This window comes from Jaculus jaculus, chromosome 5, assembly GCF_020740685.1.
Source record: "Jaculus jaculus isolate mJacJac1 chromosome 5, mJacJac1.mat.Y.cur, whole genome shotgun sequence".
Classification (NCBI taxonomy): domain Eukaryota; kingdom Metazoa; phylum Chordata; class Mammalia; order Rodentia; family Dipodidae; genus Jaculus; species Jaculus jaculus.
The window spans coordinates 59,179,067-59,249,316 of NC_059106.1; the positions used below are offsets into that span (position 1 = coordinate 59,179,067).

The 70,250-nt window shown below is 49.2% G+C and overlaps 1 protein-coding gene across 3 annotated transcripts; it reads left to right on the plus strand.

Moving 5' to 3' along the window:
* The first annotated feature begins 962 nt into the window (after nt 1–962).
* On the plus strand, nt 963–47,368 carry Rps6ka1 (ribosomal protein S6 kinase A1). 3 transcript variants are annotated; one of them, XM_045150684.1, is made up of 22 exons: nt 963–1,039; nt 10,107–10,151; nt 19,497–19,613; nt 19,798–19,879; nt 22,357–22,437; nt 22,595–22,674; nt 25,350–25,456; nt 26,961–26,998; nt 27,273–27,415; nt 28,294–28,364; nt 28,745–28,833; nt 29,818–29,882; nt 30,168–30,270; nt 32,392–32,522; nt 34,399–34,524; nt 34,734–34,823; nt 35,370–35,528; nt 42,918–43,079; nt 43,527–43,603; nt 43,772–43,889; nt 46,042–46,179; nt 46,486–47,368. In XM_045150684.1, the coding sequence occupies exons 4-22, from the start codon at nt 19,849–19,851 to the stop codon at nt 46,606–46,608; spliced, it is 1,932 nt and encodes a 643-aa protein (XP_045006619.1). In that variant the 5' UTR covers nt 963–1,039; nt 10,107–10,151; nt 19,497–19,613; nt 19,798–19,848; the 3' UTR covers nt 46,609–47,368. The 3 variants fall into 3 exon arrangements, with proteins under 3 accessions (XP_045006619.1, XP_004671267.2, XP_012807326.2); XM_004671210.3 differs by lacking the exon at nt 963–1,039 and adding an exon at nt 1,645–1,736; XM_012951872.2 differs by lacking the exons at nt 963–1,039; nt 10,107–10,151 and adding an exon at nt 16,256–16,347.
* The last annotated feature ends 22,882 nt before the right edge of the window (nt 47,369–70,250 follow it).

Consider the following 70,250-nt stretch of genomic DNA (forward strand, 5'->3'; position numbering starts at 1 on the left):
GCAAGTGCCTTAACCACTAACCCATTTCCCATCTTTAGACCTTTCTCTCTTTTTTTGAGGTAGGGTTTCACTCTAGTCTAGGCTGACCTGGAATTCACTGCCTGGCCTTAAATTCATTTTTATTCACCTTTATTTCAGTGTTCAAGATGAAACCTGAGGCCTCTCACATTCTAGCAAAGCACCCTGCCACTGAGCTACATCCCTATCCCCGCTGATTCCCCCCCCCCCCCCCCCAGGTAGGGTCTCACTCTAGCTCAGGCTGACCTGGAATTCACTATGTAGTCTCTGGGTAGCCTCGACCGCACGGTGATCATCTTACCTCTGCCTCCTGAGTGCTGGGATTAAAGGCGCGCTCCCACTTTGATCTTTTAAATTCTAGTGTGCTCCTGGCCTGCTGTATGACTCTGGGGAAATCACTTCATCCTTCTGAGTGTGTTTCATGATTTGTAAAGTAGATAGGTGGTGGTAAGGATTCAAGGAAATCACACAAGCACTTATCACGCAAGGCCCTGGTATCCAAAGCCAGCAACAAACAAAAAAGGAAATCACATGCTGGTGGAGCCTGGTTGGAAGGAGGTTTGTGATAAGCATTCTTTCCCATCCCCCTTCCTAAGTACAGCTTTGCCAAAGACTGCCCAGTCTTCTACCTGTGAATCCAGCAAGCTCATCCCTCGGCTCCCTCATCTGTGACTATATCTCACCACACCTGGGCCCCAGAGCCTCTTCAAGTGGAGTCCGGATCTCATCAGAGGGAAATCACTCTTATACCCCATTAAATCTGGACTCTGCCCTCCGCACAGGGCCTCAAGCCCAAGCCAGACCAGAACTGAGTCTGCTGCAGAAGAGACGCCAGACCTGGCCTGAAAGGGGCGCCCTTACGTGATCAGTGCACAAGACAGATGGAAAAATAAATAAATAAATAAATACGTTAGTAAATAAATAAATAAGTAAAACGGATATTAAGAAATCACCCTGGGGGCGCTGTGAGTCCGGGCTCTGTTTGGGGCTGGAGCACTTGGGGTCATCGGGAGCCTCCAAGGTGGGCTTCGGTGCAGGGCAGACGCTTGCAGAAGGGAGGGGTAATCTCTCGGGCTGGGCTAGGTGAAGGCCTGAGGACCGCGGGGCCCACGATCCCGCCCGGGACACCCGATGGCAACGTAGGGGCTTAGACAGCGCCTGCCACTGGAGGAAGGGGGAACAAGTGGGTCGGGATTCCAAACCAGCCTGGTTGGGACAGTGATGGCCCGGGTGGGGGTCTGCGCAGGGTGTGTGTGTGTATGGGGGGGAGCCCCGCCGGCGACGGAGGAGTCAGCAGGGCGTCTGGGGGACCAAGGCCGAACGTGGGCCTGGGGGCTCTCGGTTGGAGACGGAGCCCGAATCCGGGTGGCTGGGGGCGGGGGTCCGCGCCGGGAATGCCGCGCCGTGGGGACTTGGGCGGGGCTTCCGGGGCCCCGCCCCCAGCGCAGGTAGCCAATGGGCGCGGCGGCGCCGGGTGACGGAGGGAGCCCGAGTGCGAGTGCCGCGGCGGCGGACGGCCCAGCCGGAGCGCGAGGGGCTCGGGGGCGCGCGGCGGTGGAGAGGGGAGGGGCGCGGCGTGGAGTCAGGGACCCCGAGACCGGGAGGCGGTGCAGCCGGGGCCGCCGGAGGAGCACGGGCGGCCCGGCGGCGGCGCGATGCCGCTCGCCCAGCTCAAGGAGCCCTGGCCGCTCATGGAGCTGGTGCCGCTGGACCCGGAGGTGAGTGAGCGGGGCGGGCGCCTGCGGCCCGCGAGCCCGGATCCGCACAGGGGCGGGGCGGTCCGCGGCGCCGGCGAGGGCGCGAGCGTCCTCCGAGGGCTTCTTGCCCACTGTCCGTCCGGTCCCACCCCCTAGTGCTCTGGGTGTGCGTGTGCCAGGGACCGATCCGCCGTGCGCTGAGAACCTCCCTGCCCCAGCCAGGAGAAGGGGTCCCCGCCCCCCACGAGGCGCTGAGATCGAGCCCCCTTTAGGACCAGTGCAGCCCGGCATCTTTAGGGAGCTGTCGGAGTTCCCACCCTTGGTGCAGACGGGCAGGACTCGGGTTAGATAGCTGAGGTTCTAGAGACAAGGATCATGGGAACCCCACTTTTCCCAGCGCTCGCCAGCACTGGCCCTTGGTTCTCCACTGCCTACTTACCTTAGGATGGCAGTCTTCCTGGACTACTGACTGTAATGGAATGTGGGATGACACAACCCCTGCGAAGCCGGAGCCTGTTATTTTATCTTATTTTATTTTTGCTCTAAAAGCTTAAAGTCAGAGGACAGTTGGGGGATCCCCTGTTTCAGGTAGTGCTGAAGAGTCGTAGAAAGCCCTTTAGACCTTGTGAAGATAATCTCTAACGGGGGAGGGGGTGTGAACCGTTGTGCCTCTCTCCTCCTTCCTTGTGCCTCCCTCGAATAGAAAAAGAGCTGGGCCCTTGGGAGTGTGGCCTCTGCCACCTTGCCTCTCCCAGGGGCAGCTCCTGTTCCTCTCTGAGGACTGTGGTGCCAGCCCTGAGCATGCAGAAGGCCACTTTTTCTGGTGCTCTGTGACCCTAGGGTCAAGGTCAGGCCTTAAAACTGAACAGGTTTGAAACTTTCCTCTGGCTTCATGCTGGGAAGGAGGCTGGTGAAGTTCTGCCTTAAGGTGATAGGGAATTGCAAAAGAGGGTGGAGACCTTACTTGACCCCAGAGCCTAGGTGATTTTCCTCGGGTCTTTTGACCCTGGGCATTGCCCCAGCCCTCTCCTTGGTCCTCTCACCTAGGGCAGCCACTATATTGTTCTGCCTCTCAGAACCACAGATGGAGATCAGGGTGAGGACCCCAGGCTCCCAAGCACCCAGAGTGTGCTACACCTTTAAAGGGATGGCCCGGACTGGCTGTGGAGGGTGGGCGCGGCAGGATTAGGTAACCAACCTGAAGGCACAATTTGGAGTAAATTGCTCTGGGATCCCTGCCATGGGGTTTTTACAGGCGCTGCACAGCCGCTCTGAGGTTCTCTCGCTGACTCACCCTCCTAGGTGAGGAACACTGCCCCCAGCAGCCCCTCGTGCCCCCACCCCACACGCACCAGGACTGGGGTGCAAGGCCTGAGGGGAGTCTCCCTGGCTTCTTTGTCCAGACACGCCCCTGCCACCTAGGCCTCCAGACAAGGTAGAGCTGAACTGGGCATGGCTTGGGGAGAGACTTAACCCAGAGCTTCGCCAGAGTTAAGCCAGCAGGGAGGGTCGCAGACACCCAGGAGCTCCAGCCTCCTTCAGGGCACATACTTCCTGCTTCCCTTTGGGAAATCCTGAGGCCAGGGGCTAGGTTAAGCCGGAAACTCATCGCAATTTGAACACTTCTGCACCTGAATTCTGGGAGAGGAAACGGGTGAATTTCCTGGGGCCTGGCCGGGGAGCATTTCTCAAAGTGCTTCACTTCACAAGCGCCCGGTGACCCAGGGCCATCCTTAGTCTGTCCGGGCCTCTGTCTTTCCAATGGTAAGAGCTGGGTTCTAGCTCTGCTCCCTGGGCCTGAGAAGACACAGAACCCTGGATCCTGCCCCTCTGTGTCCCTTCCCCCAGCCTGTGGATGTGCCAGTGGACTGGGGGTTATTGTTTGGGTAACAGGAGGCAGCCAGGGTGCAGGCTGGGCTATTCTCACTGGAGAACAGGGCCCTGCTGTGCTTAGTGCAGGTGACATGTAAGTGATACAGCAGCCCCTGACCTGCAGGTACCAGTGCCGTTGCCCAGCAGCTCCTAGCTAGGAAGAGGCAGGTGAGAGGTTGGCAGGGGCATTTGGCAGAAGTTCTAGTACCTGCTTGCCCAGCCCTCCCAGTTATACTGACCAAAAACGGGCTGCTGGGAGGCAGGGCATGGCCCAGAATGCAGTCCATGTTGATGCTGCCTGGGTTTTTCTTGGTTCTGCTGAAAGAAAGCAGTAGAGCCTTGTCCCCAAACCTTGTCCTGCCGCAGAATTTTACTATCTGCTGCCCACCGATGTCCCCTCGCTTTTTCAAGAAGAGATCATGACCCCCATTTTCAGATGGGACAGCTGAACTCAGAAAGGCTGGCAGTGCATTAGCAGTGTCCGAGCCAGAATTGTGACCCAGAGTTCTTGCCATCTCCTACCAAGCTAGGGAGGCTGGAGGATGGGCATGGACTAGGTTTAAACTGGCCCAGGTGGAAGGTGCTTCAAGAGCGGCTCCGGATGTTGGCACACTCTGCTCAGCCCTCAGGGCCCTTGTCCAGCCTTTGCTGAGGGCTGCTGGTGCCCTGGCACCTGGCTCCCAGGCTCCGGCTGTGCACAGGGCTGCCAGTGCTGGGCTCAGAACCCAGCTCCCGGGGCTGCTTCCTGCTTGTGGGGTGCATGCTCTCTTACACCATCTGCTCTGCTCCTAGCTTCTCCAGATGCTGCCCTGAGCCCTTCTTTCCAGGACAGGGCAAAGGGAATCTTCTGACTACTGGAAAGGGGATGCCGTGGAGAGCTCTGGAGTTCCAGGCAGCTCTTCTCATAAACAGTACTCTCTGAGGAGAGAGGCCAAAGGATCTTCTCTGTCCCAGACATTTTGCTTTGATTTTTTTTTTTTCTCTCCCTTATTGGGAATTGAGCTCAGGGCCTTGTGCATGCTAGGCAAGCACTCTTACTTCTGAGCTACACTCTCAGCCCCCAGGCTTTTTAGATAAAAACCTCATTCAGTATTCTGCAAGGTCTTTATCATTGTCCCCGTTCATTCATTCATAACACCTCCCCCTACTCCAGGTAGAGTCTCATTCTAGCTCAGGCTTACCTGGAATTCACTATGTAGTCTCAGGGTGGCCTTGAACTCCTGGCAATCCTCCTACCTCTGCCTCCCGAGTGCTGGGATTAAAGGCATACACTACCATGCCCGGCTCTTCTAAGCTATTTTTTGTTCTTTAGATTTTTCCAGGTAGAGTCTCACTGTAGCCCACTGTGACCTGGAAGTCACTATGTAGTCTCAGGCTAGCCTTGAAACTCACAGTGATCCAATGTAGTCTTGGGGTGGCCTTGAACTCATGGCACTCCTACCTCTGCCTCCTGCGTGCTGAGATTTAAAGCATGTGCTTCCACACCCAGCTAAAAAGTTTTTTGTTTTTTTTTTAATATTTATTTATTTATGAGAGAGAAAGAGAATGGACATGGTAGGGCCTCTAGCCACTGCAAACAAACTCCAGATGCATGGGCCATCTTTTGCATCTGACTTTATGTGGGTATTGGAGAATTGAACTGGGGAGGTCCCTAGGCTTTGCAGGCAAGTGCCTTAACTGCTGAGCCTTCTCTTCGGTCCTCATTCAGCACTTATGTGACAAGTCCTACTTTAAGCAATAGAGTGCATCTGCCAACAAGATAGACCTGTTCTTGTAGTACAAAGGAGGAAACTGAGGCTCTGAGAAGTCAAGTGATAGACATAGGTCAGAGTGAGAGCCAAGACTAGTGGCTTTAGTTTTGTGATTGCACAGCGATACTCTTCTTGCTGTCTCATGTAACAGTTAAACCAGAAGGGAAACGATTCTTGCCTCTCTCTTTCTTCCCTTCTTTCTTTCTTTTAATCTATTTATTAGAGAGAGAGGGAAAGAATGGTGTACCAAGGCCTCTAGCCACTGCAAATGAACTTCAGATGCATGTGCCACCTTGTGCATCTGGCTTATGTGGGTTCTAAGGAGTCGAATCTGGGCCCTTGGGCTTCGCAGGCAAGCTCCTCAACCGCTAAGCAATCTCTCCAGCACGACCCCTGCCTCTTTCTATATACTCCCATTCTTCTCTCCGGGACTGCACCTCCCACATCAGTTCTTAAAAGCAAAGGGTTCCATGAAGATGGCAACCATGGCAGAGACTCACCAAAACAGGGTCTAGGGATCCCCTAAACCATCCAGGCTGCTAACTGACACCTCTTGGCAAGCTCTCCCCTCACTGGGATCTAAGCTTGAAACCACATGACTTTGGGTTATTGTCCCATGGCTGCCATCTGCTATCGTATATATGAAGTGATTCCATTAACAATGAGCCTCAGCTCCAAAATGAGAGTAACCAGACTTGCTCTGGCCTCCTTCCTCTCTTTGTTGGGTTGACCTTTCATTTGACAAACTATATGCTGGGCCCTGGCTCCGTGCCAAGGAGCAGATGATGGGTAAGTCATGGCCCTCTCCTGAGTTAGCTGTCTGTGTGCTCATGTGGGGTTCTGAGGAAAGAGGGAGGAATTTGAGGCTGTGTGGATCGAAGAGATGACATTTCAGTTTAGCCTCAAAAGAAGATCAGGAGTTGACTAGTGTGACAAGACAGGAAGGGTTTTTTGTTTGTTTGTTTGTTTGGCTTTTTGAGGTAGGGTCTCACTCTAGCCCAGGCTGACCTGGAATTCACTATGGAGTCTCAGAGTGGGCTCAAACTCACAGCAATCCTTCTGGGATTAAAGGCATGCACCACCTCACCCGGCAGGAAGGGTTTTCTTATTAGAGTGAGACCCTCATTCAGTTTAGCTCAAAAATAAGGCCAATCGGGCTGGAGAAGATGGCTTAGCGGTTAAGGTGTTTGCCTGCACAGCCAAAGGACCCTGGTTCAATTTCCCAGGACCAATGTAAACCAGATGCATAAAAAGGCACATGCATCTAGAGTTCATTTGCAGTTTCTGGAGGCCCTAACATGCCCATTCTCTCTCTCTCCCTCTTTCTCTCAAATAAATAAAATATTAAAGTATAGGGCTAATCATAACAAAAACTATTGTTTGTAGGCCAGTTACATGCCAGGTATATATACTTGTGGTCATGACTTTGTTGGGTTTGTGCAGCTGCCCATGAAGGATAATTTATCCCTATTTCACAAATGAGAAAACTGTTGCTCTGAGAGAAGAAATAAAGTAACCTTCTCAGGGTCTTGTAGGTGATTAAGCCAGAATTTCAGCCCACAAAGTTAGGTCCCAGAACCCACATTCTTTTTTTTTTTTTTTTTTTGGTTTTTCAAAGTAGTGTCTCACTCTAGCCCAGGCAGACCTGGAATTCACTTTGTAGTCTCAGGGTGGCCTTGAACCCATGGCAATCCTCTTTATTCTGCCTCCCAAGTGCTGAGATTAAAGGTGTCACCACTACACACAGTTATTTTTTTAAGATTTATTTTTATTTATTTATTAAACACAGAGGGAGAGAAAAAGAGTGAGAATGGGCACTTCAGGGTCTCTAGCCATTGCAAACAAACTCCAGATGCAAGTGCCACCACGTGCATCTGGCTTACATGGGACCTGGAGAATTGAACCTGGATCCTTAGGCTTTGCAGGCAAGCACCTTAACCACTAAGCTATCTCTTCAGCCAGACCCACATTCTTTTTTTTTTTTTTTTTTTTTCTAGGTAGGGTTTCACTCTAGCTCAGGCTGACTTGGAATTCACGATGTACTGTCAGGGAGGCTTCGAACTCACTGTGATCCTCTACCTCTGCCTCCTGAGTGATGGGGATTAAAGGCGTGCGCCACCACGCCCAGCTTTAGAAGCCACATTCTTTTTTTTTTTTTTTTAATATTTTTATTTATTATTTATTTTCAAGGAATGACAGAGAGCAGATGAGACAGAGCCTCTAGCTAGTGCAAGCAAACTCCAGATATGTGCACCACTTTGTCCATCTGAAGAAGCCACATTCTTAAACATTGTGCTGGGCAGTTGGAGATGATGACCATGAATCTTCATGCTAAGGAGCCCTTAGGGGTTGATTCTAGAAGCGATGAGGGCATCAGTCTCAGTCACACGGGGTTTGAGCCTGGTCCACACATGACTGCGTGAGTTGTGTACAGTGGTCATCCTTGCTGTCGAAGGTGAAGAGAGTGTGAAGTAGGGAGCACTGGGACGTTGACTGGTGGATAGGCTGAGGTCACGTGGGGGACAGTTCCCAAGCTGAGTGTAACCTGCTGAGGGAACTGTAACTCACTCAGCAAATGCATCTGCCCAGCCCTGCCCCTGGGCCCTGACTAACCGAGAGAGAGTTGTGTGTGTACGCACTTGAGTGCATGTGGGTGTGGAGGGGCCTACAGAACACTTGGCCTCTGGGGAGGATTAGGGGCATTAAAGGGGCTCAGGGGACAGGAAGGATGTCCTGGGAGTGGCACAGGGAGCTGCTCCAGGAGCAGGGAGATTATGTAATGGGCAGAGTACAGTTGTGCCTGCTGCTGCCAAGCAAGGCCACCACTGCCCTATGGACCCTTCTTTTGGCTCCAAAGTCTTACTTGGCCTTAGGCTATCTTCCTAGCTGTTGGGAACCTCCTGTTTACCTCACCACACTCACTCCACACCAGGAGGGGTGGTGACAGCTTCATCGGGGCCAGGTAAAGTGGGTTAATCACCTCATGGCACATAGGCACAGAGGGACAAAGTTTGGTATACCCCAGGGAATATAGTTCCCATCTGGAGGACACAGGATTGTCCAGAGGTAGGCTCCAGCACCAGCCTCTCCCTGCAGAGAGCTTTCCAGTTGGGGTGTGGTCTGCTGTGTAACATGCTCTGAGCATGTCCAGGATTTGAGGCCAGGTTTTATTTTATTTTATACTTCTTTTTATTTTAGTTATTTTTATTTTTATTTTATTTTACTGAGAGAAAGAAACAGATAGAGAGAATGGGCACACCAGGGCCTCTAGCTACTACATACAAACTCCAAACACATGTGCCCCTCGTGCCTCTGGCTGACGTGAGTCCTGGGCAATCGAACCAGGTCCTTAGGCTTTGCAGGCCAGTGCCATAACCGCTAAGCCATTTCCCCAGTCCCCTGGGGCCAGGTTTTTAATCCCTGCTTTTCAGTTGTGTGAATTCAGGTGCCGTCTCTAGTCCCTTCTCAGCCCTTGTGTCCCCCTCTGTCAGTGAGGCCAGGGTCTACCCCCCATGGCTGTCAGGAAAATTAACTGGAGTCACAGGTATGAGACACTGAGCCCAGCTTGGCACGCTGTAGGCACCAGGCCCTCATCCCTGCCCTACTGGGCTCCCATGTCCTGGAAATGGCAGCCACGTGTGACGAGCGGTACAGTGGAAGGAGGCAGGAGCAGGGGTGTGGTGGAAGCAGCCATCACTCTCCCTGATGTGGGGTTCCCAAAGTAAGGCAAGGCCAGAGAAGCCAACGTTGAGATTGCACACCTGTCCAGACTTTGTCATCTCCATCCTTGTAGCACTTCCAAGAGGTCACGGTACCTGTCTGTAGCAGACAGCTTCAGGTTCGCTGAGATGAACTTCCAGACCTGGCACAGTTATGGAGGAAGGGATTTATTGAAGCTTACAGATCCAGAAGAAACTGGCCTGCCTTCACAGGCCCAAGCCGGGGGGCGGGGGGGCACAAGCCAAAAACCATACCTCACAGCACACTTCAGGAACTCGAATTAGGCACACTTTGCATTATCTTTAGATTGAAATCCCAAACCCACCACCACCCCTTAAGCCTAGTGACACCATGTCCAGCCAGGTGGCTGTAGATGCAAACTACAAACTAATAAAACACTGAATATATTGGGGACCATCTGTTCAAACTACCACACTGTCCATGTGTCCCAGATTAGGAAAGTGAGGCCTTGCCAGGTAGCTAGTCTGTAAAAGGTGTCGCCATCTGTCTTGGTTAAACTGCAATGGAATGTGCCCCTTCTCACTTGGAGGAGGTTGTATGTATGTATGTATGTATGTGTGTGTATATATGTGTGTGTTTTCTCCCTCAACTTTGCAAGGTAGGGTCTCACTCTAGCCCAGGCTGACCTGGAATTCACTGTGCCATCTCAGGGTGGCCTTGAGTTCACTGAGATCCTCCTACCTCTGCCTCCCGAGTGCTGGAATTAAAGGCGTGTGCCACCATGCCTTTGGCCTTAGGCCATGCCATGCCAGGCTGGAGGTTATATTTGATCTAAGACTTTGAAGATGAGGTATTGATAGCCAGAGAGCAGGAAAGAGGGAATTCTGGGCCCTGGGAATGTTCTGTCTGGGTTGAGAAAGGCTGTGGCTGGAGCACTTGGTTCCTGCACCCTCTCTGAGAGAGCAGAAGTGGAGGGGGCTTAACAGAACTCCAGACCCCTCTCTTTGGCTTATGGGAGCAGACAAGGTGGGGTGTCCCATGCAGGTAAGTTCTGACAGTATTCTCCAGTTTTGCTTCTCTTTTTCAGAATGGACACACCTCAGTGGAAGAAGCTGGACTTCAGCCGTCCAAGGTGAGGACTGGGGCCAGTATCCTGGTCTAGAGACTCTGTGGGGGTATTCTTTGCATCATGGCTGGATATGGGGCCCCTGGTCTCTGGTCCCTTTGTATAACTCAGCCTTGCTGCTCTGATCCCACCCCTATTCTCTGAACAAAGAGCTCATTTGTTCCAAACTTTCTTTTTTAATTAATTAATTTATTTATTTGAGAGCGACAGACAGAGAGAGAAAGAGGCCGATAGGTAGATAGAGAATGGGCACACCAGAGCTTCCAGCCAACTGCAAAGGACCTCCAGACGCGTGTGCCCCTTGTGCATCTGGGTAACGTGGGTCCTGGGGAATCGAGCCTCCAACCAGGGTCTTTAACCACTAAGCCATCTCTCCGGCCCATGTTTCAACCTTTCTGTTGCAGAGATGAGGGGGACTGTGGCCCAGAAGGGTCAGATCTGGACTCTGGCTACTTGTCACCCAGGCCAGGACACTTCCTGGGTTTATTTTCTCATGGGGTTTGGACTGTTCTAAACAACAGGCCTAAGGAGTGATAGGAAAGGCTCAGTTGCTATAAAGGTCTCCTTGGCAGGACTGGGTGACACAGGAATGGTGGTACTGGGAACCTAGTAGCCTTCACAGCCTAACCCCGCTCAATGCCTGGCAGCTGGTTTCCCAGTTGAGAAGCATTCCCTATCATAACTATCTCTGCTTTCCCATAACCTGTCAGTTCCCCCACCCTTGCTGATTTTATACCTGGCCACATGTCTCTTGTCCCCTCTGGGCTCGACTTTTCTCATCTCTGTAATGGAAAAGACCACACTCAAGACATTGATAACTGTGAGGTCCTGGGAGATGGTGGCTGTGGAAACCTTCTGATCAGGCTCTGAGCTCAAGCCAACCCAGGTTCGAGTCCCACTCCCACCCCCAGCAGAAGCTCTTCTCTCTTCTGAGTCTCAGTAGCCTCATCTGTAAGTTGGGGACTCACCATGTCATGGTACGTGAGGTAGTGACTGACTGGCACAGTAGCTCGGCAGTGCCCAGCAGCGTGACTGTCCTGGCACATTGTTAAGTTCTACCTCCAGCCTGTGGCCCCACCTTCTAGGCCTGGGTCTGCTAAGCAGCAGACCTGCCTTAAGCTCGACCTTTGAGATGGCCACAGCCTTGGTCCTCATGTTTACCTTTACTCAGCGAGGAAGATAAGCTAGCTGAGCTGGGTGGGGTGGGGCAAGGTGAGAGAAGTAGTCCTCACCACCACCAAGCTGTTGGTTTCTGTGGCAACATAGCCAGTCTTAAGTCTGTGAACTATGTGGATTGGACCTTTAGCTAACCCATGCCTGAAGGCTCATTCCACCAAATAGCTGCCCCTGGTTTCCTAGTAACAAAATGAAGAAGCTAGGGAGCCCAGTGGAGAACCAGGTGTTCAAATCTTAGGTTTGAAGGTCTGGGGGTTGCAGAGGTGCTTACAGCTTTGGGGTGGGGGTGGACTAGTGATCAGTGCAGCTTCTCATATCTAGAGTTAGTGGTAACCAGGACTGGTAATGCAGGCCCATAATTCTAGGGCATTCGAGGTGGAAGTGGGAAGATCAGGAATTCAAGGTCATTCTCAGTTACATAGTTCCAGGCTAGTCTGAGATGTATGAGATGTCTCAAAAGACAAAAGAGCTGCCTTTAATCCCAGCACTTGGGAGGCAGAGGTAGGAGGATTGCCAAGAGTTCAAGGCCACCCTGAGACTATATAGTGACCTTACCTTGAACCCCTCCCCCGCAAAAAAAGAGACAGAAGAAACAGTGGGGCAACAGAAGAGGGTAGGAACTTGCCCAGGGAGGGAACTTCCACTCATTTTCAACCTATTGTGCCTGGGTTGGGGCATATCCTAGGGTAGAGAGTCAAGGATGGAGATGGTAAAGATATTGAGAGTCTCAAATGTCACCCGAAGGAGAGAGAGAGGTGAACCTGTACCCAGAGGCACCCTGGAAGCTTTATGTTTAGTTCTCACTATACCCTCAGAGGTAGAGATTTTATTTATTTATTTATTTACTTATTTATTTATTATTTGAGAGAGAAAGAGGCAGATAGGGAAAGAGAATAGACGCATCAGGGCCTCCAGCTGTTGCAAAGGAACTCCAGACGCATGCGCCACTCTGTGCATCTGGCTCACGCGGGTCCTGAAGAATCATACCTGGTTCCTTTGGCTTTGCAGGCCAGTGCTTTAATCACTAAGCCATCTGCCCAGCCCCTCTCCCCCAGAGATTGTTTTAATGGCAACATTTCACAGATGAAAAACTTGAGGTCTGTCATTACATAGCTGGCGGTGGGGGAGGGGTAAGAGGCCAATCTTGTTTGACCAGTACCACGTTTCCCTCTTGCTAGGGAATCTAAAGTACTGACTAGAAGGAGCACTGGGTATCTATCTGTGACCTCAAGGGCCAGCCCTAGGTACCTGCTCATTCGTCTGTGGCTGCAGCCACTGAGTCTCCTTAGTGTCCTCAGTGCTGGGCTTGATACGCCAGGGGGCGCTCAACCTGTGGTTAGAATGGCATTACTGCAGTGGAGTGAGCTGGCATGTTAGCTGTCACGCATTGTGTTGTTTTGCTGGGGGACCCAAAATGAATTCACCTCCCCAGTCCCAGGAAGTAGGCTAGGGGCGAGAGTGGAGACAGGAACGCTGTGACGTGTAGGCACCGGGATGGGAGAGGATCATGACATGGTCACATGGAGCCTTCACATATCACCTTCCAAGCCTCAGTACATACCAGCCAGAGCCACTCTCATCTGATCTTGGAGATGAATATGGACCAAACACATAGTCATTGCTGTGTGTGACAAAGAAAGAAAGATTGGGTTGGCTCTGGCCGACCTTCCCTGTGAAGCTAGAATTTGGTTGGACTTCAGACAGCAGGAGATAGAGGTGGGCCTGCCAGGTGGAGAAGAGCCAGAGTGGTGGGGGGTAGGTTTAGGAGCCAGGCATTTTTAAATTTTTCATATTTTATTTATTTGAGAGAGAGAGAATGGACATGCCAGGGCCTCCAGCCACTGGAAACGAACCCCAGATGCGTGCACCCCCTTGTGCATCTGGCTTACGTGGGTCCTGGAGAATCAAACTGGGATCCTTTGGCTTTGCAGGTAAATGCTTTAACCGCTAAGCCATCTGACCAGCCCAGGAGCCAGGCATTTTGAGTTCCAAGTACTATCTGTATTGCTCCTTTCCTTGTAACCTGGGGCAAGTAACTTGCTCTCAAGGAGCAGAATAGAGCCTGCCTCTAAAAGCAGAAAAGAACCTATCTCAGAACCATCTGGGAGAGAGAATGTGATGTGTGTGAATTAATGTGCCCAACAAGATGTGTGTCACAGTGTTGGCATCTAAAGCTGGTTTATTTAATTCGTTCCAGGTGGAAAGGGACTTGGCAGGTTTTAGTAGAGATAATAAGGGCATGAGCTCCTTGTGTCCCTTCAGCATCTAGGCACACCTGGTAACCTGGGGACTGCACATACCCTCCCCGCCTTCCTGGGAGTAGACTGGGCAACCCTGACCCCCTCCTCTCTCTATCTCCGGAGCTGGACCCCTTTGAAGCGCCTGCAGGTCTATTTTGAGAGCTGGGTATCTCCCCCTCCCCTCCTCTCTTCCTGTTTATGAAACCCTGATCCCTCCCAGATCCCTCCTGCTCCCCTGGCCGGAGCTGAGGCAGGATGTGACTGTGGACTTTGGGGCGCTTTAGGCAGCCTCAGGTATTGAGAGGAGTTTTCCCTTGGAAAGCTGGAGCAGGCCAGCTTACCTGCCTCAGCACCTGGCTTTGTGTCTTGTCTCGGGCCCGGGAGAGAACCCGTGACAGCAAGAGGGTCTAAATCAGGGAGAGGTTCTTTGGCCTGTGTTGCTTCTAGAGGCAGCTTTCTAAGGCTGGTGTAGTTGGAACCTTGCAGAGGAGGAATCTGAGGGGCAGTTGGGGACAGCCATTTACCTAGAAGCACCTAGTCTGTGAGGTACCTGTATTACACTTCCTAGCCTGCACTCTGATCTCAAGTCCTCTTGCTCCAATGGCTACTTCCCTGCTTGGATGGTCTTTATTTTATTTTATTTATTTATTTTGATTTTTCAAGGTAAGGTCTTGCTCTAGTCCAGGCTGACCTGGAATTCACTATGTAGTCTCAGGATGGCCTTGAACTCGCAGAGATCCTCCTACCTCTGCCTCCCAGTGCTGGGATTAAAGGCGTTCACTACCACGCCCGGCTTAGCCCGGCTTTTTGGGAGTGAAAATCTACCTTTCGGCCTGGTCCCGGCTGGACTGCACTCATCCAGACCTTACTGGACCTCACCTTGCTGGATAGGCACCCCCACTGGGCAGCTACAGCATCTTAACTGCAGCTGCCTCAGGACAGTTGTGTCTTGTTATCAAGTAGTCATTTTCAGGGGACAAGGACCAAGTCATCCTTAGCATGTACTCTTCCTGATGTCTGTCTACTGTCTGGTCAAAGCAGGAGCCATCAGCCATGTGCAAAAGAGAGGCGCACATTGGCGTCTGTCTAATGCCGTCAGGGAACTTGTCAGTTGTGGCAGTGTTGTACCACAGAACAGTGTCAGCATTGGAAGCAGGCTTTTTGGTTTGGCTCTTGGCTCTCTCTTGAGCGAGTCACCTTCTCTCAGAGTCTCATTCTCTCACCTCTCATGTGGGGTTGACAGTCTCTTTCTTGGAGCTGTGCCGGGCAGATCCGCATCAGCACAAGTCAAAGGAGAGGATGACCACAGGTCCCAGTGCCCACGCCATGGGAGCCTCAGTTCTCATTGCATGTCTTCTGCCATGACCTGACACCTGGGGGCAGCTCACTGGGATGCCTGCGTGCGTCAGCCTGCCCAGAGGCATGCTGGGAAACACCCTTGGGAGGCTCTGCAGAGGCTGTCAGCTGGGGAAGGGGCTGGTAGTGGCCATACGAGTCAGGAACTGGCAAGTGGGCTTGACCACACCAGACAGAGGGAGGCATGGCATAGGGACCCTAAGAGTCAAAGATCAGGAGGTGGGGCTCTTGGTTTCTCTCTTAGCTCTGCCTTGTAGGAGGAAGTAAATAAAGAGGAAGTGTCTGTGAGGGGAACATGGCCAGGACCCAGGGGTGTGAGCTGGTAGCTACCCTCCCCCTGTTAGCCACCAGAGGCCTCAGGTCCTTACAGCCTTTAGTGAAGGCAGTTCTGAGACCGCTTCCTTCCTCCTGCTGCCACTGGTATCCTGACAACCATGGTAGTTCTTGCCCTGCTGGGGGTGGGGGCAGTAGGGGCCCTGGTGGGCACGAACACAGGTGCTGCTGGCTAGAGAACGCTGGTTCCTGGGGCTGTCCCTGCCTGAGGAAGCACCTGGAGCTTCTCAGGGAGACATCTTTCACAACCCCACAGGCCGTCCACCCAGCTACTGCGGGCTGTTATCGGGCCCTGTGAGGATGGGGAAGGGGAAATCCGTGTGGACGAGGGGGCGAGTATTTCTGCACAGGGTTGTCTGTACACAGGGTTTCCGATCACAGGCGTGAGTGGTCTGTCAGTTCCTGTGGGTGTGCCGGTGTGAGTGCGAGTGAGGCCCCGTGGAAAGGGGCTGGGCCTGGGCCACTCCTGCCCTCAGTGACCCGCGCCTCTTGGGTCTTCTGCCCTTTTGCCTAGCCCAGGACTCGGGACCGGCGTGCTATTTCAGGGCCTTGAGAAGAAGCAGGACCAAGCACAGGGCTGCCGGCTCTGTTGGCAGTCGTTCTTGGTGGCCATGGTTATAGCTGGGGTTCTGTGAGGGAAGGAGTGTCTGAGCTCTGGGCTGGGGCAGTCACGCTGGCCTTGCTAACTTCTGTCCCACATGTTCTCGGGACCTCCAACATGGATGCTTTCAAGTGCTGAATGCCTACGGTGTTGGTACCTCATCAGCTTGTGATTTGTGGGTGTGTTCCTGTCTCTCTTTCTTCTTGAGGTCGGGAAATGGGGAGTAATATTACCCTGGGAGCTCTCTGGGTTAGGGGCTTTGGTGTCTGCTGTGTCCCTCGATGGGGGAGCCTGACTCATTTTGAGTCCCTCCTCCCTGCCGAGAGGGAAGTGAGAAGGAGGGGGGCAGAGACCCTTCCTTCTGGGCCAAGAAAGTTAAGAAAAGCAGAAGTACAAGGAGTAACAGGGCCCTCTGGTCACCAGCTTGAGCCCCACCATGCAGACCCCGGCAGATTTCCCCGGGGGTAAGAGAGACTCCGTCTCCTGTCCCAGAAAGGTGAGGAGAAGGGTGGCCTGTCTTTAGCATTGCCTGTCACCATCATTCTGGGCAAGGAATAGGTTTAGGGGAAAGCTTTGTTCCCTAGGGTTTTCGGGTAACTGCGTCTGTCCCTAGGGAGTATTCTTGGGCAGACGGGTGAGGCGGAGGTACAGATCTCAGGGTGGGGTAAGTCGGAATTGCTTTGTGTCTTTGGCCCATCCTCAGTTCCTCCACAAGCCATGTTTTGTTTTGTTTTGTTTTGTTTTGTTTTGGCCTGTCCTACCAGCCTGCAGCTTTCTGGATTTTTGGTGGGGCTATTATATCTCCCCCCCTTGAAGATAGGATTGAGTCTCTGAGAGTCAGAACTTGGGCTGAGAAGTCCCAGACTGGCTTTAAGACTGAAAGAGAGGACAGGTTTGGGTTGGCAGGAAGCGACTCTGGCTGACTTACCTGCCCACCCTTTCCTGGCATTTGAGGCTGCTGACCCCAGTCAGGCATGGCCCAGAGGAGGGACTTGGCTCAGGTCAGATCTGCCATTGGTTTGCTCCAAACTTGGGTGTTGCTACCCGTGGAGCTCAGTTTCCTGTTCCCCAAAGGGGGTTTGCAGCTTTGGGGAAACTTGGATCAGAGTGCATTCAGGAGATGGCTCTCTCCGCCTCTGCCTTGCTGGGTGGGGCCCCCGGGAAGTCAGGGAGACACTGTGGTGCTGTGGCCGAGCACCTGGGGCTCTGTGTCTTCCCACTCCACGCACAGCAGCAAGAACCCATAACTCGGCCTTCCTCCCCCTCCTGGGGGGTCCTTGCCTTGCTGCATGCCTGGCTGGGTCTGCCTGGATACCCACGACTCTGTGCAGGCCTCACCCACCCTGCCTGTCTCTGCTGTTGGGTTCCAGGCTCTCTCTGCTGTATAAGCTAGGTGCCTGTCTTCAGTGGTTGGATGGGCACATGTTCCATGTTGAGTTGTCCCTTCCGTCTGTACATATTAGATTTGGGTCTAGTTTTTTAAAATTTAATTTATTTACTAGAGAAAGAGGCAGATAGAGAATGGGTACAACCAGGCCTCTAGCCACTGAAAATAAATTCTGGACATGTGGACCACCTTGAGTATCTGGCTTATGTGGGTACTGGGGAATTGAACCTGGGTCTTTAGCCTTCACAGGCAAGCACTTTAACCTCTAAGCCATCTGTCCAGCCTCCTCCCCTTTTTTAAAAAAATTATTTATTTATGAGAGGAAAGAGACAGAGAGAAAGAAAGAGTGGGCATACCAGGGCCTCTAGCCAGTACATACAAACTCCAGACATGTATGACCTCTTATGCATATGGCTTACATGGGTCCTGGGGAATTGAACCCGGGTCCTTAGGCTTCACAGGCCAATGCCATAACCGCTAAACCATTTCCCCAGTCCCTCTCCTCTACCTAACCCTAACCCCTTTCTTTTTGTTCAAGGTAGAATCACACCCTAGCCCAGGCTGACCTTCGAATTCACTGTGTAGTCTCAGGGTGACCTCGAACTCACAGCAATTCTCCTATCTCTGCCTCCCCAGTGCTGGGACTAAAGGCATGCGCTGCCACACCCATCTGGGTCCATTTTGGTCTCTGCATGTTAGTTATGAGCCTCTAGCTCCGTTAGACATGAGTCACCGCTACCCAGTGGGTATGCACTACATCTGTCTCTGCCTTTAAAGTACAGGTCCCTGTCCATGTCTGTGTTGGGTCCATATTCCCTTTGCCTCTGCCTGTTGGGAACTGGTCCCCATCCATGTTTGCTTGTCAGAAATGTGTCCTTAAACTGTGCATCTCTGCCTGTTGGGTGCGTGTGTATGTGTATGTGTGCCTTCCTGTCCTTGCCTGTTGGATGCCTGTCTTTATCTGTCTCCACCTGTTCATGCCTGCCTGTGCCTGTTGAGTGTCTCTCTTTATCTGCTACCACATTCTAGGCATCTCTCTCTGCCTCTTGGGTACCTACCTACTCAGCAGGGTTGGCATGGGGCTTTCCCTTGTAGACCCACAGAGAGGAGAGGGGGAAGGCCAGAGGGCAGCCCTCAGACACGGGGGGAAGAAGAAGGCAGTGGGCTGAGGGTGGAGGCCTGGAGCTGGGGAAACCACAGGCCCTGAGTGATTGGCTGTCCTGGGCTAGGCCCAGCCCCGCACCCTCACCCTGCACATCCGCCTTGGGCCTGGCCACCTCCGCAGCAGCCCTGGCCGCCGCTGCCTACCCTTGCCATGGTGCTGTGGCCCAGCTGGGCGGATGGAACAGGACCCCAAGCTGCCCCGTCTGCGGCTCTGGGCCCTGTTCCCCTGGCTACCCAGGAAGCAGCGGCCCAGGATCAGCCAGGCTACTCTGCCTGCCCCTGGCCATGGCGCCGGCCCCCAGCAGGACTCGGTGAGTGTGCCCGGATGTCTGGTCCTGTCCTGGCAGTGGCCCTCAGAACAGGTGCCTTGGCAGTCAGTCTGGCCTAAGCTGGTTTGGGCTCATCTGGCCCTGCTCGGTAACTGGACCCAGACTTGCTTCCTGGGGAAGTAAGAGGCACCTCAGGGATTTAGGGCTGGACTGACAGGTTGGAGGAGAGAAGGGAGGTCATCGAACATGAAGGAATGACAAAGGAAGGTTTCTAGGGGCTGGTCAAGGAAAGTTTGGTAGGTGGGGCATGGAGTCTCTGGCCTTAATTCTCACTTGCCCCCATACTGGCACTTAGGGGCCTGAAAGGGGTTGTCTGGGTGACTCTTGGGTCTTTGTTTTCCTCAGCCATGTTCATAGAGCCAGAGAGATCCTCTCATCTCATCCCGACCAGCAAGCAATGTCCAGCTCTACCTCCCGATTATGAACACCAGTCCTACTTCCTATTAGGCAGAACCAGAACAGTAGGGGAAGGGGAGCCTAATGCCTGGGACAGGACCCTGCATCTCATCCAAGCCTTGGGCAGCTCACCCTGGGCCTTCCGTTGGTCCTGATCAGGCCAGAACACAGTATCACAGGAGTAGGCCTCACCTGAACCAGCATCCTGGTTGTTGGGCTTTTGAGACTCTGTTGGTACCCATGAGCCCGGAAGCTGCCCCACTGAGGGAGTAGTCATCAGGTCTGCTTTAGTCTGGTGGATGGCTTGGGTGGGCCACACGCCGTGTTGCCCTGGCAGGGACCCTGGCTCACCAGCTCTGTCTCCATCAGGATGAGGGCATCCTCAAGGAGATCTCCATCACACACCATGTCAAGGCTGGCTCCGAGAAGGCTGATCCTTCCCAGTTTGAGCTCCTCAAAGTTCTGGGTCAGGGATCCTTTGGCAAAGTAAGTCATGAACCCCTGGCTGGAAGGGCAGCACAGGTCATGTCAGAAGTGGGGGGTTACCTCAGGGCCCAGGGTGTGAGATATCACCTTGGTACCCAGGGAGAGCAAAAAGTCAATTTGGGGTTTGGGGGAGCTAGATGGGAGACAGTTGGCTTAGTTTCTCCCTTTTCCTCTGCCTTCTCAGGTCTTTCTGGTGCGCAAGGTCACCCGGCCTGACAGCGGGCACTTGTATGCCATGAAAGTGCTCAAGAAGGCGACGTTGAAAGGTGAGTGAGGGGCTAACCTGGGCAGCACTCAGGCTTGGCCCGCAACTGAGGGAGAAGCTAAGGAGGCAGATGGCTCCATCTTCAGGAGCGCGGAGCTTGGAGGTGAAGGGCAGACCCACTCCCAGCTAGCCTTACCTCCTCATCCTCTTCTTCCCAAACCAGGGAGCAGTGAGTGGCTAAGGTCAATGTCGGAAGGAGGTAGAAGGGTAAACTAGTGTTCTTGTGGTGGGATGGAAGACCCTTAAAAGTTAAGCTAGAGGTGTTGTGTCAACACAGTTGTTTCATGGTGCTGGGAGTGTCCAGAGGAGACCTCTCTGGCCCCAGGCTTAGGGTATAGAAGGATGTGAGAAAAGAGACCAGGGACTCTAGGGGTTCAGCTGGGCCAATAAGCTATAGGAGAGGATGAGTAAGCGCAGGCCCACAGCGCTGGGTGCCAGAGGGGTTCAGAAGGGCACCCCAAGCCAAAATCAAGTCCATCATGACTTTTTGGTTGGTTGTGGGCTTTGGGTCAGATGTTGCTACTGACTGGCATGGGAGCCAACATGGCCATGTCCAGGTGGAGCCCAAGCTAAACCCTGGCTAGGTGTGTGATTAGGGGAAAAGAAGGGGCTAGCTTTAAGGACTAATGGGTCCTTAGACCCCGAAGGGCTGTTGCTAGGTGATAATAAATTTAGTGTACCCTGATGGGAGGGATCATCTTCCCAGGTGGAAACCACAGCAGAAAGATAAAAAGATAGGGTCTCTGCTGTGAGGAGCGTACAGGCTGGGCAGGAGTTTCATTACAGCCTGGTAGTGGGGTGCAACAGTTCTAGGCCTTTGTGCTTGAATGTTCGTGAGTGGAGTGCGGCCTCACAGAAGGCATCTGAAGAGCTCGGGGACACCTGAGGAATAGATGTGGGGATTGTGCCTTGAGAGATGCGTTAGGCGTTCTCCAGACCCAAGATGGTAGAGGAGGGGCACCCTGGGAGGAGGACCCACGTGCCTGAGGTGGCTGGAAATGTGAGGTGTACTTGAAACTGGCTGGAATGGTTAAATGCAGCATGGTCCCTGCCACATCTAGTGTGGGAAATACAAGAATCAAAACAGACCCAGAAGTGCTCTGACAGGGTAATATAAGCACTATGGGAGCCCAGAAGGTCCAACTTAACCTGTGAGGGTAACTATGCTTCCTGGACAGCCAAAAGCCTGATGGTGGTCATAATTACACAGCAACTTTTGCTCTTTACAGAAAAAAGCATGTGATGCTAGGCATGGTGGCACATGCCTTTAATCCCAGCACTCGGGAGGCAGAGGTAGGATGATCACCATGAGTTCGAGGCCAACCTGAGACTACACAGTGAATTCCAGGTCAGCCTGGACTACAGTGAAACCCTACCTCAAAAAAAAAAAAAAAAGAAAAAAAGCATGTGATATGTGATTATAATCCTAGCATTTAAGAGATTGACGCAGCGGTATCCCGAGTTCAAGACTAGCCTTAAGTACATAGTTTGAGGCTAGCCTAGACTACTTACCCTTTCTCAAAATTAAATGAATGAATGAATGAATGAATGGGTAGGAGAATGTGAGTGATGCTCACCTTAGACTCATGAATCACAATTTTAGTCCCAGGAAATTTGCCTGTCTAGACGTTACAGACTAAAACTTGGGTTTTTTGTTTTTTTTTTTAAAGTAGGGTCTTGCTTTAACCCAGGCTGCTGACCTAGAATTCACTTTGTAGTCTCAAAGTGGCCTTGAACCCACATTGATCCTCCTACCTCTGCCTCCCACATGCTGGGATTAAAGACATGTGCCACTACCCCTGGCTCAGGATTTTGTTTGTTTGTTTTTGAGGTAGGGTCTCACTCAAGCCTGGAATGCTGTAGCTCCAGGCTGGCCTTGAACTCAAAGTGATCCTCCCACCTCAGTCTCCCAAGTGTTTCGATTAAAGGCATGTACCAGTAGACCTGGCCAAACTTGGGATTTTTTGTTTGTTTGTTTGGGTTTTTGTTTGTTTGTTTGTTTTTCAGGTAGGGTCTCACTCTAACTCAGGCTGACCTGGAATTAACTCTGTATTCTCAGGGTGGCCTCAAACTCACGGCAATCCTTCTACCTGTGCCTCCCGAGTGGGATTTTTTTTTTTTTTATGTTAGATAGTTAAAGGGGGCTTGTAAAGGCGTGCTGGGGAGGCATAGAATCAAAGTGTTGGGATCTCAGAAAACAGGAAACGCTGGGTCACGAGTTGCTCAGTTGGCCCTCGATGGAACATAGTAGGAAACAACGCTGGAAAGACAAGACAGGGCCTTAAGCCTATGCTCTGGACTTTTCCATGAGGAGTAGGTGCAGAGAGGAGGCCAAGGAGCCAGTGTAGTCCAGAGAGGAAGGAGGAAACTGAGAGTCCCCTTAGCCCCAGGTGAGGGAACCTTGGTGACTCTCTTGGGCTAAGAGTGGCAATGTTGGATGTGAAGACTCTTAGTGATTTCCTTTCTTCCTCTGGCCAGTGCGTGACCGTGTTCGGACCAAGATGGAGAGGGACATCCTGGCTGATGTGAACCACCCGTTTGTGGTGAAGCTGCATTATGGTGAGAACAAAGACCCTGCCCGTATCCCACCCTTCCCTGCGGTCTGCTGGATTCCCTGTGCCTTGCCACATCTCCTTCATGGCAGGCCAAGGAGGCAGGGCTAGAGGGGTAGATTACAAGCCTAGCCAATTCCTCCTTGGCCTTTGTCTTCTCCTAGCCTTCCAGACCGAAGGCAAGCTCTACCTTATTCTGGACTTCCTGCGAGGTGGTGACCTCTTCACACGACTGTCAAAGGAGGTGAGCTGATGTCCCATTGCCAGGGGTTCCCAGGGAGGAGCTGGGAACATGATGGGGACTCCCATCCCCAAGACATTGTAAAAAACATGATGTGGGGCTGGAGAGATGGCTCAGTGGTCAAGGCATTTGCCTGCAAAGACTAATGACCTGGGTTCTATTCCTCAGTACCCATGTAAAGCCAGACACAAGAAGTGGTGCATGCATCTGGAGTTTGTTTGCAATGGCACAAGGCCCTGGCATGCCCATTCATATTTTCTCAGTCTCTCTCTCTCTCTCTCTCTCTCTCAAGTAAATAAAAATAAAATTTAAGGGCTGGAGAGATGGCTTAGCGGTTAAGGTACATGCCTGTGAAGCCCAAGGACCCAGGTTCTATTCTCCAGATGCACATGCGCCTAGAGTTGGTTTGCAGTGGCTAGAGGCCCTGGCACGCCCATTCTCACATACTCTCTTTCCCCCTACTCATCTGTCTATAATAAATAAAGAAATAAAAATAAATCTAAAAAAATTTAAAAGAATATGGTGTGGTCTGGGCCTATAATTGCCCAGACCTGCTTAGCAGCACCTGACCCAGGAAATATCACCTGTCTTGGGGCAGAAGCCTCCTTGGCAGAGCCTCAGAGTTTCCCTCAAGATGGGCTGAGGATGAATAGGGTTTGGATCAGATGCCACCCTGGTTTCAGGATGCCAAGGATACCTCTCAACTCTCCACTTCCAGAGAGAGTGCCAGGGCCATGCTGGTCGGGGCCTGAGCAAAGGGAGGAAGCTCCACACCTAGAAAAACAAGAGACTTTGGGCTTTTGTCCCACATTTCACCCAAAAGGATTTGAGGCTGGGTGTGCTGTTGCATGCCTTTAAGGGGATTACTGTGAGTTCAAGACTATTCTGCTCTACAGGGTGAGTTCCAGGTCAGTCTGGGCTTGAATGAGACTGTGCCTCAAAAAACAAAAGATGAAAATGAAAAAGGATTTGAATTTATATAAAGAATCTGGAGGCTTAGAGATGGCTTAGAGGTTAAGGCTTTTGCCTGCAAAGCTAAAAGACTCTGGTTTCATTTCCCATGACCCATCTAAGACAGATGCACAAGGTAGCACATGCATCTGGAGTTCATCTGCAGTGGCTGGATGTCCTGGTGTGACTCCAGAGTGCTGAGATTAAAGGCATGTGCCACCATGCCCGGCAAAAGTGGACTATTAATTAAACTTTTTTTTTTTTTTCCTCCCAAGGTAGGGTTTCACTCTAGCTCAGGCTGACCTGGAACTCACTCTAGTCTCAGGGTGGCCTCAAACTCATGGCGATCCTTCTACCTCTGCCTCCCAAGTGCTGGGATTAAAGGCGTACGTCACCATGCCTGGCTAAATAAGTTGTTTTTGCTAAACTAATGAAACTATATTCCTCTATATTACTTTCACAGCTTTTCAGAAAACCATCGTTCTTTTTTGGTTTCAAGGTAGGGTTTCACTCTAGTCCAGGCTGCAGGCTGACCTGGAATTCACTATGTAGTCTCAGGGTGGCCTTGAACCCACAGCAATCCTCCTACCTCTGCCTCCCGAGTGCTGGGATTAGAGTCATGCTCCACCACGCCCGGCTAATTCACCTTTAAAGAAAATCAGTTTTGGCTAGCACAGTGGTACAGGTCTGTAATCTTAGCCATTTGGGAAGCTGAGGCAGGAAGATTCCAAATTTAAGGCCTGCCTGGGCTACACAGCAAGTTTAAGGCAAGCTTGAACAATTTAATAAGAGCCTGCCTCAAAGGAAAGATAAAATAGGACAAGAAAAAGCTGACATGGTCATGCATGTCTGTATCACCAGTCCTGTGGCCATGGAGACTGGAGAATCACCCGAGCTTACCGGGCAATCAGTCTGACTCAAAACAGGGACTCCATTTTCAGTGAGAGACTCTGTTTCAAGGAAACAGAAGAATGATTGAAGAGAATACCTAATGCTCTCCTCTGGCCCCTGCATGTGTGTGCACGGGTGTGTGCACCTACCCACCAGCATGCGCTATTCACATCACACCACACATAGTACACATGCCCACACCCGCTCACACATGCGCCAAAGGAAAAGAACCAAGCTCCCTATTTTTAAAATGTGATTTTAATGTTTGAATAGGTAATACATTTACACGATCAAAAGAAAAATACTCACCGTGAAGTCTTTCCACCTCAGCCCCCTCCACTCCCCATAGGTAAACATTTTTGTTGGTTTCTTGTTTACTCTTCCCATGTTCCCTGTGCAAACAATTCTGGTACATGTTCTGAGTCCCTGCCCCCGCTTCCTCACGTAACAGGCACCATTCTGTGTACTCTGTTGGCTACCTTGCCCTTTTCAAGACGGTGTTATCTTGGAGATGATGCCCTGTCGGAACATGGAGAAACTTCTTGTTCTAGCGTATGGCTGCTGAGCCCTCCATTATGTCTGAAAGAGGCAGTTTATCCCAGTTTTCTACTCTCGGCCACTTGGGCTGTTTATAGCCCTCTGCTGTTTTCAAACAGCGGCCCGTTGAGTACCTTGTATGCGGGCTGTACTTCCACCTCCTTTGGAAAGAGAGTGGCATGTGGCATTAGAGCAGCTCCCCAGGACGAATCCTCAAGACCAAGAGCTTGCTGACTGCCCCGTGGCCCAGCTCACAGGGAAAAGACGGTACCAGCCAAAGTCCCCCAACTCCATTGCAGGTTATGTTTACAGAGGAGGATGTGAAGTTTTACCTGGCTGAGCTGGCTCTGGGCCTGGACCACCTGCACAGCCTGGGCATCATTTACAGAGACCTCAAGCCGGAAAAGTAAGTGAAGCCCCTGCCTGCCCCCGGTCCTCCTGTAGAAAATGGGAACGTCCCCCTGTCTGGGGCTCTCCGAAGGATGGGTTGGTGGAGCAGGGCTAGAGAGTAGCATCAAGCTTGCCACAGGTGATTGGGTACTGCCATGACCAGAGGGCTCCAGAAAGCATTGCCTGCTTTTCGTCCTAATCGAGTGTGACGTGTGAAATGCTACCATCAAAGATCGTACCTTGATGTGCTCCTCCTGAAGTTTTCCTTCATATCTGGTGGTAACTTGAGAGCCAGGGACATGGCGGTGAGGGAATAGAATAGACTGTGGTGTTAGAGTTAGGCACATCTCATGCTGGGACTCATGGCACATACCTATAGTCCAAACTACCGAGGAGGCTGAGCCCAGGAGCTCAGAGCTAGCACAACATAGCAAGTGCCATACATTCAAAAAGAGAAGCTGGACGTAGTGATGCACACCTTTAATCCCAGCACTTGGGAGGCAGAGGTAGGAGGATCACTGTGAATCCAAGGCCACCCTGAGACTACATATAGTGAATTCCATGTCTACCTGGACTAGAGTGAGACCCTATGTTGGGAATAAAAAAAAAAGCCAGGTGTGGTAGCGCATGCCTTTAATCCCAGCACTCAGGAGGCAGAGGTAGAAGGATCACCGTGAGTTCGAGGCCACCCTGAGACCACACAGTGAACTTGAGGTCAGCCTAGGCTACAGTGAGACCATACCTTGAACAACCAAAAAAGAGAGAGAGAGAGAGTGCATTCCCCTGGATTTCAAATCCTGTCTCCATCCAGCACCTACTAGCTCTCTTAACTATAAGCAGTCATTTAACTTACTTTCTTCTTTTTTTGTTGTTTTTTTTAATTTTTTTTTTTTGTTTATTTTTATTTATTTGAGAGCAACAGAGAGAGAAAGAGGCAGAGAGAGAGAGAGAGAGAGAGAGAGAGAGGGCACGCCAGGGCCTCCAGCCACTACAAATGAACTCCAGACGCATGTGCCCCCTTGTGCATCTGGGTAACATGGGTCCTGGGGAATTGAGCCTTGAACCAGGGTCCTTAGGCTTCACAGGCAAGCACTTAACTGCTAAGTCATTCCTCCAGCCCTGTTGTTTTGTTTTTTAAGGTAGGGTCTCGCTGTAGCCCAGGCTGACCTGGCAATTACTCTGTAGTCTCAGAATGGCCTTGAACTCAAGGTGACCCTCTACCTCTGCCTCCCGAGTGCTGGGATTAAAGGTGTGTGCCACCACGCCTGGCTTATTTAACTTTCTTATAGTTTCCCCAATGGTAAAATGGACCCTAACAGAACCTGCTACCTCACACTGTTACAAGGATTAACTGAAGAGGTAGGCACATGCCTGCCAGGCCCTGTTCCACTACATATGCATCAGCAAGATCTGGAATGAGCGGCTCCCCTGGGGCTCAGTGTTACCTCCACCCCGTGGTGTCACCAGAACCCAGACAGTGCCCACTGCTGAGAGTTCTGACTCCCGTGTCTGTGTTACAGCATCCTTCTGGACGAGGAGGGCCACATCAAACTCACTGGTGAGTGGAGGGCTGGGGGTTCATCCTTCCTGAGAGATGGTGCCAATTACTCAGAAGGGGTCAAACCCTAGGCTTAGAACACCCCCAGTGTGGAATCTCAGCTCCCCACTGTAACTAACCTTGGGCAAGTCACCTAACCCCTCTGGGCCTCAGTTTCCTCCTGCATGTCATGGAAGTGATACCCTCCTTCTGGGCAGGGAGTTGAGCGTGCAGAGGGTGGTGGCGGGGGCGGGCCAGGGCCTTAAAGATGACTTCTCTGCCCTTCTTGCTGCAGACTTTGGCCTAAGCAAAGAGGCCATCGACCATGAGAAGAAGGCCTACTCTTTCTGCGGTACAGTGGAGTACATGGCCCCCGAGGTGGTCAACCGACAGGGCCATACCCACAGTGCGGATTGGTGGTCCTATGGGGTGCTGATGGTGAGTGTCATCAAAAAGCAAGAGTGGGGCTGGAGAGATGGCTTAGCGGTTAAGCGCTCGCCTATGAAGCCTATGGACCCCGGTTCGAGGCTCGGTTCCCCAGGTCCCACGTTAGCCAGATGCACAAGGGGGCGCACGCGTCTGGAGTTCGTTTGCAGAGTCTGGAAGCCCTGGCGCGCCCATTCTCTCTCTCTCCCTCTATCTGTCTTTCTCTCTGTGTCTGTTGCTCTCAAATAAATAAATAAATAATAAACAAAAAAAATATTAAAAAAAAAAAAAAAAGCAAGAATGGGCCGGGCGTGGTGGCGCGCGCCTTTAATCCCAGCACTCGGGAGGCAGAAAGTAGATCACCTTGAGTTCGAGGCCATCCTGAGACTGCATAGTTACTTTCAGGTCAGCCTGGGCCAGAGTGAGACCCTACCTTGAAATTCCCCCAAACAAATAAAAAAAAAAAAGAGTTGTCAGGCATGGTGGCGCACGCCTTTAATCCCAGCACTTGGGAGCCATGAGTTCAAGGCTAAAAAAAAGCAAGAGTAAGGGATCCAACTCCAGCCTTGGGACCCAGCTGTCTCCTAGGACCTCCCATTGTTTTCTTACAGCCATGTTCACCTCACCCTGCATGCGATTAGTTTCCTTCCTTGAAAGGACTCTGGGTTTGACCTCACTTGGGGTACCCCAACCTCAGTACCTTACTTAGACTTCAAGCCCTAGTGCTACTTCTAGAATATGGATTGGCAGAAGGAGAAAGGGCAGATAGTCCATACTCCAGGGGGCTTCTGAGAGAATCCTGGGATTGCACCAGGGTGCGCTGGGTGGGAGGCACGGGTGTGGGAGACAAGGATGGAGATCAAACCTGAATGGCCCTTTGTCCTCTACAGTTCGAGATGCTGACAGGCTCCCTGCCCTTCCAGGGGAAGGACCGGAAGGAGACCATGACCTTGATTTTGAAGTAAGTACCAGCCTTGCCTTGACATTCCGTGGCTTGTACATCCCTACCCCACTTTGGGGACTAGAAAGTTGTAGGGTTTCACTCCAGCCCATGCTGACATGGAATTCACTATGTAGTCTCAGGGTAGCCTCCAACTCATGGCAATCCTAATGCCTCTGCCACCCGAGTGCTGCAATCAAAGGGGTGCACTACCATGCCTGGCTTGTCAGCCCCTCTTTACCCACTTGGGCTTATGGGAGGGATCTGTTATAGTCTGGGAGGTAAGTTAGTGGCTGACTTTTCTGAACTGAACTGGGAAAGAGACCTGGACAGAGTGGGGGTGGAACACTCAGGCTTCTGGGGTGGGGCCCAGCCCTGATGAGACCTGGGGGCTTTTCCAGGGCAAAGCTAGGCATGCCCCAGTTTCTGAGCACAGAAGCCCAGAGCCTTCTGCGGGCCTTGTTCAAGAGGAATCCTGCCAACCGGCTTGGTAAGCAGCCCCAGTTCAGGGGAGGGGCTGTGGCGAAGGGGAATGGGGTACAGCTGCTGCCTAGGCCACAGGGTCACATCTGGGGCTGAAAAGGGCTGTTGTCCTTTGTGTGGGCAGACAATGCCACTGGCCACTCTGGTTTCTGGTTCTGTGGGATGTTGGGGGGGGTGACCTGTGTGTAGGGGAAAGCAGGAACTGAGTCATCCTTACTCCCTCGGGGACAAGGACAGAGGCCCCCACATAGCTTCTCCGCCAAGGTTGCTGGCTTAAGAGATGGCACATGAGCTCAGGAGTGAGGGAGGCTCAGGTCTCAGTCCTGGCTGTGCCAGTCCCCACTGCCTGGCACCCAGCAGCCAGTCTGTAAATATTTGTTGAGTGAATGAGTACCATTTATAAGGTACATGATCTGGGCAGGTGACCTCATCCGTCTGGGCCCCGGGCGCCCGTGTCCATGGAGGTAATGATCCCGGGTGAGCTCACGGGGCTCTGTTGAGTGGGGAGGGTCTGTGGATGGGCCTGGCCTATGGCACATGTGCAATATGGGCTGATTTTCTCAGCTGCTAGCTTCGCCTGAACCCCTGCCAGCTTGTAAGGTCAAGTCCAGGTCCCTGGGTTGAATGGAACCAGGGCTTGTCTCAGGATTGAAAATGGCAGTAGCAGAGGAGAGGGAGCCTGTGTTAGGAGGTCAGGACCCTCTTGAGATCCCAGAACAAGTCTAGCTTCTGTCCTGATTGGCCTTCATAAGTTGCATACCTTCTCTGGGCCTTCTGCTTTGCCTCGCTATGCAGAGGCTTGCTCAGCAGCAGCCCCAGAAAGTGGAACTGTTGAGTGGGTGACAGGCTTTGAGTGATGGCTGGCTAGATCCAGGACACGGTGAACCCACCGTGCGCCCTGGTCCAGCAGTTGCTCCCGTGCACCATGCAGCTGCCTGGTGGGTGGGTGGGTGTCTGACCAAGGGCAGGCCGTTCATCTGGCTTCTTTCAGGCTCTGGCCCTGACGGGGCAGAGGAGATCAAGAGACATGTCTTCTACTCCACCATTGACTGGAATGTGAGTGTGCCCATCCATGCCCGGGCTGTGGAATAGCCATGGGAAGGGTGGGGAGAAGGGGTCCTCTCTCGATCATGACCTTAGATGTGGGAATCATGGGGTGATACTGGCCCTCGGTATGCCCCGGGAGGAGGATGGCAGTCCCTGCAGGCAGAGCCGGCTTCCCAAGGCAGCAGCAGTCTTGCTGTTGTCTGCTGGGCAACATGGCCTGTGTTCCTTGTGGTGGGGCTGCTGGCCAGCAGTGTGGTCACCATGGTGACCAAAAATATCCATCCCAACTGGCAGAAGCTTTACCGTCGTGAGATCAAGCCACCCTTTAAGCCAGCCGTGGCCCAGCCTGATGACACCTTCTACTTTGACACTGAATTCACATCGCGCACGCCCAGGGGTACGTCCTTGGCCTGGTTTTTCTGGAGCTGAGCCTGTGGGAGCAGAGGGTACCCTGAGGTGCAGAGGTGATCAGGGACTCTGGCAGGTGTGGGTGTGTAGGCAGACAGGTGGTGGATGTCTGGTTCCATGGGACTCTGACTCTGCCCCTGTCTCATGCCACCTGACTGCCGGGCCCGATCTCTGTAGGCCTCTTTGTGTCTGGGTGAGGGTGTGAGGTATGTGGGTGGTTTAGGAAAGTCAAGACCCCTGCCTCAGGCATCTTCCAGCCCACTGGGAAGACTATAAACACATCAGGTCTCTGTTCACGCCGGGGACAAAGAATCTGACCTGGCACACCTGTGGTGGAGGCAGTGTGGCAGAAGTGACAGTGCCCACAGCTCAGGCGGACATGGGGATTGGCCTTGGCTTTCGGTTGTCCTAGAACATGGACACAGCCAAGGCCGGCTGATTCTCAGGGATAGGGAGTTTGCAAGCCCTGACCTTCTGGCCAGATATTGCCAGTGGGTGGAGCATGGGATGTGAGTTCCGAGATGCCTTCCAGGGGGCCGCGTTGGGGCACAGAGGGGGATTCTGTGTGTAGCTTGCAGACTGTTGATGACAGGGGGCCCAGCACGTCTCTGAGCAGCCTGTCTCTTGCGATTTGTTTGCCTGTACTAACCAGGTCCTTGCTATGTGTAATCCCTAGAGGGAATGGTGGCAAACAAGACGTAGCTCATGCCACTCACTGGGAGAGAGCTTTGTTAGGGGCGAGGAGCCAGAAGACCAGTGCCAGGCAGGGCTCCCCAGAGGGAGAGCATGTGTGTGCTCAGCCTCGAATGATGGACCGGGAGTGGGCTAGCTAGGCAGAGGAAACAGCCTGTGCAGTGCTCAGAGACCCCTTTAAGAATCGGGAGGGCCAGTTGGGCTGCACTACGTAATGGGGAGAGAGGAGGCTAAGACCACACAGACCTCATTTGCCATACTAAGGAGCTGGGATGTCTTGTGCCACGTGCAAGGCGCAGGTAGCTAGCAGATTTATGGTTGGAACTGTCCCTCTGGCTGCTGTGCAGAGATGGACCTGAGGGGTTGAGCCTGAGGCAGGGAGGCCAGGAAGAAGGTGTCCTAAGCCTGACCTGGGTGGACTGCAGACCAGATGTGGGAATCCTGCATTCCTGTGTGATAATACTAGGCTTGACTAAGCACTTGTTTATTATTTATTTATGTGGTGTTTTAAGCCCTAGTTATTTTTGTATTTATTTGAAAGAGACAGGTAGAGAGAGAGAGTGAGAATGGGCACACTAGGGCCTCTAGCCATTGCAAATGAACTCCAGATGCATGTTCCACCTTGTGCATTTGGCTTTATGTGGCTACTGGGGAGTCAGGCTTGGGTCCTTTAGCTTTGCCAGCCAGCACCTTAATCACGAAGCCATCTCTCCAGTCCTCTTTCTTTGTTTGTTTATTTGGGTTTGGGTTTTGATTTTTTTGAAGTAGGGTTTCACTCTAGTCCAGGCTGGCCTGGAATTCATTATGTAGTCTCAGAGTGGCCTCGAGCTCACAGTGATCCTCCTACCTCTGCCTCCCAAGTGCTAGGATTAAAGATGTGTGCCACCATGCCCAGCCCTTTTTTTTTTTTAAGATTTCATTATATATATATATATATTTTCAAGTCAGAAACACAGGGAGAGAGAGACAGAGAATGGGCAAGCCAGGGCCTCCAGCCACTGCAGAGGAACTCCAGACACATGCGTCACCACGTGCATCTGGCTTATGTGGGACCTGGAGAATCGAACCTGGGTTCTTAGGCTTTGCAGGCATGTACCTTAACTGCTAAGCCATTTCTCCAGCCCTTGTCTCAGCCTTCTTAATACAGGCAGGAACTATTATGCCCAACTTTATTTTACTTATTTAGCAGTGGTGGGAATCAAACCTGGTCATCGTGCATACTAGGCTAGTACTCTACCCCTGCGCTACCCATGTGAACAAGTAGGCTGAGTAGGGCCTGGGATGATGGCCTTATACAAGCTCCCATTATGGCCACCAGCTGAGGCAGGCCAGGATCCCCATAGTCTCCCTTTGCTGCGCTGTCTTGGAGGTCAGGGGTACCTCCTCAGACTCTCACATTCCTTTCCTATCCCCACAGATTCTCCAGGTGTCCCCCCAAGCGCTGGTGCCCACCAGCTGTTCCGTGGCTTCAGCTTCGTGGCCACTGGTCTGATGGAGGACGATGGCAAACCTCGGGCCACTCAGGCCCCGCTGCACTCGGTGGTACAGGTGAGGGAGGCAGGATTTCTTCTCAGCCGTGCACATGTCACAAGGCAGAACGGCTGCGAGCACAGGCTCTGGAGATGGACCAGCCTGCCTCATGCCTTCAGCCTTAGAGCTCTGGAACCCACTTCCCCATGTGCACAGCTGGGAAGAGAATGTCTGCCTCACACGATGGCCCTGATGATTTGATGAAAATACAGACATGAATTTCCTGGCCTAGAGCTAGAGTTCTAGTAAATGCTAGAGATTGCTCAGGGAATGGAGCGGGGAGCTCGTAAGACAATGAGACTTTGAAGGAGACTCCTTCCTAGTGCCCGAGTGTCCTCATCTGCAAACACGGTTGTTGCAGTCAGCCTCGCATTGCTGGACAAATACTCGACCAGAGCTAGGCGTGGTAGTGCACACCTTTAATCCCAGCACTTGGGAGGCAGAGGTATGAGGATCGCCATGAGTTCAAGGCCACCCTGAGACTAAAGAGTGAATTCCAGGTCTGCCTGAACTAGTGAGACCCTACCTCGGGGAGGAAAAAAAAAAAATCCCACCAGAAGCTGCTTATGGGAAGCAAGGGTTTATTTCAGGCTTATAAATTCCAGGGGAACCCCATCAGTGATAGAAGCTGACTTCCTAACAGAGAGACACCATCAAACAGCCAGAGCTCCAAAATGCTCTCCACACACCTTAGGGTGGGACTCAAGATCACTCCCAGTGACATACCTCTTCCCCAGTAGGTTGCCACCCATTGGAGACTCAAGATTCTAGCCTGAGTCTGTGGGGCCACACATTTAAACCACTACAAGGGTAATGCTAGAACCTTCCTTTACAGAGTTGTGAAGATTTTTAGAGCTAGTATGTGTAAAGGTAAGGTCACTGTAATTTTATATCCAAACTGGGACATCTTTGTCCAGAATAATGTTGAACCAGACTGGATGTGAAGACAGTTGGCATCAGACAAGGTTGTCCACAGGTCATGTGGCATCTGAGAAAGTGTGTAGAGTAGTGTTTGGCACACAGCACCGTAAGCACCACATATACATTTTTCACAGTTTACATGTCAGAAACTTTAGACATCATACCCCAGGAAGTGGAGGTCCCTTGCCCAAAACCACATTAAGTGGCAGAGCCAAGGTATGACTTGTGCTCCTGTATCCCTCTTGAGTCTACCCAGGCTTTTTATTTTATTTTATTTACTTTTATGTTTCTTTTTTGTTTTGTTTTGTTTTGTTTGTTTGTTTTTTTGAGGTAGGGTCTTGCTCTAGCCCAGGCTGACCTGGAATTCACTCTGTAGTCTCAGGGTGTCCTCGAACTCACAGTGATCCTCCTACCTCTGCCTACTGAGTGCTGGGATTAAAGGTGTGAGCCACCATGCCCAGTTTTTTTTTTTTTTTTTAATTTTTATTTATTTTGAGGGAGAGAGAGAGAATGGGCACAGCAGGGCCTTTGGCCGCTGCAGACAGACTGCAGATGTGTGTGCACCTGTGCAACATTGCATGCTCCTGTCACTGCATCTGGCTTATGTGGGCACCTGGAGATTCAAACATGACTTCTTAGGCTTCTCAGGCAAGCACCTTAACCACTAAGCCATCTCTCCAGCCCTGGCCAGGCTTTCAAACCGTAAACCTGTTCGTGTATGCATACTGTGATTCTAGTGCTCCCTCACACCCAGACAGCTCTGTAGCCCTGGCCTGTAGACAGCTAGTAAGTATGCCCGTTGTATTGAGAACTTGGACCCAGCAAGGGTCAGGCTCTTGCCCGAAGTCTCACAGATGCCCCAGGCCTCGCGACTTTTTTCTCGGTGTCATATCCACTGAGCCAAAGCCCTGGTGCTGGGGGCGACCCCTGGCATTCGAGCCCAGGATCAGCATGTCTTCTTGGTCTTCCACAGCAACTTCATGGGAAGAACCTACTCTTTAGTGATGGCTATGTAGTGAAGGAGACAATCGGCGTGGGCTCCTACTCTGTATGCAAGCGCTGTGTCCACAAGGCCACCAACATGGAATATGCCGTCAAGGTGAGCCTCCCACTGTTTCTTGGCTTGAGATTGCCGGGCTGTGGGGAGAGGCCAGTTTCCCTGTAGCTGTTTGGTGAGAGGCTTGGAGCCTGAGGCTCTGTGGGTGGTGACAGGTGCGAAGCTGGGAGCCCAGCCCCACATCAGCCCTGCAGCGTGGGCGGTCCTTGGAGCCCGTCTCCTGATGCTACTACATGTACCCCTTTCTTCAGGTCATTGACAAGAGCAAACGGGATCCCTCAGAAGAGATCGAGATTCTCCTGCGGTATGGGCAACACCCCAACATCATCACCCTGAAAGATGTGAGTGGGGGTTCTTGAGACCAAGTGGGTGCTGAGATTTTCAACTGTGGGGTTTAAACCGAGCATGGTGGTGCACATTTTCAATCACATTTTCAATCCCAGCACTCAGGAGGCAGAGGTAGGAAGATCGCTGTGAATTCAAGGCCAGCCTGAGTTTACAGTGTGAGTTCCAGGTCAGCCTGGGCTAGAGTGAGACCCTACCTCGAAACAATCAGCTATAGGGTTTGTCTCAGGAGACGTGCTTTCAACTTCAAGTCCTCCTTAAAGTGTTCAGGGGCTGGAGCACCAGGACCCTGGGTCCCTTTAGTATGACCATACCTGAAGAGCCTTTCCTTTGAGAATTGAGACATAGGCATTCTCTGAGTTCTCTTGGTCACTGGGGACAAGTATACCACCTGCTATCCAGGAGGACAGGAGCCTAAATGAGTGAAGGCCCAGGAAGAGCCTCTAAAGTGCAGCAGAACCCGGTCTCAGGCTCAGGTCTTTCTCCCCTGTCTGAGGAGCTGGTAACTGAGGGTCCAGGCCTGACGGCGAGGTCTTTGGCAGGTGTATGATGATGGGAAACACGTGTACCTGGTCACGGAGCTGATGCGTGGTGGGGAGCTGCTGGACAAGATCCTGCGGCAGAAGTTCTTCTCAGAGCGGGAGGCCAGCTTCGTCCTTCACACGATCGGCAAGACTGTGGAGTACCTGCACTCCCAGGGGGTAAGCTGCATGGAGGGAAGGTCATTCCATTGACAGAATGCAAGAGCCGTGGGGCTTGCCCAGGAGTGGTTAGTCCCCAACCTGCCTAAACCCAGGGAGCACTAAGGTCGGTGGGTAGAAGGGAAGGAGGGAGAAATAAGACCAAACTGGAAGGGAACATTTATGCAGCACCTAGTGTGTGCCAGGAACTATGCTAAGGTTTTGGGTTTTTTTTTTTCTTTTTTAATATTTATTTATTTGTGTGTGTGTGTGACGTGCACGCATGCATGTATGCAGGCACCAGGACCTTTTACTGCTGCATACAAGCACTTGTACCACTTAAAAAAAACTTTTTTGTTTATTTTTATTTATTTACTTGAAAGTGACCTAGACAGAGAAAGAGGCAGAGAGAGAGAATGGGCGCACCAGGGCCTCCAGCCACTGCAAATGAACTCCAGACTTGTGTGCCATCTTGAACATTTGGCTTATGTGGGTCCTAGGGAATTGAGCCTCGAACAGGGGTCCTTAGGCTTCCCAGGCAAGCACTTAGCTGCTAAGCCATCTCTCCAGTCCCCTTGCACCACTTTTTGTGTCCACCTTACCAGGGCAGCTTGGGAATTGAACCCAGACTGGCAGGCTTTGCAAACAAGTGCCTTTAACCACTAAGCTGTCTTCCCAGATCCATATAGTGGAGTTTAATATAAGGAAATGTTTCTATACATTATTTCCCATCACTGCAAAAGAACTCCAGGTGAATGCGCCACTTTGTGCATCTGGCTTTATGTGGGTATGGCAGAATCGAACCTGGGCAAGCAAGTACCCTTGACCACTGAGCCATCTCTACAGTCCCAAGTAAAGAAAATTATTCAGAAAACAAACAGGGGCTGGAGAGATGGCTTAGTGGTTGAGATGCTTGCCTACAAAGCCAAAAGACTCAGGTTCAATTCCCCAGAACCTACATAAAGCCCGATGCACACGGTGACACATGTGTCTGGAGTTTACAATGGGTAGAGGCCCTAGTGTGCACATTCTCTCTCTCTCTCTCTTTCTCAAATAAATATATAAAGTATTTAAAAAACAAACAAACAAATGAAAATGGTTTTCTATGATTTGTTGGATCACATACAAGTGCTGCAAGGTCCATACATTTATTTCATCCCCATTGTTACTCAGCTGTTATATCTCAGTCAGAGTCTCCCTTTTGTTGTGGTTGTTTTGGGTTTAGGGTTTTTTTTATATATATATTATTTAAGAGAGAGAGAGAATGGATGCGCCAGGGCCTCTAACTACTGCCAAAGAATTCCAGACACATACACCACCTTGTGTATCTGGCTTATATGGATATGGGGAAATCAAACCTGGGTCCTTTGGGACTAAGCTAGATTTCCAGTGCGCCCCCCCCCCTTTCTTTTTTGAGGTAGGGATGATCTCTAGCCCGGTCTGGCCTTGAATTCACAGAGATCCTCCTACCTCTGCTGGGATTAAAGACATGTACCAACATGCCCCACATTAGTTTTTTGTTTATGAAGGGTTCTTGTGTTTATTAAGCACTTACTATATACCAGATACATTCATTGTCTCTTAACATTTTGTGCCTGTCATATGACTTACAATAATGTCTATAAGATGGGTATGGTGGTTCATGCCTTTAATCCCAGTACTCAGGAGGCAGAGATAGGATTGTTGTGAGTTCTGGGCCAGCCTAAGACTATATAGTCTATAGCCCAGGCTGGCCTCAAACTCATGCTCATTTAACTATTTTTATTGGCAGTTGCCATATATACATAATGTAATGCCTTCCCCATTACTATCTTTGGGAATTCAGTTATAAAAAGAACCTTTACCTCATGACCAGAGCATCAGTTTGGTTACCACATGTTTGTTTAATATGTGTGTGTTATGGTATGTGTGGTATATGCATGTGTGTGTGTGGAGATGTTTACACCCCATGCATATGTGTGTGGAAGCCAGAGGAGAGCATTCATGTCCTCTTTTCTCTCATCGATGCATTTCTTTCCTTGAGATGAGGTCTCCCTCAACCTAGAGCTGCTGTCCATCAGCAATTTTCTGGTTTCTGCCCCCTGTGGACTGGGGTTACAGATGTACGGTAGCCACACCAAACTTCTGTTTGTTTTTTTGTTTGTTTGTTTTGGAGATAGGTGCACATTCTAACACAGGCTAACCTAGAACTCCCTTTGTAATTCCAGGCTGGCCTTGAACTCACAGTGGTCCTCCTACTGCTGCCTCCTGAGTGCTGGGATTAAATAAAGGTGTGCAACACCATGCACGGCCACCTGGCTTTTTATGTGCATTCTGGGGAGTCAAACTTGGCAGTCCCCAGCCTGCGGAGCCCTCATGCTTAAGCAGCAAGCACTCTTAGCCACCGAGCCAGCTCCCAGCCCACCACATGTGTTTTTAATGGTCTTGTGTGAAGTGGCTTTGGTTTCTGAAGTGGCCAGTGCAAACATACTTAATACTTAAACGTCAGATCAGAATCAATGTGCTGCTTTGACCTGGCTTGTTCTCGCCGAGCACCAGTTAAAGTTCCCCCTCCAGGAATGTGGCTCCGTGGCGGAGTGCTTGCCCAGCTCGCTAAAGACTTTGGGTTCCATCTGTAGCACTCTAAAAATACATAAATTAAACAACAACAAAAAAAAAAAAAAGGAAGAGAGAGAAAAAGCCACAGATGGATGAACATATCTGTAATCCCAGCCCTAAGGAGTCTGAGGCAGGACTGTGAGCTTGAGGCCAGTCCCTTCAGTTTTTTGTTTTTTGTTTTTGTTTTTGTTTTTTTTTTGAAGCAAGCCCAACAGACTTCCCTTTTTTTATGAGAGGGAGTCAAAGCAAGAGAGAAAGGAGAGGATTGGCACACCAGGATTTCCACCAGTGTAATCGAACTCCAGACATGTGCACCACCTTGTGCACACATGCACCCGCATGCCTGTGTGTCTGGCTTATGTGGAACTGGAGAGTAGAACATGGGTCCTCAGGTTTTGCAGGCAAGCACCTTAACCACTAAGCCATCTCTCTAACCCCTTTTAAAATATTTTTTATTTACTTATTTTCAAAGAGAACAAGAGAGAAGGGTGCCCCAGGGTTTCTTGTCTCTGTACGTGAATTCCAGACACATGTGCTACTTTGAGCACCTGGCTTTACATGGATACAGGGAATCAAACTCAGGCCATCAGGTTTTGTTTGTTTGTTTGTTGTTTTGTTTTTGACTTTTCGAGGTAGGGTTTCACTCTATTCCAGGCTGGCCTAGAATTCACTCTGTAGTGTCAGGGTGGTCTTGAACTCACAGTGATCCTCCTACCTCTGACTCCCAAGTGCTGGGATTAAAGACTGTTGTGGGGCTCTAGTTCTCTCGTTCATTCCTGTTTGTGGAAAGAATTCTGCATCAATGGAACATGACCAAATGATTTGTTCCACTCATAATAGACCCCGGGTTGTAACAGTTATTTTATGTTACAGATAGTGTCGCTGTAGCAGACGAGTCATCTGTGGGGAATATGTGTATGTTTTTATGTTGGTTGTACATCTCGCAGTGGAATTGCTAGGTGATTGTATATACATATGTTCATCCCTAGCACATGTTGCCAAACATTTGTCCAAAGTGATTTTACCACTTAAACTCCTAAAAGAAGTGTATGTACATTCTGGTGCTTGCCAGCACTTGGTATTTTCAATTATCTTACTTTTATTTTTTTATTTATTTCTTAGATGTTTTTATTTTGTTTTGTTTTTACTACCGGGTATGGTGGCACATGCCTTTAATTCTAGCCCTTGAGCAGCTGAGGTAGGAGGACTGCTTTAAGTTCGAGGCCAGTCTAAGACTACATAAGTCAGCCTGGGCTAGAATGAAACCCTACCTTGAAAATCAAAAAGAAAAAGAAAAAAGTACGGCTAGGCATGGTGGCACACGCCTTTAATCCCAGCACTCAGGAGGCAGAGGTAGGAGGATCACTGTGCATTTAAGGCCACCCTGAGACCCCGTAGTGAATTCCAGGTCAGCCTGGGCTACATTGAAACCCCATATTGAAGAACCAAAAGAAAAAAATACATATGGTTTTACTTATTTGTTTGCATGCATGTGTGTCAGGGCATATGCTGATCTCTTGCCTGTCAATAAATGCCAGACGTGTGCAATTTTTTGTGTCCATCTTTATATGGGTCCTGGGAATTGAACCCCAGCCAACAGGCTTTATAAATAAGTGCCTTTAATGACTGAACCATCTCCCAGCCCTCAATTTTTCTTTTTTTTTTTTTGTTTTGTTTTGTTTTGAGATTCAAGTCAAATCATTTGTGTGTTATTATTTTTTTAAGTTGCAGGGCATTCTGATAAGGTGGGGAGTGGCATCTCATTGTGGCATTAATTTACATTTTCCTGATGGCAAATGAAGTTTAGAACCTGTTTTGTTTATTTTATTTCATTGTTATTATTTATTTATTTTTTTGTTTTTTTGTTTTTTTGAGGTAGGGTCTCACTCTAGCCTAGGCTGACCTGGAATTTACTCTGGCCTCAAACTCATGGTGATCCTCCTACCTCTGCCTCCCAAGTGCTGGGATTAAAGGCACCACCATGCCCAGCTCTGTTTTGTTTATTTTTTAAAATACTTCATTTTTATTTATATATTTGAGAGAGAAAGAGAGTAAAAGAAAGAGGCAGAGAAGAGGGGGAAGAGAATGGGCATGCCAGGGCCTCCAGCCACTGCAAACCAACTCCAAACACATGTGCTACCTTGTGCATCTAGCTTACATGGGTCCTGGGAAATTGAATCTAGGTCCTTTAGCTTTGCAGGTAAGTGCCTTAGCTGCTAAGCCATCTCTTCAGCCACCCCTGCCCTTTTTTTTTTTTTTTTTAAGGTTAAGGTCTTGCTCTAGCCCAAGCTGACCTGGAATTCACTATGTAGTCTCAGGGTATCAGGGTGGCCTCAAACTCATGGCCATCTTCTTACCTCTGCCTCCTAAGTGCTGGGATTAAAGAAGTGCACCACCAGGCATTAACAACTTCCATGATTATAAAAAATACCCCATGGTAATACCCTCCCTCCCCCCACTTACCCCTTTGAAACTCCATTCTCCATCATACCCCCTCCCCATCTCAATCAGTCTCTCTTTTACTTTTGATGTCTTGATCTTTTCCTCCTCTTACAATGGCCTTATGCAGGTAGTGTCAGGCACTGTGAGGCCATGGATATCCAGTCCTGCCCCTGTTTTAGAAACAAGTTATCACTCTGTCACCAAGACTCGACTTGTACTTGTAATACTCCTGCCTCAGTGCCCCAAAAACTGGAAGGACAGGTGTTCATCACCATGCCCAGCTTATAGCAGGTTTTTATTTAATATGTAAAATCTTCCAAAACCCCCAGTCTCTTTCTTGGTTGTTTCTTTAAGATCCCCATCATGCCAGGAAGAATAGCTTTAAGTTGTGACCTCAGTAGAGAACCTGTCTTTAACCTCATGACCTCACAATTTACACAACATATGAGCAACTTCATCTTCTCTCTTTTTTAAAAAAACTATTGATTTATTTATGAGAGAAAGAATGGACGCAACACAGCCTCTAGCCACCACAAACAAATTCCAGGTGTATGTGCTACCTTGTGCATCTGGCTTACGTGAGTACTAGGGAATGGAACCTGGGTCTTTAGGCTTCGCAGGCAAACACTTTAACTGCTAAGCCATCTCTCCAGCCCCAAGTTCATCATTTATTTTCTGTTTTTATATAATATTTGGGGGGGGGGGGCTAGAGAGTTGGTTTAGCAGTTAAGGCACTTGCCTGCAAAGCCTCAAGACTTGTAAGTCGGACACACAAGGTGGCGCACGTGTCTGGAATTTGACTGCAGTGGCTGGAGGTTCTCACACCTCAATTCTCTCTTTCTCTCTCATTTAAAAAAAAAAAATGGGTGGGCTGGAAAGATGGTTTAGTGGTTAAGGCACCTGTCTGCAAAGTCAAAGGACCCAGATTTGATTCTCCAGGACCCATGTAAGATAGATGTACAAGATGGCAAATGCATCTGGAGTTCATGTGCAGTGGCTAGAGGCTCAGGCATGCCCATTATCTATCTGCTTCTTTCTCTCCCTCCCTCCCTCTCATAAATAAAAATTAAAAATAAATAAAAATATTTTTAGAGCCAAATGTGGTGGCGCACACCTTTAATGAAAGCACTTGGGAGGCAGAGGTAGGAGGAGCACCATGAGTTCGACGCCACCCTGAGACTACATAGTGAATTCCAGGTCAGCCTGGGCTAGAGAGAGACCCTACCTCCAAAAAACAAATACGTATTTATTTTGGCAGGGGGCTGGAGAAATGGTTTAGTAGTTAAGGTGCTTGCTTGCAAGTCTTACAGCCCAGGTTCAAATCCCCAGTACCTACATAAAGCCATATGCAATATGCACAAAGCAGCGCATGCATCTGGAGTTCATTTGCAGTGGCAAAAGGCCCTAGTGTGCCCTTTCTCTCTCTCTCACTCCTGCTTACAAATAATAACATTCAAATAAATATATGTGTATATATTTATTTATTTACTTATGAGAGAGAAGGGTGTATTAAGGCCTCCTTTCCAAGCAACTGCCTTTAAATGCTGAGTCATCATCCCGGCCCCATCTTTTTTGGTTTTGGGTATTAGGGAACTGAACACAGGCCATCAGGCTCTGCAAACATGTACCTTTAACCACTGAACCACCTCCTCGTCAGCCGCCTATCTTACTTTATTTTGAGACAGGCCTCTCACTGGACATGCAGCTCACTGGTTGGCTAGACTAGCCAGTGAGCCCACTGATCCTTCTCTTTCCATCTCCTCAGCACTGGTATTACAAGCACCCTGTCATGCTCAGCTTTACGTTTTCTTTTTTAATATTTTATTTATTTACTTATTTGAGAGAGAGTTAGAATAAAGGCAGACAGAAAGAATGGGCATAACAGGGCCTCTAGCCACTGCAGATGAACTCCAGACACATGCGCCACCTTGTGCATCTGGCTTACTTGAGTCCTGGGGAATCAAACTTTGGTCCTTAGGCCTCATAGGCAAATGCCTTAACTGCTAGACCATCTCTCCAGCCTCCCCCCCCCTTTTTTTTTTTCTGAGGTGTGTTCTCCCTCTAGCCCAGGCTGACCTTGAATTTATTTTGTAGTTCAGAGTGGCCTCAAACTCACAGTAGTTCTCCTACCTATGCCTCCCATGTACTGGGATTAAAGGTGTGTGCCACCATGCCCTGCTATGCTCCACAAACAGCAACAACAAAATCAAGTCGGCAGTAACACGGCTGTGGGTTCTGCATTTCAGCCCCTTTCCTTCCCCCCAGATTCCTTCTGCCTGTGCCTATCTGTGTACCCTCCTCAGCTCTGGCAGTTGACCTGAGCCGCCAGTCCTTCTGCATCGCAGACTGATCCCAGCCCTCCGCCCCTAGGTCGTGCACCGGGACCTCAAGCCCAGCAACATTCTGTACGTGGACGAGTCAGGGAACCCCGAGTGCCTGCGCATCTGCGACTTCGGCTTCGCCAAGCAGCTACGGGCCGAGAATGGGCTCCTCATGACACCTTGTTACACCGCCAACTTCGTGGCACCTGAGGTGAGGGGGGAGGGGGGCAATAGGAGGTCTTTTGCTTGCTTTCAGGGGCCCCATGCTGTCCAGGACTATAGTATTCATAACCTTGATCCAGGTACTAAGGGACTCTTGTTTAGCGTGTGTGTGTGTGTGTGTGTGTGTGTGTGTATGAGAGAGAGAGAGAGAGAGAAAGACAGACAGACAGGGAGAGTTGGCATGCCAGGGCCTCCAACCACTGCATTTGAACTCCAGACGCATGTGCCGTCTTGTGCACATGTGCAGCCTTGCACTCTTCCATCTTGTTTCTGACTTACATGGGATCTGGACAGTCAAACATGGGTCCTTAGGCTTCGCAGGCAAGCACCTTAACCGCCAAGCCACCCCTCCAGCCCCTTATCTACCCTTTTGGGGAATGTGCGGTCACTTCCTGTGGGCCCTCCGCCTGAGCCGCTCCCCCTGCCTCTCTGCTAGGTGCTAAAGCGCCAGGGCTATGACGAGGGCTGCGACATCTGGAGCCTGGGCATTCTGCTTTACACCATGTTGGCAGGGTAAGTGCCCAGCCTGGCCCCTCCTCTGGCCCTGCTATTTGTCTGGTGGAAGAAAGTCAGTCCTACCTATAGAAACTCCACCTCGTAGCCGGCAGTCCTTCCCACCCGACCCCCAGGCCCAGCATGGAGGCCAAATGCTGTACCCAGGTTCTGTGGACTTTTCTCTAGATACACTCCATTTGCCAACGGGCCCAGTGACACGCCGGAGGAAATACTGACCCGGATTGGCAGTGGGAAGTTTACCCTCAGTGGGGGAAACTGGAACACAGTTTCAGAGACAGCCAAGGTAAGTCTGGAATGCCTGGAGAAGGGCAGCAGACTTCCACCTACGACGTTTTTTTTTTTTTTCTTCTTCTTTTTTAAATTTATTTGTACAGCCAGGTGTGGTGGTGCATGCCTTTAATCCCAATGCTTGGGAGGCAAAGGTAGGAGGATCAATAGTGAGTTCTATGTCAGCCTGGGCTATAGTGAGACCCTACCTTAAAAAAACAAAACAAAACAGATTTTATTTGTGCACATGCACTTGTGTGTGTGTGTGTGTGTGTGTGTGTGTGTGTGTGTGTGTGTGTACTAGGATCACTTGCTGCTGAAAATGAATGACTTTATGTGGGCACTGGATAGTTGAACCCAGTCTGGTAGGCTTTGTAAGCCTTTAACCACTGAGTCTCCTCCCCAGCCTAAATCAGAGAACTTTTCAGCAGTTCATAAAATGTGCTTCCTTTAACCTCTTTCTCCTCAGTAGAATGGTTCACAAGTCCCTGTTATGTCAAGGAAAAGGTTCCCAGACACAAGCCCTCCCCCATTTGTGCGGGTGACTTGGTGGTCCGTCACTCACTGGCTCTTGTGTGTCCTGGGCCCTGTGTAGTGCAAAGTGCTGCCTGATCCCAGTCCCTCCGTTGTGTGAGTGTGCTCAGAGATAGAAGCAGAGCCCGCGGAGTGCAGAAGACATTCTTGGGCTGGAGAAGTGGCCCAGTGATTAAAGGTGCTTGCTTATAAAGCTTGATGGCCCAGGTTCAATTCCTCAGTCCACATGTAAAGCAGGTTCTAGTTACTGGGCACCTCTTTGCTTGGCCCGGGGTTGAGCCCTCCATGAATAGCAACGATTTCACACCAGCCTGCAGACAGGTGTCCTAATTTCTAAGAGGGGCATGGACACTCAGTTGATTAGCAGAAAGTCAGGTTTGGGACTTTTGTTTGTTTGATTGGTTTGTTTGTTTGTTTGTTTTTAATTGGTTTTTCAAGGTAGGGTCTCACTTGCTCAGGCTGACCTGGAATTCACTGTGTAGTCTCAGGGTGGCCTTGAACTCACGGTGATCCTCCTACCTCTGCCTCCCAAGTGCTGGGTTTAAAGGCATGTGCCACCATGCCCAGATCTTGTTTTTGTTTTAATTTTGTTTTGTTTTAATTTTTTTTTTTTTTTTTTTTACTTTTTATTTATTTGTTTGAGAGCGACAGAGAGCCTTGAACCGGGGTTCTTAGGCTTCACAGGCAAGCGCTTAACTGCTAAGCCATCTCTCCAGCCCTTTTTTTAAATTTTATTTACTTGCAAGCAGAGAAAGAGAGAGACAGACAGACAGAGAATGGGCACGCCAGGGCCTCCGACCACTGCAAACAAACTCCAGATGTGTGTGCCTCTTGCTCATCTGGCTTACGTGGGTCCTGGGGAATCAAACCTAGGTCCTTTGGCTTTGCAGATAAATGCCTTAACTGTTAAGCCATTTCTCCAGCCTGACCTGGGATTTACTATGTAGTCTCAGGGTGGCCTCAACTCATGGCAATCCTCCTATCTCTGCCTCCTGATTGCTGGGATTAAAGGCGTGCGCCACCACAGCTGGGATGGATGGATGGATGGATGGATGGATAGACTGATAGATAGATAGAATTTTTATTTATATTTGAGAGAGAAAGAGGCAAAAAGGGAGAGAGGAAGAGGCAGATAGAGAAAGAGATAGAGAGAATTGGTGTACCAGGACCATTCAGCCACTGCAGATGAACTCCAGAAGCATGTGCCACCTTGTGCTTCAGGCTTATGTGGGTCCTGGGGAATCAAACTTGGGTCCTTTTAGCCTAACAGGCTAGCGCCTTAGCCACTAAACCAGCCCAGTTGGGTTTTTTGTTTGTTTTACGTTTTTGTGTGTGTGTTGTTGTTATTTTTCTTTTGAGATAGAATCTCAGTAGCCCAGGTTGGCCTCAAACTCTATATAGCCAAGAATGACCTTGACTTCCTAATCCTTCTGCCTCTACCTTTTCAGAGTAAGATTATGCAGTTGGCATGCTTGTTTTTCATGGCTTTGTGGAGAGTGTGTTACAGAGCGAGGGGCAGGGTTTTGAGCCAGAGATGGCTGGATATAGTTGCCTTCCTATGCCCCACCAGCTGGGTACAGCTGTCTACTCCCTTGTTGCCCCTCCCATCACCCCATTACCCTTTGTGACCCTAGGACCTGGTGTCCAAGATGCTACACGTGGACCCCCACCAGCGCCTCACAGCTAAGCAGGTGCTGCAGCACCCATGGATCACCCAGAAAGACAAGCTTCCCCAGAGCCAGCTGTCCCATCAAGACCTCCAGCTTGTAAAGGTGGGTATGGCCACCGGGGACTGCTGTGCAGGGACTGATGTGGCAGGGGAGACCCAGGCCAGTGTGTGGTGTGCCAGGTGCCAAGCAAAAGATGGCCCTGCCATCAGAGAGCCCCAGACTGATGAGCAGTGTCAGAGCGCTCTCCTGTCCCAGGCAGAAACCGCGACCACCGCTGGAAATAGTGGGCTGGGTGGGCTCTGGAATCCTGGGTGGGGTCAGCTAGACCTGGGGGAGGGGGGACAGTTAACGTTTCTGTGGATCATCCCTCTGGGCTACCCTGATGGTTCACTTCCCACCTTCTCTCAGGGAGCCATGGCAGCCACATACTCTGCAATCAACAGCTCCAAGCCCACTCCCCAGCTCAAGCCAATTGAATCATCTATCTTGGCCCAGCGGCGGGTGAGGAAGCTGCCGTCCACCACCCTGTGAACCAAAGGGAAGACAATCTTGATGGAGGCAGCATCCTTCCCGCAGGAAGCAGGCCTGAGTCATGGGACCAGAGTGAGCTGAGGTCCCAAGGGAGCCGGGAAGCAGCCAGCCTGGATCACCCCAGCAAGGGTGTGAAGTGCCTTCTCCTTCCCCAGGACGGACTCGCAGCAGCTCAAGCTCTGCTGGGTGAAATCCATGCACTGTACAAACTTCCTTTTCTAAGGAAAAACATGGCTTCACCCACCATGGATTTTAACAAGATCCACCTGCCTTTCTGGGCACAGAACTAGCCAGTACAGTCCCAGAGGGGCGCTGAATCACACTGCAGCTCTGTGTGGCCAAGGATCCCTTTGAGCAGCTTCGAAGCCCCCTGCCTTGGGGACCCCCACAATTGGCCATCTGGAGCTTTCTTCACATGCCTCCAGTGTCCTCTCAAAGCCGCTGTGCCGTTCTATCCTACTGGGGTTCTACAACCACTTTCTGCTAGAGCCAAGGACGCCACCTCGCCGGCTCTGCTCCAGGCACCAGCATCCACGTTGCCCACCAGTGGGCCCCCGCAGTCAGGTCGGGTAGCCCCAGGGAGAGGACGCAGAGAGCACTTTTTTTGGCAGATTTCCTGTCTGCCGCAGGACAGAGTTCACAAGAGGCTAGCGGGGCGGACCACGGGGGATGAGGATGTTTTCATTTCTTCCTCAGCTGGTAACTCAGGGTTCATCTGCCCATGGCCTTTCTAATAAACTTAGGATCCAGTCGAAGCACACACTCCTCTACTTTTCATTCCTTGAATTCATTACCAAAGGTTGAAGACTTGTAGTGACAGGCTGTAGCCCATTAGCCCAGCTGCTTTAAGCGCAGGTCATCTGGGAGTGTGTGGGAACTCCCCTATTCCTGCCCTGTACATTCCTGCCAGATGAACCCATTATGGTATAGATATAGTAATGGTATTATTAGCCACTGGAGGTAAGTGCCAGGTACTTCGCCTGGGCCTCGTATGTGTATCTCATTTCTTTCCTTTTCCCTTTCTTCCTTGCTTTGTGGTACTGGCCGTCCAACCTCACACATGCTAAGCAAATGCTATGGCCTGAGTTAAACCCTGAGCCCCTATCTCATTGAATCTTAACAACCACCCTTTTATGGATGGAAAAACAGGTTCAGACAGGGAAATGACATTTTCTCATGCAATAAATACTCTCTGGGCTCCAGAGACTGGTGAACCAGAGAATAAAATCACAGGAAGCCTAGCCGGGCATGGTGGTGCACGCCTTTAATCCCAGCACTTGGGAGGCAGAGGTAGGAGGATTCACCATGAGTTGGAGGCCACCCTGACACTACACAGTGAATTCCAGGTCAGCCTGAGCTAGTGTGAGATCCCACCTCAAAAAACTAAAAAAACAAAACGAGAGAAAAGAAAAGAAAAAAGAGAAACCAAAACCTTTCTCAGGTAGGTTGTTTTCCGAGGTAGGGTTTCAGTCTAGCTCGGGCTGACCTGGATTTCTCTTCAAAATGTCTTCAAATGCTGGGATCAAAGGCATGTGCCACCTTGCCCGAGTGAGCCAGATTTTGAGCCTAAGTCTATCTTTTGTTTGTTTGTTGTTTTTTGACATTATTATTATTTTTATTTTTTGGTTTTTCAAGGTAGGGTCTCACTGTAGCCCAGGCTGACCTGGAATTGACTATGGAGTCTCAGGGTGGCCTTGAACTCATGGTGATCCCCCTACCTCTGCCTCCTGAGCACTGGGATTAAAGGCAAGCATCATCACACAACTTACATAATTATAGACAATAAACCTCCCCTCCCTCACTTTCCTCTCACAAATCCACTCTCCATCATATTCCTTCCCCCTCTCAATTAGTCCCTTATTTTGATGTCATCATCTTTTCCTCCTGTTATGATGGTCTTGTGTAGACAGTACCACAAGCACTGTGAAGCCATGTATATCCAGGCCATTTTATGTCTGGAAGATGGCATTGTAAGCAGTCCTGTCCTTCCTTTGGCTCTCACCTTCTTTCTGCCACCTCTTCCTCAATAGACCTTGAGCCTTAGTAGGTGTGACAGAGATGTCTCAGTGCTGAACACTCTTCTGTCACTTCAAGTCTATCTTGCCTCAGAGTTCATACATGTCTTAACTATTTGGGTCTCATTCTTAGGTTAAATTTCATGACTCATAATTGTCATGACTCATAAACTCTCACAGTCAGAAGAACCTTAAAGGCCTAAACCTAACCTCTGCCCACTACAGAAATCCCCCATAGGTGGCATTCTAGTCCCTGCTTAAATACCACCAGCAGTGGAGAATCCACCACATCACAAGTCAGTCTCCTACATGGTTAGAAAGTTCCTCCACTCCGTTTCTTGAAAGACATAGTCCCCACTAACTCCAGGGCCTCAAGGGAAAAACGACTCGACAGTGGCAGGAGGGAAACCTCAGTGAGCACTGCGCTGCCCGGGAGGTGACCAAAGACGACCGACGTGGCACTAAGGCTACACTGAGGGAAAGAAATGCCGCGTGAGGTGAGTAGGAAGGCCTCTGCATCCGCCCCTTCCGGTGCACCTGCCCAGCTCACCTGTGAAAGCAGCAGTGGTGAACAGTACAGAACTGGAGTCAGTCAGACCCGTGATCCTTCCTGTCCTCACCTGTCAAACAGAACCATTATGGGCACCAACGGAGAGGCTGGATTAGACAAAACACCAATTGGAGCAGGGTGTGGTGGCGCTCACCTTTAATCCCAGCACTCGGGAGGCAGAGGTAGGAGGATCCCCATGAGTTTGAGGCCACCCTGAGACTACACATGAATTCCAGGTCAGCCTGAGCTAGAAAGAGACCCTACCTTGAAAAAACAAAAAAAAAATAGAACCCCGGTTTGACTCCCCAGGACCCATGTAAGCCAGATGCACAAGGGGACACATGCATCTGGAGTTCATTTTCAATGGCTGGAGGCCCTGGTACACCCATTCTCTTTCTGTGCCTCTTCTTCTCTCTCAAATAAATAAAATATTTTAAAAAAAATACCAATCGGTTTGGAGAAATGGCTTAGCAGTGAAGGCACTTGCCTGCAAAGCCAAAGGGCCTCAGTTTGATTCTCTAGGACCCAGGTAAGCCAGATGTACAAGGTGGGGCATGTGTCTGGAGTTTGTTTGCATTGGTTGGAGGCCCTGGCACACCCAGTATCTTCCTCTCTCTCTTTCAAATAATAAATAAAATAAAAATATATTTAAAAAAAAAGCTGGCCATGGTGGCACATGCCTTTAATCTCAGCACTCAGGAGGCAGAGGTAGAAGGATCGCATGAGTTCGAGGCCACCCTTGAATACAGAGTGAATTTCAGGTCAGCCTGGTCTAGAGTGAGACCCTACCTCAAAAAAAAAAAAAAAAAAAGGTAGAAAGAGAGTGAGTATGGGGGCATGCCAAGGCCTCCTGCCACTATAAACAAACTTGAGATGCATGCACCACTTTGCACATCTGACTTTACATGGTCACTAGGGAATTGAACCCAGTTCCTCAGGTTTTGCAAGCAAGTACCTTTAACAGCTGAGCCATCTTTCCAGCCCTTGTTTTCTTTTTGAGCAGATCTCATTCTAGTCCTAGCTGACCAGGAACTCACCTTGTAGCCCCAGGCTGGCCTCAAACAGTGATTTTCCCACCTCTACCTCCCCAGGGCTAGAATTAAGGGCATGTGCCACCATGACTAGGTTATTTTATTTTATACATATATACTTTTTTTTTTTTTCTTTTTCTTTTTGAGGTAGGGTTTCACTCTAGCTAAGACTGACCTGGAATTCACAATGTAGTCTCAGGGTGGCCTTGAACTCACAACAATCCTCCTATTTCTGCTTCCCGAGTGCTGGGATTAAAAGCATGTGCCACTATGTCCAGCTTATATTTTACTATTTTTATTTATTAGAGAGAGGGAGAAACAGAGAATGGGCATGCCATGGCCTCTTGCAACTGAAAACTAACTCAAGTGCATCTGGTATATGTGGGTCCTGGGGAATCAAACCTGGGTCCTTCAGCTTTGCAGGTTGACTGGAGTATCCATGTAAAGCCAGATGCACAAAGTGGCTCATGAATCTGGAGTTCATTCGCCGCAGCTAGAGGCACTGGTGAACCCATTCCCTCTCTCTCCCTCTCTGCTTGCAAATAAATAAATAAATAAAATAGAAAAAACAAACAAACAAATAAACCATGTTTGGTGCATGCCTTTAATCTCAGCACTTGGGAGGCTGAGGATTGCTTTGAGTTCAAGGCTAGCCAGAGCCTACATAGTGATTTCCAGGTCAGCCTGGGCTAGAGCAAGACCCTACCTTAAAAAAAAAGGGTGGGGGTCAACCTCCAGTCGTTAGGTTTTGCAAGCAAGTACCTTATCCACTGAGCCATCTCATCTCTCCAGGTTTTTTGTTTGTTTGTTTGTTTTAGCTCAGGCTGACCTGGAATTCACTCTGTAGTCTCAGGGTGACCTCAAACTCACAGTGATCCTCCTAGCTCTGCCTCTGGAATACTGGGATTAAAGGCATGTGCCAACCAGGTGTGGTGGTGCACGCCTTTAATGCCAGCACTTGGGAGGCAGAGGTAGGAGGAGCGCCGTGAGTTCCAGGCTACCCTGAGACTACAGAGTGAATTCCAGATCAGCCTGGGCTACAGTGAGACCCTACCTCAAAAAACCAAAAATAATAAAGGTGTGTGCCACCATGCCTGGCCAATTTTCTATGTATTTGTTTATTTGAGAAGAGAAAGAGAGATGGGCACGCTAGAGCCTCTAGCCACTACAAAGGAACTCCAGACGCATGTGCCACCTTGTGCGTCTCGCTTTACCTTGGTACTGGGGAATTGAATCCCAGTCTGTTGGCTTTGCCAGCAAGCATGTTAACTGCTAAGCCCTCTCTCTGGCCCCATTTTCCCATTTTGATGGTGCAGGTTCCTAGTAGTGCCTGTTTTTTGGTGCAACAAGGTGAAACATGAGGCGAATGTAGCTCAGGATCTGGCGCGTAGCAAGTGCTTAGCACGTGTTTACCACCTCCCCTCTTTGCTCCTGCAGCACGCGCTCTAGCCTCCTGGCTCGAGTCCCCTGCCCCCACCACTGTAGGGGGGCAACCACAGCAGAGGCTGGTGAGAAGTCAGTTCTGAGCATCCTCACCCCAGTGAGAAGAGGAAACCCTCCGTGAAGAGCCTTTGCTCTTTCCCTTCCTGCCCCGGAACCTCTCCCTCTGAGTTATAACTCATGTTGGTGACTCAATCTGAGACTTCTTTTTTATAAGTAATTTCTTCTGTTTCCTCTTTCCTCCTATGGCTCCACACCTGCCTCACAGACTGTGGGTTGTTGAGAAATCAAGGGGCGGATGATACAGGTCTGACGTGGATATGAGGCCTGTACCTGGAACAGGACTGGGGTTACTTAGCCAGAATCTTCTTCCCATGGCTGGATTTGGAGCAAGTCACGCCTGCCATTGCTATGGGGATTTAATTACTGGGCCCCCTGCATGGGTTTCTGGGCACACTTGATGGGAACCAGAAACTCACCTCATGGAACGAGTGGTGGCTGGATGAGGTCAGGTCCCAACAGCAGTCATCAGTGTGTGTTCTTAGGCAAGTCATCTGCGTTTTTTTTGTTGTTGTTGTTGTTTTTGTTTTCTGAGGTAGGGTCTCACTGTAGCCCAGGCTGACCTGGAATTCACTATGTAGTCTCAGGGTGGCCTTGAACTCTCAGCAACCTTCCTAACTCTACCTCCCAAGTGCTGAGATAAAAGGCATACGCCACCATGCCTGTCCCTCATCTGCCTTTCTTAAGATTCAATTCCTGGGCTGGAGAGATGGCTTAGTGGTTAAGCGCTTGCCTGTGAAGCCTAAGGACCCCAGTTCAAGGCTCGGTTCCCCAGGTCCCACGTTAGCCAGATGCACAAGGGGGCGCACGTGTCTGGAGTTCGTTTGCAGTGGCTGGAAGCCCTGGCGTGCCCATTCTATCTCTCTCCCTCTATCTGTCTTTCTCCCTGTGTCTGTCGCTCTCAAATAAATAAATAAATAATGAACAAAAAAAAATATTTAAAAAAAGATTAAATTCCTGCATCTGCAAAGTATCCTTAGGTGTGTGTGTATGGTGTGTGTGTGGGTGGGGGGGGGGGGAATCTTTAAAAAGAATTGATAGCCAGGCAAGGTGGCGCACATCTCGAGAAAAAAGTGTATTTATTTATTTGCAAGGAGAGAGAGACATACAGAATGGGTGCACCAGGTCCTCCAGCCATTGCAAATGAACTCCAGACACATGCACCACTTTGTGCATCTGGCTTTACATGGGTATTGGAGAACTGAACCTGGGTAGTTAAGCTTTGCCGGCAAGGGCCTTAACCACTGAGCCATCTCTCCAGTCCTATTTCTTTATTTATTTTGGTTTTTTGAAGTGGGGTCTAACCCTTGCCCAGGTTGACCTAGAATTCACTCTGTAGTCCCAGGCTGGCCTCAAACTCATAGAGATCCTCCTACCTCTGTTTCCCAATTGCTGGGATCAAAGGCGTGCAACACCACGGCTGGCTTTTTAAAAACATTTTTATTGACAGAAGCTGTAATATAGACAATATGCCATGATCATAATATTCTTCCCAAAAGCTTTAATTTTTTATATTTTTTATGTATTGGTGGGCAGAGAGAGAGAGAAAAAGAGAAGAAAGTATGGCCATGCCAGGCTTCTTGTGGCTTTAAATGAACTCCAGACACATGCACCATTTAGTGCATTTGGCTTTACATGAATATTGGGGAATTGAATCTGGGCCATTAGGCCTTGCAAGCATTTTTTTAAAATATTTTACTTATTTATTTGAAAGAGGCAGAGAGAGAGAGAGAATGAATGGCTGCTCCAGGGGCTCCAGCCACTGCAAATAAACTCCAGATGCATGTGCCACCTTGTGCATCTGGTTTACGTGGGTACTGGGGAATTGAACCTGAGTCCTTAGGCTTCATAGGCAAGTGCTCTAACCACTAGGAAATCTCTCCAGCCCTGCAAGCGTCTTTACCATTTGATCCATGTCCCCAGAGCTTGTTTTATTGTTTTGAGATGGGTCTTCACCCATTCGCAGAGGATCCCAGATACACTATACTACATAGCCCAGGCTGGCCTCGAACCAACTAGGAGGTCGGGCTGGTTTTGAACTCATAATTCGGCCTCAGCCTCTTGTGTGCTGACCATAGACATGTGCCACCATGCCAAGGTAAGACAACTCAGTTCTGGAGGGGGCCTGCTTCTGGAACAGGAAATCTGCTGTCAAAGCCTGCGACTTGCTGGGTCACAGAGATGCCTCTGCCAGATGAGGGGGCCAAGCTCCCAGCTCACTTCAAGGGGTTGCTGACAAGCCACCTACAAATTAACAATGCCAAGTTATTCTGAGCTCTGGGGTTACAGGTATATGTGTCCACATCTAGATTTTTTTCAAATATTATATATATATTTCAGAGATAGAAAGAAAGAGGCAGATAGAGACAATGGGCATTCTAGGACCTCTTGCCACCGCAAACAAACTCCAGACACATGCACCACCTTGTGCATCAGCCTTTACTTGGGTACTGGGGAATCGAACCTGAGTCCTTAGGGTTTGTAGACAAACATCTTAACTGCTAAGCCATCTCTCCAACTCACACATCTGGCTTTTTACATTGGTGCTGAGAAATCTCTTCCTAAACTCTGACACGGCTGACAGATTGTGAAGAAATTCCGTATGCATGGCTATATTGACTATGCTGACATTTAATTCACATATAATAAAATGCAAAGAATTTAAGTGTACAATTGGATGAGTTTTGATAAGCTTGTACATCTGTGAAACCTATACCTTTATCAAGATACCAAACAGAATAGAGAGATCTAGTACTCAGTGATGATAAACTCTGGTGTCAAAAGAAACAAGCAAAAAAGCCAGCCAGGCGTGGTGGCACATGCCTTTAATTCCAGCACTCGGGAGGCTGAGGTAGGAGGATTGCCGTGAGTTTGAGGCCACCCTGAGACTACATAGTAAATTCCAGGTCAGCCTGGGCTAGAAAAAAATAAAAGCTAAAACAAGCAAGGGATCATATAGTCGAGGCTACCCTGGGTGACCTAGCAATACAAAAAATATATATATTTTTCCGAAGTAGTTGTACCATTTTATGCTTGTACGAGCGTTCCGGTTACTTCAGCCCCTTGCAGACTGTGATCTTATTAGTCATTTTAAATTTAGTCATTCTAGTGGGTGTGAGTGGCTTCTCTCTCTGTGGGTTTAGTTTGCATTTCTCTAATGACTAACTGTTCTAAGCGGCTTCCGTGCACCTACTGACTAGAGTCTCGCATCTCTTCAGACCTTTTGTCATATTTTCTTCACTTGTGTCATTTCTCGCACAGGTTGCGAAGAATTCCGTGTATATTCTGGACATAGGCTTTTCTCAGATACGCATATGATACATATATTCTCTCCGTCTGTGACTTGCTGGTTCATTGGAAGAACAGAGGGCCTTTACTTTAGGCCAGACTGACCTGGAAACTCACTCTGTAGCCCAGGCTAACCTCAAGTTGATGGCAATCCTCCTGCCTCGGCCTCCTGAGTGCTGGGACTAAAAAGCTAAAAGTTTTGGGGTTTTGTGTGTTTTTTTTCCCTGTTTATTTTGTTTGTTTGTTTTTCAAGATTGGGCCTCACTTTAGCTCAGACTGACCTGGTCCTCACCCTGTATTCCCAGACTGGCCTCAAACTCACAGTGACCTTTCTACCTCTGCCTCCCAAGTGCTGGGCTTAAAGGCATGCACCATGGCCAGGGACCAGCTGGGTTTTGTGTTTGTTTGTTTTTTCAAGGTAGGATCTCGCTTTAGCCCAGGCTGACCTGGAATTCACTATGTAGTCTCAGGTAGGCCTTGAACTCGCAGTGATCCTCCTACCTTGGCCACCCAAATGCTGGGTTTATGGGCGTGTGCCACCATGACCACCTCACACATCTCTTATTTTATCCAACTGTATTTATTTTATTTTTATTTTTTGTTTTTTCGAGATAGGGTCTTACACTAGTGCAGGCTGACCTGCAATTTGTCTCAGGCTGGCCATGAATTGACAGTGAGCCTCTTACCTTAGCCTCCCTAGTGCTGGCCTTAAAGATATGCACCACCACACCTGGCTTAATTGTATTTATTTACTTATTTATTCATTTGTATTTATTTATTTCTAGACAGTATGTCACATAACCAAGGCTAGGCTCAAACTTACTATGTAGATAGGGATGACTCTGAACTTCTGATCCTTCTGTCTCCATCTCCTAAATGCTGGGATTATAGGTATGGGACATGATTCCCAGTTTATGAGGTGCTGAGGATTGAACCCAGAGCTTCATGCATGATGGGCAAACACTCTACCAACAAGACACTCTATGCATCGATTGATGAAGCCAACATGACGCACTACCTGTGGTCAGGACTCATCGTGTGTGTTTGTGTGTGTGTGTGTGTGTGTGTGTGTGTGTGTGTGTGTGTGCCATGCCTGGCTGGGACTTTTTGATAAATCAAAAAACATTTTAAGCCAGGTGTAGTAGCTAATACCTGTAATTCCAGTATTATGGAGGTAGAGGTAGGAGGATCACTGTGAATTTAAGGCCACCCTGAGACTACATAATGAATTTCAAGTGAGCCTGGGCTAAAGTGAGAACCTACCTGAAAAAAAAAAAACAAATGCTACTCTCACTTTTGGTTAGAGAAGCTGCTCTTTTCAGATGGCAGTGACCTTGGGATGACTCAGAAGGCACCATGGTGCTGAGAAGTGACAGAGGAGTGCTCAGCACTGAAATATCTCAATCAGACCTTCCAAGGCTCAGGGTCTATTGTGGAAGAGGTGGTGGAAAGAATGTAAGAGCCAAAGGAAGGGTAGGACTCCTTACAACGTGCTCCCCCAGACACAAAATGGCCTGGATATCCATGACCTCACGGTGCCTGATACTACCTACCCAAGACTATCATCATAGGAGGAAAAGATGATGGCATCAAAATTAAAAAAAGACTAATTGAGAGGGGGAAGGGATATGATGGAGAGTGGAGTTTCAAAGAGGAAAGTGGGGGTAGGGAGGGAATAATCGTGGGATATTGTTTACAATTATGGAAGTTGTCAATAAAAAAAAAAAAAAAAAGAAACAGTCAAGGGGACTGGGAAGATGGTTCTGCAGTTAAAGGTGCTTGCTTGCAAAGTCTGTTGGCCTGAGTCCAATTCCCCAGCACCCATGTAAAACCAGGTACATATGCATCTGGAGTTCATTTGTAGTGGCAAAAGGTCCTGCAGGGTGTGTCCAGTTTTTGTTTTTTTTCTTTCACTCTCCCCCCTTGCAAATAATTTTTTTTGGGGGGGGGGCTGGGTGTGGTGGTGCACATCTTTAATCCCAGCACTTGGGAGGCCAAGGTAGAAGGATCACTGTGAGTTTGAGGCCATCCTGAGACTCCATGGTGAACTAGGTCAGCCTGGGCTAGAGTGAAACCCTACTTCGAAAAACAAAAATAAAACAAAATTAAAAATAGAAAAGAAAAGGAGTAGGTTGGGGCTGGAGAGATGGCTCGGTAGTTAAATGCACTTTCTGCACAAGCTTGAGGGCCTGAGAGGAGCCTGAATGTGCATCTCTAAAACTCACGGAAACAGCTGGGTGTGGTCATGCTCCTGTTGCCCCAGCCCTATGGGGAGCAGGAACTGAAGCATCTCTGGGACTACATAGTGAATTCCAGGTCAGCCTGAGCTATAGTGAAACCCGACCTCGAAAAACTAAAAAATTAAAAATAAGTAAGTAAATAAGAGAGTGTTGCGAGGAAAATCAGGCTGGTGAGTGAAGAAAGGGGATACCTGATGTGCTCCTCTGGTCAACACGGGCAAGCACACAGGGCGCCACATCAGCACGTACGCGTGCAGACACCATGCACACCACACCACACGTACTACAAACATGCAAAAAGAAAAAGTATATTCAATTGCTGATTCTTTTTTTTTTCTTTTTTTAAATTATTTATTTATTTATTTGAGAGCGACAGACACAGAGAGAAAGACAGATAGAGGGAGAGAGAGAGAATGGGAGCGCCAGGGCTTCCAGCCTCTGCAAACGAACTCCAGACGCGCGCGCCCCCTTGTGCATCTGGCTAACGTGGGACCTGGGGAACCGAGCCTCGAACCGGGGTCCTTAGGCTTTACAGGCAAGCGCTTAACCGCTAAGCCATCTCTCCAGCCCTTTTTTTCTTTTTTGTTTTTTGTTTTTGCTTTTTCGAGGCAGGGTCTCACTCTATCCAGGCTGACCTGGAATTCACTATGTAGTGTCAGGGTGACCTTCAACTCAGGGCGATCCTCCTACCTCTGCCTCCCCAGGGTTGGGATCGAAGGTGCGCATTCAGCTCTTACTTTTGGTTAGAGAAGCTTCTCTTTTCAGATGGGTGTGACCACTGGGGGCACTCCAAACTCACCAAAGTACTAGGAAGTGACAGCCCAGTGCTCAGCACTAAAGGAAACATCTTTGTCACACTCTGCACGCTTCAGGGGACACTGTGGAAGAGTGGACAGAAAGAATGTAAGAGCAACAGGATCGGGGGAGTGCTTTGGAATGCTGTCTTCCCCACGCAAATAAGCCAGTGCGTTCACTGCAGCTGAGCCCATCAGAGATGGAGGAGGGGAAAAAAAGATGACTTCAAAGTAGAAAGGGAGCCAGTGTGGTGGTGTGCGCCTTTAATCCCAGCACTCAGGGGGCAGAGGTAGGAGGATCACTGTGAGTTTGAGGCCAGCCTGAGACTACATAGTGAAGTCCAGGTCAGCCTGGGCTAGAGTGAGACCCTACCTTGAAAAACCAAAAATTAAACAAATAAATAAATAGAAAAGGGATTAGTTGGAAAGAAGTAGAGGGCTGAAGAAATGGCTCAGTGGTTAAAGGTACCTGCTTACAAAGTCTGATGGCTTGGGTTCAAATCCCCAGTACCCATATCAGCCAGGTGCACAAAGTAGCACATGCACCTGGAATTTGTCTGCAGTGGCAAGAGGCCCTAGCATGCATGCCCATTTTTCCTCTCTCTGTTCCCTCTCTCTTTCTCGCTCTGCTTGCAAATTAAAAAACTAAAATATTTTCAGAAAAAGAAGAGGAGGTTTACAAGCGGGGAAGGGGTGGAGGACAAAGGAGGTTGGCAGAGAGGATTATGTGTGTATGCATGGAGGTTCTCAATACATGTCTTTATTTTTTTGAGGTAGGATCTTGCTCTAGCCCAAGCTGACCTGGAGCTCACTCTATAGACCCAGGCTGCTCTCAAACTCACCCTGTAAGTTAGGACTGAAGGTCTGGGCCACCATGTCTGGTTTTGGATTTTAAACTTAATGCCATAGGGCGGTAGAGCCACTGAAGGAGCTGGAGCCAGGCTTGGCCTGGAGAGTGAACGCTCATGCTGGCGCTTGCAAGCAAAAGGCCCAGAGAAAGGGAGGCGGACTGAGAGGTGAGCACAGAGACAGTCAAGGAGCAGCAAGCCAGGGCTCCAGGGAAGCACATGCTAGGACAGATTACTGAGTGCAGGGTGTGACCTTCTACTGTGTGTGTATGTGTGTGGGGTGCGTGTGTGGGTCCAGGCATGTGTGCACATGTGTGACTGTGGGGGAGACCAGAGATGCACACTGAATATCTTCCTCAGTTGTTCTCCCCTTCTTTTTCTCATTTTTTTCATTTTTTATTTTTTCCCAAGTGGGGGTCTCATTGTAGCCCAGGCTGATCTGGAATTCACTATTTAGTCTTGGGCTGGCCTCAAACTCACAGTGATCCTCTTGGTTCTGCCTTCCAAGTGCTGGGATTAAAGGTATGCCTCATGAGCCTGGCATTCTTTCTATACATTTAAAAAAATATATTTATTTCCAAGCAAAATGTGTGTGTGTGTGTGTGTGTGTGAGAGAGAGAGAGAGAGAGAGAGAGAGAGAGAGAGGGAGAGAGAGGTTGAGAGAGATTGAGAATAGGTATGCCAGGACCTCTTGTCCTTACAAACGAACTTGAGACACATGTGTCACTTTGTACATCTGGCTTTATGTGGGTTCTGGGGTATTGAACACGGACCATCAGGCTTTTCAAAAAAGTGCCATAACTGCTGAACCATCTCTCCAGCCTTCCATCTTATTGATTGATTTTTATTTTTTTGTTTATTTATTCATTTTGGGTTTTCGAGGTAGGGTCTCACTCTAGCCTACGCTGACCTGGAATTCACTATGTAGTCTCAGGGTGGCCTCAAACTCATGGTGATCCAACTACCTCTGCCTCCTGAGTGCTGGAATTAAAGGCATGCGCCACCATGCCTGGATTTTTATTTTGTTTTGTTTTTCGAGTTAGGGTGTCTCTCTAGCCCAGGCTGTACTGGAATTCACTATAGAGTCCCAGGGTGGCCTCGAACTCACAGCAATCCTCCTACCTCTGCCTCCTGAGTGCTGGGATTAAAGGCGTGCACCACCATGCCCAGCTCACACCTGGATTTTTTTTTTTAAAGGTAGGATTTCCCTCTAGCCCAGGCTGACCTGGAATTCACTATGTAGTCTCAGGGTGCTCTCAAAGTCTAAACACTCTTCCTACGTGCCTCCCGAGTGCTGGCATTAAAGACATGTAGCACCATGCCTGGCCATCTAATTTTTTTGAGACAGGATCTCTCCCTCTCCTTTTTTTTTTTTTTCTTTTTGGTTTTCCAAGGTAGGGTCTCACTCTAGCCCACTCTGTATTCTCAGGGTGGACTTGAACTCACGGTGATCCTGCCTTCTCCCTCTTTCTCCCAAGTGCTTAGATTAAAGGTGTGTGCCACCACGCCCGGCAGAGATAAGATCTCTTGCTGAACCTAGAGCTCACCAATTCTATTCCGTAGACTAGCTATCCAACAAGCTGGCGGGCTCCTCCTGTCTGCCTTCCCAGCAGTGGGCTTGCAGGTGACTATCACTAAGGCAGGCATTTACTTGGGTTCTAGAGATGCAAACTCAGGTACTCAAGTTTGGGTGGCAAGCATTGGATGGCAGCCACGGAGCCATCTCTCCAGCCCAAGAGTGTGCAAATTTGCTCTGTAGTCAACGCCTTGTACTTGTACTCCTGAGCCTCCTGCCTCTACTTCTCGAGTGCTGAAATTACAGGCCTATTGTCTCTCTCTTTTTTATTTTATTTTTTTTTAAATTTTTATTTATTTATTTATCTATTTGAGAGCGACAGACACAGAGAAAGACAGATAGAGGGAGAGAGAGAGAATGGGTGCGCCAGGGCTTCCAGACTCTGCAAACGAAATCCAGACGTGTGCGCCCCCTTGTGCATCTGGCTAACGTGGGACCTGGGGAACTGAGCCTCGAACTGGGGTCCTTAGGCTTCACAGGCAAGCGCTTAACCGCTAAGCCATCTCTCCAGCCCTCTCTCTTTTTAATATTTATTTATTTGAGAGCAGGCGGGGGAGGGGGCGGGGGGCACAGCAGGGCCTTCAGCCACTGCAAAGGAACTCCAGACACATGGGCCCCTTGTGCATCTGGCTTGTGTGGCTCTGGGGAATCGAATCTGGGTCCTCTGGCTTTGCAGGCAAGCGCCTTATTCGCTAAGCTATCCCTCTAGCACTCCCCACCCCTCTTTTTTAGGCAGAGTTTCACTCTAACTCAGACCTACCTAGAATTCATTCTGTAGCCCAGACTGACTTTGAACTCATAGTGATCTTCCTACCTCAGCCTCTTGAGTGCTTAGATAAAAGGTATAAGCCATCATGCCTGACTACATTTTATATTTTTATGAATATGTTTGTGTATATAGTAAATTAGTGATTATGGAAGGAAGGAATAAGTGAAGGAGGGAAGAAGGGAGGGAGGGAGAGAAGTAGAAAGGATGGACAGAAAGATTTTAAATATAACCAAAACCATAGCTGGGCATGGTGGTGCAGGCCTTTAATCCCAGCACTCGGGAGGCAGAGGTAGGAGGATCGCCCTGAGTTCGAGGCCACCCTGAGACTACATCGTGAATTCCAAGTCAGCCAGAGCTAGAGGGAGACTCCCACCTCAGGAAAACAAAACACACACACAAAAAGCCAGGCGTGGTGGCGCACGCCTTTAATCCTAGCACTCGGGAGGCAGAGGCAGGTGGATCGGCGTGAGTTCGAGGCCACCCTGAGATTACATCGTGAATTCCAGGTCAGCCTGGGCTAAAGTGAGACCCTACCTTGAAAAACCAAAAAAAAAAAAAAAAAAACAACAAAAAACCTTTCTCGGATGGTCCCCATTTCTCTGCTGTTGTACCTCGTTTGAACAGCAGGTGGCAGGCTAACCCCACAACAGGTGGTCATGACTTAATTTAATTGCCATGAGAAGAAAATTGCTTCTTTTCCCACATGTATTTCTTTCCTGGGATAAACAGCTCATGGGGCATCTGCCTCTTTATTGGCGGTCAGACATATGAGAAGGTAGCTTTTCAGCAAGGACTATCAGGATCGCCAGCACAAATTCCGAGCTTCACTCCACGAAAACGAGCTCCTCAGGAAGAGGCAAATGGAGGTTAAAAGCCAATTGTTAAAATTCCACATATTCTAGATTTCCCCAGTTAATAATCATAAAAAGTTTATAGCCAGAAAGCCACAGAGGGCCCTCTGTAGTAACGGTGAGGGTTTAGAGTCGGTGGGAACACCCTTCTCCCAGGGGAGTTTTCAAAGCCAGTCCCCCCCTCCCCACAAGCCCCCCCACCCCCACGCCCAGCACTCATTTCCATCCCTTCACAAAATTGCCAGGGTAATTGACTCTTAGACGAGATGAGTTTGACTTTCCATCCTGATTCTGTAACCGAAGTTCTTTCTTTGTTTGGAAACGCACAATAAAAATGGCTTTAGAATGACTTCAGAGGACTCTTTCTTTTTCTGGTGCCAATAACAGATTCCAAAGCAGCTATTATCCAAAGTGGGTGATAGGATCCCTTGAGACTGTTTAAGTATCGGCTTTCAAAGTGCTTAGGAACCCGAAATGTCTTGTATGGTATGTTTGCAGGTGCATAATTGGCCAAGCGCTCCAAGGGTACTAAAGGCTGCCTTCCTGTAGTCGGAATAAACAGATTTAGGCTCTTGCTGAAATTGAAGGCTGCGATGTCGATAACAAATCTGACGCTAACTCTCCTGTGTCGCTTCAGCCCAAAGGTGCCTTTGTCTCCCCGGAGAAAGAGGGCTGGAAGTGCGTGAATGGCCCTTCACCAGAGCCTCGTCGAAAGCACTGCTGAGGAAGACTTTTGTCCTGAAAGCGGAGGTTTTAGGGCTGTTGCGCGAGAAGCAAGTCTGCTTTTGTTCCCAGCCAACCTGCTTGAATGTGAGGATTGCCGAGGTGACTGTGCCCGGCGCAGCAAAGTGCTTCAAAAGTGGCTTTTAGTGGGAAACTTTGGGCGCACAATGACTTTTATTTTTGTTAGACACAGTTCTCCCACCTCGCGTTTTTATTGCACAAACCGAAATAAATGTCTGGCTAAACTTAAAAGGCTGCCTTGATGTCGGTAGGAAAATGGATATTGTCTCTCCCCAACGTGTTTGAATGGTAGCACATAATCCTAGTATATCCAGATAAGAATACACCCCTGCCCAGAGAAAGCTTTCCTGGAATGGAATATCGCCGTGAGTATTCACGGCGGGGTTTGATGGTTCCAGCCGGTCTTACTAAAAGTTCTAAAGAAATGGTTCACCAGCTCTTTATTCTTCCATTTATAGTTAATACTTACATGTACTTAGTAGGGTTCCGGAACCCCTTTTATTCCTCAAGCCCCGCCCCCAGGCAGTTGATGATACCCCTGTCGCCCATCCTTTCATCATGACAAACTCACTGGAGGGGAAGGCAGTCAGGAGAGAGGAAAGGGCCCATGCTTTCTCCTGAATTGCTTGGATTAGGAAGCCCGTGAGGGCTTTTCAAGATTAAAGTTCTTTTAAAGAATATTTTTTATTGCTGGGCATGGTGGTGCACGCCTTTAATGCCAGCACTTGGGAGACAGAGGTAGGTGGATCGCCATGAGTTAGAGGCCATACAGAGACTACATAGTGAATTCCAGGTCAGCCTGGGCTAGAGGGAGTCCTTACCTTGAAAACAACAACAAAAAAAAGACAAACCAATATACATTTGAGGGAGAAAATAGGCATGCCAGGGCCTCTTGTCTCTGCAAACAAACTCCAGATGCCACTGTGTGTGTCTGGCTTTATGCGGATGTTGTGGAATTAAACCTAGGCTGGTATGCTTTGCAAACAAGCTCCATTAACTGCTGAGCCTTCTCCCCAGCTCCTCTTTTACTGTTGGTTTTTGTTCAGTTGTGTTTTTTGAGACAGGATCTCACTCTAGCCCAGGCTGACTCACTCTTTAACCCCAGGCTGGTCTCAAATTTAGAGAAACCCTCCTACCTCAGTCTCCCAGAGTGCTGGGACTAAAGCTGTGCACCACCATACCAAGCTAGATTACATGTGTCTTTAAAATATTAGGATTTGGCCAGGCATGGTGGTGCACACCTTTAATCCCAGCATTTGGAGGCAGAGGTAGAAGGATCATCATGAGTTTGAGGCCACCCTGAGACAACACAGTGAATTCCAGGTCAGCCTGAGCTAGAGTGAGAACTTACCTCAAAAAAATAAAATATAAAATATTAGGATCTTTTGTTATGAAGTTTACTCCCAGATAAACCCTAGATAGGTTATATGGGTGCCACATTCAAATAAAAAAGGTGCTTCTCAAAAGGAAAGATTTAGTCAGCTGCCTTCCCAGGATCAGCTGCCAGATAGGAACATTTTGCTTGTCTGAGTTCCAGACAGGAGCAATTCCCATGGATACAGAGAAGAGTGATTTGAGCTGGGGAGACAAAGCTCTTATCAAAGGGGAATAGAGGGCTGAAGAGATGGCTCAGTGGTTAAAGGCACTTGCTTGCAAAGCCTGGTGGCCTGGGTTTAATTACCTAGTACCCACATAAAGACGCAAAGTGGTGCATGTGTCTATAGTTTGCTTATAGTGGCAGGAGATCCTGACATGTCCATTCTCCCTCCCTCTCTATCTATCTATCTATCTGTGTGTGTATGTGTGTGTGTGTGTGTGTGTGTCTATCTGTTTTTATGTCTCTCTCTCTCTCTAATTAACAAATAAAAATTTTAGAAAATAAAGAGGAGGATGAGAGTAGAAATGCCCTCAACATTCTCAGAGGAAGTTGCCAAGGGACATGTCCTCTTTGTAGGAACATCCATTTCTGTCATTTGAAGATCTGGAAACATCTTTTTTTTTTTTTTCTCTCACCTTCAGGTATCAAGAATTTTTTGCTGATGAAATTAACTTAAAAAGTTGCCTATTTTACAATTGGAAATCAAAGTCTCTTGGCAGTGTATTGTTGGGGGTGGGCTTATGGGTGTCATAGCCAGTTTCTATATGCCAGTGTTTGGCACACTCTCCTGCTGCTATGGTCCACCTTATGTTAGCCAGGGGGTGATACCCACCCTCTGCTCATGCCATCGTTTCCCCTGCCATCATGGAGCTTCCCCTGGAGCCTGTAAGCCAAAATAAATCCTTCCCTCCCCCCAGAAAAGTTGCCTATTTTATTCAAATGTTATCTCAAAGTTTATGTAGAAAAATGCAAAATGAGCCTGAGCGTGGTGATGCCTTTAGTCCCAGCATTCCAGAGGCTGAGGTAGAAGGATTACTGTGAGTTTGAGGCCAGCCTGGTACTACAGTATTCTGGGTCAGCCTGAGCTATACAGTAAGACCCTACCTTGAAAAAAAAAGGCAGGAAAATAAATAAATTAAATAAATAAGCCAGGTGTGGTGGCGAATGCCTTTAATCCCAGCACTCCCAGAGGCAGAGGTAGGAGGATCGCCATGGGTTTGAGGCCACCCTGAGACTACAGAGTGAATGCCAGGTCAGCCTGAGCTAGAGTGAGACCCTACCTCGGAAAAAATAAATAAAACCTCAAAACGAGAACTTTCCCAAGAAATTCTTTTTTTGTTTTGTTTTGCTTTGTTTTTTTGAGGTAGGGTCTCACTCTAGGTCAGGCTGACTTTTTTTTTTTAATGTGTAGCCCAGGCTGGCCTCGAGTTCCTGATCCTCCTGCCTCCACCGCTTCAGCAATTTCCTACTGGCCTTCGCCACCACAGCCGGCTCTTACATGTGGCGGTGCCTAACAAGGCTAACAAGGGGTTGACATGGTGACCAGGGCTGCCAACATGGCACTGGCATTGGGATCCTGTTGCCTCATCCTTGGCAAAGACATCACTGGGTTCTTTCTGCTCCTTGTAAAGTCAACTGGGGCAAAGCTTGTATTTTTGGTGGCCCAAAATCTCCACTCACAGGTAGGGATGGTGATGCATACCTGCCGCCCAGCCTTGGAGGAGGGTGAGCCAGATGCTCTTAAATGCAAAGCCATTCTTGCAACATAGCCTTTTTGGGAGGCAGAGGTAGGAGGAGGATCACCATGAGTTCGAGGCCACCCTGAGACTACACAGTGAATTCCAGGTCAGCCTGGGCTAGAGTGAGACCCTACCTTAAAAAAAAAAAAAAAAACACTGGGTGTGCTGGCACAGGCCTTTAATCTTAGCACTTAGGAAACAAAGGTAGGAGGATTACCTTGAGTTTGAGGCTAGCCTGAGACTGGAGAGTTAATTCCAGGTCAGTATGGGCTAGAGGCTAGCATGAGACCTTACCTCAAACAAACAAAATTAGGGCTGGAGAGATGGCTTAGCAGTTAAAGTATTTGCCTGCAAAGCTAAAACACCCAGATTCCATTCCCCAGGACCCATGTAAGCCAGGTGCACAAAGGGCACATGCCTCTGGAGTTCATTTGCAGTGGCTACTGGCCCTGGTGGGCCCATTCTCTCTCTGTCTGGCTCTCTTCTCTCTAGCTCTCTTGCCATCTGTTTGCAAATAAATAAATATAAATAAAAAGTTTAAAAAATATATAGCTGGGTGTGGTGCTGCACACCCTTAGTCCCAGCACTCCAGGGGCAGAGAGGTGGGAGGATCACCATGAGTTCAAGGTCACCCTGAGACTTCATAGTAAGCTCCAGGTCAGCCTGGGCTAGAGAGAGACCCTACCTCAAAAACCCAAAAAGCCAAAACAATAAAAAAATAAAAATAAAGTTGAGTGTGGTGGTGCATGCCTTTAATCTCATCATTTGGGAGGCAGAGGTAGGAGGATCGCCATGAGTTCAAGGCCAGCCTAAGACTACATAGTGAATTCCAGGTCAGCCTGGACTACAGCGAGATCCTCCTTGAAAAAAATCAAAAATGAATAAATAAATAAAAATAAAACTTGGCTTGGGATGTAGGTCAATGGCAACATGCTTGCTTAGCATGTGGATGGCCCTGGGTTTGATTGCCCAGCACTGAAAATAACAAAGCAAAGAGAGAAAAGTGGGTGAGGAGTAAAAGGAACAGGAGGAAGGAGAAAATTAGACTCATAAGTCATTTTTGCCACCCTCAGTTTGGATTTCTAGGCTGCCCCTCTTTTTCTTATATTTCTATTTTTAAAGAGATTTTTTATTTATTTATGTAGTAGAGAGAGAGAGAGAGTGAGAATGGGCATGCCAGGGCCTCTTGCCACAGCAAACAAACTCCAAATGCATGCGCCATCATGTGACTCTGGCTTACGTGGAACCTGGAGAAGTGAACCTGGGTCCTTAGACTTTACAGACAAGTGCCTTAACTGCTAAGCCATCTCTCCAGCCCTTTTTCCTGTATTTCACAGGGCACCTGCTCCCTGTCCCTCCCCCTCTCCTCCAGCTGTCTGTCTGTCTCATTTGTCAATTAAAAACTCACTACTGCTTGAGTTAACTGAATTACTTTCACTGTTTAGAATCTTAGCTACAGATAAAGCACCAGCCGTCATTCCCATTGTCCAAAATACAAGCTCTCCAAAAAATGAAAGGTTAAAAAAAAAAAAAAGAAAAACGAAAGGTGTGCAATGGTGCCTTGGAAAAGAGCAAGGGATTCTAGCTGGCTCTGCCAGTGACTATGACAAGAAAAGGATGGCAAAACTAAGTTCCTAGACAATGCCAGCTTATGGAGTTGATGGCCTTCCAACAGTCAACAGTAAGGGCTGGAGAGATGGTTCAGTGGTTAAAGTGATTGCTGGCAAAAGCCAAAGGACCTGGGTTCAGTTCCCCAGTACCCATGTGGAGTCAGATGCACAGTGGCCCATGTGTCTGGAGTTCAGTTGTGGTGGCTAGAGGCCCTGGTACACCCATTCTCTTCCTCTACCTGCCTTTCTCTTTCTCTATTAAATAAATAAATAATAAAAAGAAATTAACTTTTTTTTTTTTTTTTTGGTTTTCTGAGGTAGGGTCTCACTCTAGCTCAAGCTGACCTGTAATTCACTGTGTAGTCTCAGGGTAGCCTCAAATTCACCGTGATCTTCCTACCTCTGCCTCTTTTTTTCTTTTAGGTTTTTCGAGGTAGGGTCTCACTCTACCTCGAAAAACCAAAAAATAAAAAATAAAATAAAGTAAATAAAAAACAGAAAAAGAGTTAACAGTAGTACATAGACAAAGATCACTGGGCCCAGTTGATTTGGCTAAGGCTTTTATAATTGGATCTTAAGACTTAAAACAATCAGTGTGCCAGGTGCCTTTAATCCCAGAACTTGGGAGACAGAGATAGGAGGACCACTGAGAGTTCAATGCCACCTTGAGACTACAGTGAATTCCAAGTCAGCCTAGGCTAGAGCAAGAGCTACCTTGAAATACAAAAATAAATAAATAAATCAGTGCCAGGCGTGGTGGTACATGCCTTTAATGCCAGCAGTTGGGAGGCAGAGGTAGGAGGATAGCTGTGAGTTCCAGGCCACCCTGAGACTACATAGTGAATTCCAGGTCAGCCTGGGCTAAAAGTGGACCCAGGGGGGATAAAAAAGGTGGGGTTGGAGGGATAGCTCAGCAGTTAAGCCACCTGCTTCAAAACCTAATGATCTAGGTTTGATTCCCCAGTCCCCACTTACAACCAGATATGTAAAGAGGTACATGTTGCTGGAGTTTGTTTGCAGTGGCTGGAAGCCCTGCTGTTCCCATTCTGTCTTTTTCTCTCTCCTCTCTATCTTTCTCTGCTAGCAAATAAGTAAATAAAAATATTTTCTTAAGAAAAGGACTATGGGGCCCAGGTGTGGTAACACACGTCTTTAACCCCAGCACTCGGGAAGCAGAGGTAGGAGGATCACCATGAGTTCAAGGCCACCCTGAGACTACATAGTGAATTCCAGGTCAGCCTGAGCTAGAGTGAAACCCTACCATGAAAATGAAGGGGGAAAAAAAAAGGACTAAAGGGCTGGAGAGATGGCTTAGTGGTTAAGTGCTTGCCTGTGAAGCCTAAGGACCCCGGTTCGAGGCTCAATTCCCCAGGACCCACGTTAGCCAGATGCACAAGGGGGTGCACACATCTGGAGTTTGTTTGCAGTGGCTGGAGGCCCTGGCACCCCCATTCTCTCTCTCTCTCCCTCTCTCTCTCTCTCTATCTGCCTCTTTCTCTCTCTGTCACTCTCAAATAAATAATTTTTTAAAAAAAGACTAAGGTGGGGGAGATGGATTAGTGATTAAGGCAGTTGTCTGCAAAGTCAAAGGACCCAGGTATGATTCTGCAATACCCACGTAAAGGCATATGCAGAAAGTGGCACAAGGAATGGAGTTCATTTGCAGTGCGTAGAGGCTGTGGCATGCCCATCCTCCCCCTTTCCCCACCCCCTCTCAAAAAAAGAAAGAAAGAAAGAAAGAAAGAAAGAAAGAAAGAAAGAAAGAAAGAAAATATATAGGGCTGGAGAAATGGCTTTGCGGTTAAAGCACTTGCCTGCCAAGCCTAAGGACCCATGTTTGACTCTCCAGATCCCAAGAAAACCAGATGCACAAAGGTGAGGCAAGTGCAAGGTGGCACATGCTCACTAGGTGGAGCAAGGGTCTGGAGTTTGAGTGCATGGCTGAGGCCCTGGTACCCAATTCCCTCTCTTAAAAAAAAAAAAAAAAAAAAAAAAAGGCTTATATGAGGATTTGAACCTGAGACACAGAGAGGGAGCTAGCCCTATAAATATGATGGGGAGGAGCACTCCAGGAGAGGAGGCAGCAAATGCAGGACTCTCCTTGTTGAAGAAGACAGGTGGAGCTGAGGAGAAAGAGCAGAGACAGAGGTGTGGGAGGCAGGTCAGGACAGTGGGAGAGGAGGCAGCCGACTTTGCACTTTGCAAGGCCTTGTAAACTACTGTGAGGTCTTTGGTCTTTATTCTAAGAAGGATGAGAAGCCACCAGAGAATCTTTATTAGAGCAGAGGCTTGAGTTTTATGACAAGGCATGTTTTCAAGGGGTTTTTCTTGCAACTGCACAGAACGTAAGAAGTAGGGGTGCCAGGGTGGAAGCAAGGAGATCAGGTGGGGGTGTCCTTCACCCTGGGGCTTGTGTCTTTTCATCCTGTGAAGAATTTTATTTCCCCAGAGTGGCCTTTCTTGACCACCAATTTATCTATTTTTGCAGTGACATAGACCGAACCCATGGCAAAATATTCTCTATGAGCCCTATCTACCTATCCTACACCCATCAATTTAAAATAAAAAAAAGTTTTGGATAATGTCACACCCAGAAACCATAGATTGTTACTAAAAAAATTTTTCAAGCCAGGCATGGTGGTGCATGTCTTTAATCCCAGCACTCAGGAGACACAGGTAGGAGGATTGCTGTGAGTTTGAGGCCACCCT

Bases quoted from the DNA above. Each gene is read 5' to 3' on its own strand.
- Rps6ka1 (XM_004671210.3), top strand. From the start codon at position 1,674: ATGCCGCTCGCCCAGCTCAAGGAGCCCTGGCCGCTCATGGAGCTGGTG. The intron at 19,614-19,797 runs GTAAGTCATGAA...CTGCCTTCTCAG, and splicing joins GTCAGGGATCCTTTGGCAAA to GTCTTTCTGGTGCGCAAGGT. The intron at 22,438-22,594 runs GTGAGAACAAAG...GTCTTCTCCTAG, and splicing joins TGTGGTGAAGCTGCATTATG to CCTTCCAGACCGAAGGCAAG.